This window comes from Rhinoraja longicauda, chromosome 11 (genome assembly GCF_053455715.1).
Source record: "Rhinoraja longicauda isolate Sanriku21f chromosome 11, sRhiLon1.1, whole genome shotgun sequence".
NCBI lineage: Eukaryota > Metazoa > Chordata > Chondrichthyes > Rajiformes > Arhynchobatidae > Rhinoraja > Rhinoraja longicauda.
This window is the reverse complement of record NC_135963.1, coordinates 1,953,438-2,025,526: the sequence shown is the minus strand read 5'-3', so window position 1 is coordinate 2,025,526 and position 72,089 is coordinate 1,953,438. Positions and strand designations below refer to the sequence as shown.

Sequence of the window (72,089 nt, the reverse complement as noted above, 5' to 3'; positions counted from 1 at the left end):
ACACACTTTTCACAAAAATCCACAACCACTTTAAAAAAAAATTTTTTTAATACAGCTATTAGTAAGCTGGAAGCAAATCCAGTTTATTCTTTGTTACAGTGAAGCTTGTTTTTTAAGTAACCTATATAAGGTGTTATAGTTCAAAACTCTCAAGTACTTACCGACTTGTCAGTGATTTCAGCGAAAATCAGGACGCCGGAGAAGCATTGACAGCGTGGGAATTTTCGCGATGTTTCGGAAGACGGTGTCATCTCGACGAGACTCGGCATTGTCGTGGTCATCGTCGTCGGGTAAAAGAAAAGTTCGGCAATCTGCTGCGACTTTGACAGTCGCCAGCAGTCGCCAAAAAGATCGCTTAAGTGGGACAGGCCCTTGAGTGGTGGAATTTAGGAAGAGAGGAACATCTCTGCCCCCTGTCTCCATCCAGGTCATGGATGTGCAGGTTATCCAGGAGTACAAGTACCTTGGAGTATACCTGGACAGTAAACTGGACTGGTCCAGGAACTGTATAAGAAGGGACAGAGCTGTCTGTACTCTCTGCGGAGGCTCTACTCTTTCAGTAAGATGTTGCAGATGTTTTATCAATCGGTGGTGGCCAGCGCCATCTTCTATGCTGTCATGTGCTGGGATAGCAAGGCGGAGGCCGCGGACTCCAACAGAATCAACAAGCTCATCAGGAAGGCCGGCTCCATCCTGGGAATAATAATAATAATAATGCATTACATTTATATAGCGCTTTTCAAACACTCAAAGACGCTTTACAGGGATTACTAGAACATAGAGAAGTGAATAAATAGATAAATAAGTAAACAAACAGAAAAAGGAGACAGAAGGTGAGGTGACGGTCAGTGGTTGAAGGCAGTGCTGAACAGGTGAGACTTCAGTGATGTTTTGAATGTGGTGAGTGAGGAGGAGTCTCTGACGGTTTGAGGTAGTGAGTTCGATTCACTAGAGGTGGTCTCGGAAAAGGGAATGCTCCTCAAATTGTGGAGCATCTTGGGCAATACATCTCACCCTCTCCATGACACACTGTTCAACCTGAGGAGCACCTTCAGCAAAAGACTGGTCCCACCAAGGTGCAGCACAGAACTTCACAGGAGATCCTTTTTCCCTGTGGCTATTAAACCGTACAACTCCTCCCACTTCTGTCATGGATAGACTGATCCTTTCCCCCCCCCCCCCCCTCCCACCCCCATCTTTGCACATACCACATCCTGGACTTTTTCACTCGATCATTTTATTTCATGATTGTGCAATATTACATATGTGCTGTGCAATAACTGGTCACTTAACTCAGCCTATCTGAACCTACCTGATCTCCCGGTTGCTGGACACTTTAATTCTCCTTCCCTTTCCTTCACAGCCCTTTCAGTCCAAGGTCTCCTCCATTGTCAGAGTGAGGCTAAACGCAAATTGGAGCAACAGCATTTCATATTTCACTTGGGCAGCTTACAGCCCAGTGGTCTGAATATTGATTTCTCTCACTTCAGGTAGCCTGGCATTCCCTCTCTCTCTATCCCTCCCCCACCCAAGTTGCACTAGCTTCTCATTTTCGCCCTACAAACAGCTAAAGGGCCTGTCCCACTTAGGCGATCTTTTTGGCGACTGCCGGCGACTGTCAAAGTTGTAGCAGATCGCCGAACTTTTATTTTACCCGACGACAATACCCAGGACAATGCCGAGTCAGGTCGCGATTAGAGCGTCTTCTGAAACATCGCAAAAAGTCCCACGCTGTCAATGCTTCTCCGGCATCTTGATTTTCGCTGATATTAATATTATGTGCTTCTAAATGCATCTAAGAGAACCTATCAAACCTGGGGACAGCATACAACAGCGACCGCAATAAGCTACGATACCTGGCGACAAGCCAGCTGTCGTCGAGAAATTTCAAACCGGTTGATTTCTCAGTGACGCATCGAGATCTACTACGATTTTTGGAAGACTCCTCACGATCATGCCCGCGACACCCCGGTGAACTGTCGGCGACAGCCTAGTCGCCGGCAGTCGCCTTTAAATTGCCCAAGTGGGACAGGCGCTTAACCCCTTAGTTCTGTCGGTGTCAAGCTGCAAGTGATTCAGCCAACACCACTCAACAAAGTTGTTGACTACACCTCTGCATTCCCTCCCCTCGCTGATGCAGCCCACAATTGCAGAGTCATCAGAAAACGTCTGCAGGTGGCAGGAGTCCGAGTTGTATATGAAGCCAGCGGTGTAGATGGTGATCAGGAAGGGGGAGAGGACAGTCTGCTGTGGATCGACACAAAAAGTTGGAGTAACTCAGCGGGACAGGCAGCATCTCTGGAGAGAAGGAATGGGTGACATTTCGGGTCGAGACCCTTCTTCAGACTGGTTAGGGATAAAGGAAACAAGAGATATAGACGATGATGATGTTCCATTCCAGGACATCTGAGATGTCTTCATTCTTTAGGGAACGGGGGTTCCCCACTCCCATCATAGATGAGGCCCTCACTCGTGTCTCCTCGGTACCCTGCAGCTCCGCCCTTGCTCCCCTTCCCCTTAGTCACTACAGACAGAGTCCCCCTAGTCCTTACCTTCCACTCCATCAGCCATCACATACAACACATAATCCTCCGAAATTTTCGCCGTCTCCAACGGGATCCCACTACCAGCCACATTTTCCCATCCACCTCTTTGCCTCACAGCCAGCTCCGCCAGTCAAAAGATGAGGCCTACAGGAGTGGGGATGCAGACCTCTACAGGCAGGCCAAGTACAAGCTGAGAAGAGAAATCAAAGCTGCCAAGGAAAGGTACTCCGAGAAGCTGCAGAGTAAGTTCTCAGCTAATGACCCTTCAGTTTGGAAAGGCTTGCAACAAATCACCAGCTAAAAGAGGAACCCCCCCCCCCCCCACTCCTTGGACAATCGTCAGCTGATCAACGACCTGAACGAGTTCTACTGCAGGTTCGAGAAATAGAGAAATAGAAACACAGCAGTTTAAGAATAAGGGGTAGGCCATTTAGAACGGAGATGAGGAAGAACTTTTTCAGTCAGAGAGTGGTGAAGGTGTGGAATTCTCTGCCTCAGAAGGCAGTGGAGGCCAGTTTGTTGGATGCTTTCAAGAGAGAGCTGGATAGAGCTCTTAAGGATAGCGGAGTGAGGGGGTATGGGGAGAAGGCAGGAACGGGGTACTGATTGAGAGTGATCAGCCATGATCGCATTGAATGGCGGTGCTGGCTCGAAGGGCTGAATGGCCTACTCCTGCACCTATTGTCTATTGTCTATTGTCTATTGTCTACTCAACCAAAAGACTGTAGTCTGTTTTTGCTCTGGTTTATTTCACTCACATGCTCAAACCGTAATGTGGTATTCTTAATGTTTTAATTGTTTTATGCTTTATTCTTAATTATAATAATAATAATAATATTCATTTATTGTCATTGCAAAGAGTACAATGAAATTAAAAAATAGCCAATCCTGACGGTGCGTAAAAACATATATGCAATAAATGCAAAAACAAATAAATACAATTATATTAAGTACAAAAGTTTTAACAGTGTTGCCTAGTGCAGAAGGTAGTGTTCAGTTCTCGTATGGCCCTGGGGTAAAAACTGTTCTTAAGTCTGTTTGTTCAGGATTTGATCGACCTGAAACGTCGACCAGAGGGCAGATGAACAAACAGACGGTGGCCGGGGTGGGATGGATCTTTTATTATTTTGCCTGCTCTACTGAGGCAGCGTAGGCTGAACAGGTGCTCCAGGGAGGGCAGTGAGCAGCCCTGGGCTGTCGTGATGACCCTCTGAAGGGCCTTCCTGTCCTTTTCTGAGCAGCTGGCATACCATGTGGTTATACAGTATGCCAGCACACTCTCGATGGAGCAGCGATAGAAGGACATCATGAGCTTCTCCTGCAGGTTGGTTTTCCTGAGGATCCTCAGGAAGTGGAGTCTCTGCTGTGCCTTCTTCACTGTGGTGATGGTGTTGGTAGACCAGGTAAGATCCTCTGCGATGTGCGTACCCAGGAACCTGAAAGCGGGTACCCTTTCCACACAGACCCCATTGATGTAGAGTGGGTCGTATTCTGCACTGGTTTTCCTGAAGTCTATTATAAGTTCCTTTGTTTTGGAGGAGTTCAGGACAAGATTGTTCACTGAACACCATGCTGCCAGCCTTTGGATTTCATCCCTGTAGGCTGTCTCATCTCCTCCTGAGATGAGTCCAACCACAGTCGTGTCATCCGCGAACTTGATGATGGTGTTGGTGGGATGGGTGGGGGCGCAGTCGTGAGTGTAGAGGGAGTAAAGGATGGGGCTCAACACACAGCCCTGTGGTGAGCCGGTGCTCAGTGTAATGGTGGAGGAGAGGTGAGGGCCTATTTTGACGGTCTGGGGGCGGTTGGTCAGGAAGTCCTTGATCCATTGGCAGATGGTTTGGGAAAATCCAAGGTCATAAAGTTTGGTGACCAGTCTGCTCGGGATGACCGTGTTAAAGGCAGAGCTGAAGTCGAGGAAGAGCATCCTCACATAGCTCCCCTGGTGTTCAAGGTGGGTCAGTGCAGTGTGAAGAGCAGTGTCGATGGCATCCCCTGTAGACCTATTTGCTCTGTAGGCAAACTGGTATGGGTCGAAGGTGGGTGGGAGGCTGGCTTTGATGTGCTGCAGGACCAGTCTCTCGAAGCACTTTGTGATGACCGGTGTGAGTGCTACCGGACGGTAGTCGTTAAGGCCGCTGATGACAGACTAATTGTTTACTGTATGTTTGTGTTCATTCATTCATTCATTCATTCTTCTGCAGAGACCGTTCCCTCCTCAACTCTCTGGTTAACTCTCCCCTTCCCACCCAAACCACCCCCTCCCCAGATACCTTCCCCAGCAACTGCAGGAGATGCAACACCTGTCCCCGTACCACCTCCCTCGACTTTGTCCAGGGATCCTGACAGTCCTTTCTGGTTAGGCAGTGGTTTACTTGCATCTCCTCCAACATTATCTACTGTATCCGTTGTTCAAGACGTGGCTATACATCGGCAAGACCAAACGTAGTCTGGCTGATCGTTTCGCGAAACAGCTAGTTAGCCCACCCGAACCTACCTGATCTCCCGGTTGCTGGACACTTTAATTCTCCTCGTCTAGTATATTAATAAAACTCTCATCTTGTTTGTTTGGCCGTTCGTTCGTAAATTTGTTTGTGCCTTTTGTTTGTGTCTGTCGATCAGGAAATACAGCCAAAACAGTACACGATAGCATGACAATTTTACTCATCATTGTCCTGTGGTAGGCTGGAGGAAGTTTCATTCAAATTCGTCTTATATTTTTTAAGTTATTGACATTTTAAAGTTTAAAAAAATCACTTTTCCATTTTTTCTTGGCCATCAGCCGCATTCAACGTCACAATGGGACCCGCCCGAGTGTCGGGAGTGGCTGCCAATGGGGGGGGGGGGTGCACGTTGGCCACAGGGTACGGCACCCGCCAGAGTGGTGGCAAATGAGGGGGGGCTGCTGAGCCGTCGAGCTGAAACTTTAATAAATGCGCTCCACCCACCCCCCCCCCCCCCACCGACGAGAGGACCGGCGCCAGTCCCAGCATGCCCTCTGACTGATCTTCCTCCCGTCGTGCAGCGCAGCGGCAGAAGGTCAAACAGCATGGCTGTCGCCACTGTTCTCCGCCAAGCTCCCACTGCAGAAGAGATTTTCCCCCAAAGTCTCCATTGCTCACTCTGGCCGACAGGATGCTCGCCTGGGGCCGAGGTGAGTGGCCCCCTGTCCCCTTTCCTATCCCCCCTTGCCCAACCATGGCCCTGGGGGACATTCACCGGCCGCCAACGGCACCACAGATTGTCAGTTGGAGGAAGGTTGCCGGGCTCGCAGGAGAGGCTGGCACCCAATGGGGGTTGCAGTGCCCACTGAAGAGGTTTGCACGGAGGGTTGCCGGACCTGCTGGACAGATTGAAAAATCACTTTTTAAACTTTAATACTTACGTAAGGTGGCCGCCGATCACTTTTTAAACTTTAATACTTACGTAAGATGGCCGCCGCATCCTCGCGCGTGCGCAGTTGTGGGAGGGTGGCCGCTCAGAGGGGGGTGGGACCCGCAAGAGTGATGGGAGTGGTGGCCAATGATGGGGGGTGGGTGAGGAGAGCTCTCCTGCTACTGGCTGCAGGAGAGGTTTGCACGGAGGGTTGCCGAAGAGATTTGGGCCCAACGGGTCCACGCCCATCTCGTACTATCTATTCCCCTCATGATTATATACACCTCTATAAGATCACCTTTTAGCCTCCTGAACTCTAAGGAAAAATGCCCTAGCCTTATTAATCTTTTCTTATATCTCAGGCCTTTGAGTCCTGGCAATGTCCTTGTACATCGGGGGGAAAAGGGGACAGGAGATAGCTCTGGCAGATAGTGTTTTGAGTGCAGTTAGTATTATGGTTGCAGAGGTGCTGAACGTCCTGATGCATATGACGATAGACAAATCTCCTAGGCCTGATCAGATATATCCAAATTTACAGTGGGAAGCTAGAGAGGAAACTGCAGTAGCTCTGACTGAGATTTATGAGTCTTCATTAAACATAGGCGAGGTGCTGGAAGACAAGAGGGTGGGAACTACAGGCCAGTGCGTATAACACAAAGAAATGTGAGGTGTTGCATTTTGGGAGCACTAATATAGGCAGGACCTACACAATGAATGGTAGGGTTCTGGAGTGTGTTGTAGAGCAAAGGGTTCGAGGAGTACAGGTACATACTTTGTTGAAAGTGGCATTGCAGGTAGATAAGGTGTTTGTCATCAACATCAATGATTTGTATGAGAACATACAGGGCAAGATTAGCAAGCTTGCTGATGATACAAAGGTGGGTGGTTTTGCAGATAGTGCATATGCAGCAGGTTCTTAATTGATTGGCCAGGTGGGCTGAGGATTGCCCAAATGTGAGTTGTCGCATTTTGGGACGTCTAACAAGGGCAGGACCTACACAGTGAATGGTAGTGCTCTGGGGAGTGTGTTGAAGAGCAGGGGGATCTAGGAGTGCAGGTGCATGGTTCCTTGAAGGTCGAGTCGCAAGTAGATAAGGTGGTCAAAAACGCTTTTGGCACATTGGTCCTCATCAGTCAGAGTATTGAGTATAGAAGTTACGAGGTCATGTTGAGTTGTATAAGACGTCGGTGAGACTACGTTTAGAGTATTGTTTTCGGATGTGGGCATCATATAATAGGAACGTTGTTGTCGAGCAGGCTGGGACTCTATTACTTGGAGCCCAGGAGGATGAGGGGTGATCTTATAGAAGTGTACAAAATAGATCAGGTAGACGCACAGAGTCCCTTGCCCTACTAGTGTTGATGGGATGTATTGGTCAGTGTGGGCAAGTTGGGCCGAAGGGGCCAGTGGCCATGCTGTATGACTATCTCCTCTGTGTGTCCATTACTTCCGCAGATGCTAGAAGTGAGGAAGTGTCACAACCTGAAACATCACCTTTCCATGTTCTCCAGAGATGCTGCCTGACCCGCTGAGTTACTTCATTATGTTGTGTCTTTTTATGTAAACCTGCATCTACAGTTCCTTGTTTCTACATATCTGTATAACTGCTTCTCTGAGTAACTGTCTGGTTTTACAACAGGTCAACAAAACGTACCACGAGGTCTGGTATGATGATCCAGAAAGCATTTCAATGAAGGCAACTTTACTGAAGAGACTTAAACTTGGTGGAATTGGTATGTGGGCTGCAAGCTACGTGGCCTACAATGGCATGGCCAGAACCACGTTGCAAACTATGGAAATGTGGAATGCTCTCTGCCCACCTTGAGGAAATGCTTCACTCATTGAATCTCCGCATAACCCGATCACTTGGTGTTGCAAGTGATTAGCTTCTGACAATAGAAACTAAATAAACCAAGATAAATGTTAAAACCAGACAAAAGGTGCTGGAGTAACCCAACTCCAGCACAGTCAACTATTTCAACAGTTAAGAGTCCAATACTTTTGTGTATTTTTGGTAAACCGACATCTGCGGTTCTTTGTGTCTCAATGTCAAAATAATTTGCTTGATCTAACAATCATGTTTCCTTTCATTGAAAATCATATTAATGGATGGATTTGTATTAGTGGTGTACAATTTGAATTGATTAAAGATGTTTATAGTTGCAATAATTGTCAAAATATGAAAACATTTTGCTTATTATGTTCTTCCCTGGATTGCTAGTCCAATGTAGACAGTTTTCATTTTGATCTTGTGAAGAGGATGCAACGATGTTCCAAGGGGCTATAGAGCAGCTCGTTGATGAGGCAACACATGGCAGATGGAGTACAACGTGGAAACTTGCAGGGATAAACACATGAATACAAAAAAACAGAAATGTGGAGCATTGTTTTAAATGGTGAGAGATTGGGCACAGTTGATGCTTGGAGGAACCGTGGTGTTCTTCAACAATCAACAGTCAAGAATGTTTAATTGTCTTTTGGACAGGTACAATACAATACTACAATACAATATCTTTATTGTCATTGTACAAGTACAACGAGATTAAAAATGCCACTTCCATATCGATGCTATAAAATAAATCAAACACGGCGAAAATAAAAACAACAAAAGGGGATAAAAAAGTAAACAAGGTAAAGTGCAAAAAGGTTCATGCAGGGTCAGTTGTGCCAGATGACCATGGGCGCAGAGACAGATCATGGGGGGCTCTCAGCAGGTCCGATTCAGAGCAGCTATAGCTCTAGGAATGAAGCTGTTTCTTAGTCTGGAGTTGCGGGCATAAAAGGCCTTGTAACGTCTGCCAGATGGAAGTAGTTCAAACGGACGGTGTCATGGGTGTGTGGCGTCCTTGTAGATGCTAGTGGCTTTCCTGAGGCAGTGTGTGTTGTAGATGTCCTCCAGGGCTGGTAGCTATATCCCAATGATACTCGGCGCTCTGCAGACGACCCGCTGAAGAGCTCTGCTATGCGTGCAGCTGAGATACCACACGTAGATGCCGTATGTCAGTATGCTCTGTGGTGCAGTGGTAGAAGATCATCAGTAACTGTTGGGGCAGACCAGCCTTTTTCAGCGTTCTCAGGAAAAACAGCCTTTGCTGTGCTTTCTTGACTAGCGCAGCAGTGTTAGTGAACCATGTGAGGTCCTCTGAAATATGTGCCCAGAAACCTGAAGCTGGACACTCTCACCACACTGTCCCCGTTGATGAAGACTGGAGTATATTCCGCATTCTGTGACCTTCTAAAGTTGATAATTAGTTCCTTGGTCTTCGTTGTGTTTAGGGACAGGTTGTTCTCTGAGCACCAGCTCACCAGGTTCTTCACCTCCGCTCTGTTGGCTGATTCATCGCCGTTGGAGATCAGCCCGATCACCGTTGTGTCATCTGCAAATTTGACGATGGTGTCGGTGGCGAATGCAGGAACACAGTCGTATGTGAAGAGGGAGTAGAGGATGGGGCTCAATACACAACCCTGTGGTGTGCCAGTACTCAGAGTGGGAGTGGCACACAGGTGGAGGCCCATTCTCACTGCCTGAGGGCACTCCGTCAGGAAATTCAGGATCCAATTGCATATTCTTATTTGCTACATCTTAACAGACCCATTAACAAAATAAATAACCATGCACTAATCAATAATTCAATAAATGATCAGGAATCAAAGCGGTCAACTGTGTGAAGCCACAGGAAATAGGCAAAGTTGTTAATGAGTTTCTCTTCTCTGTTTTTAGCATGGACAAAGATGTGAGGACTGGGGAACTTTAGGGCAGTCAGTCTTATGGTCAAGGAGGTGCTGAAGGTCCTAACACATGTGAAGGTAGACAAATCTCCCAGGCCTGACCAGATATATACGACGTCACTGAAAAGTTTGAGAAGTAATTGCAGGTGGACTGGCTGAGATTTATGAATGAAAAATTACGTGTCTTTATTTAACAAGGGCTGCAGGGAAAGGTCAGTCTAACCTCTGTAGTCGGAAAGTTATTAGAGTTATCTGAGGGATATGATATACATGCATTTAGATGGACGAGCTGATAAGAGGTTTTGTTTTGTGAATCATAGAATGATACAGAATGGAAACAGGCCCTTTGGCCCAACTTGCCCACAGCGGCCAACACGTCCCAGCTACACTAGTCTCACCTGCGTGCGTTTGGTCCATATCCCTCCAAACTTGTCCTGCCCATGTACCTATCTAACTGTTTCTTAAACATTGGGATAGTCCCAGCCTCAACTACCTCCTCTGGCAGCTTGTTCCACACACTCACCACCCTTTGTGTGAAAAATTCACCCCTCAGATTCCTATTAAATCTTTTCCCCTTCACCTTGAACCTATTTCCTCTTGTCCTCGATTCCCTTATTCTGGGCAAAAGATTCTGTGCATCTACCCGATCTATTCCTCTCATGATTTTATACACATCTATAAGATCACCCTTCATCCTCCTGCACTCCAAGGAATAGAGACCCAGCCTTCTCAACCTCTCCCTATAGCTCAGACCCTCTAGTCCTAGCAACATCCTCGTAAACCTTCTCTGAACCCTTTCAAGCTGGACAATATCTTTCCTATAACATGGTACCCAGAACCGAACATATAGAAACACAATACTCTAAATGCGGTCTCACCGGTGGAAGGTTGTTTTTTAGACTGGAGGCCTGTGACCAGTAGTGTACCTCAGTTCTGTGCATGGCCCATTGCTGTTTGTCATCCATATCAATGATTTGGCTGAAAACGTATAAAGCATGTTTAGTAAGTTTGCAGATTACACTAAAGTAAGTGGTATTGTAGATAGCGAAGATGGTTGTCAAAAACCAGTTCAGTTTAGATTATTGTCACGTGGATTTGGATGTGGAGAATGTTTCCACTAGTGGGAGAGTCTAGGACTAGAGGTCTTGGCCTAAGCATTAATGGGTGTTACTTTCTGAAGGAGATGAGGAGGAATTTCTTTAGTCAGAGGATGGTGAATCTGTGGAATTCTTTGCCACAGAAAACTGTGGAAGCCAAGTCAATGGATATTTTAAAAGTAGATATAGATAGATTCTTGATTAGTATAGGTGTCAGGAATTATAGGGGGAAGGCAGGAGAATGGGGTTAGGAGGGCGAGATAGACCAGCCTTGATTGAATGGCAGAGTAGGCTTGATGGGTCGAATGGCCTAATTCTGCTCCCATCACATGACCTTATGACGTGTTCCGAGGTACAGTGAAAAGCTTTTGTTGCGTGCTCCGGTCATTAGGAAGACAATACATATAACCATATAACCATATAACAATTACAGCACGGAAACAGGCCCGTTCGGCCCTACCAGTCCACGCCGACCACTTTCTCTGACCTAGTCTCATCTACCTGCTCTCAGACCATAACACTCCAATCCCCTCCCATCCATATACCTATCCAATTTACTCTTAAATAATAAAATCGAGCCTGCCTCCACCACTTCCACCGGAAGCTCATTCCACTTTTGTCCCTTAATTCTGAAGTTATGTCCCCTTGTTGGAATCTTCCCCACTCTCAAAGGGAAAAGCCTACCCACGTCAACTCTGTCCGTCCCTCTTAAATTTTTAAAAACCTCTATCAAGTCCCCCCTCAACCTTCTACGCTCCAAAGAATAAAGACCCAACCTGTTCAACCTCTCTCTGTAGCTTAAGTGCTGAAACCCAGGCAACATTCTAACATATCTCCTCTGTACCCTCTCCATTTTGTCGACATCCTTCCTATAATTTGGCGACCAGAACTGCACACCATACTCCAGATTCGGCCTCACCAATGCCCTGTACAATTTCAACATTACATCCCAACTTCTATATTCGATGCTCTGATTTATAAAGGCAAGCATACCAAACGCCTTCTTCACCACCCTATCCACATGAGATTCCACCTTCAGGGAACAATGCACAGTTTTTCCCAGATCCCTCTGTTCCATTGCATTTCTCAATTCCCTACCATTTACCCTGTACGTCCTATTTTGATTTGTCCTACCAAAATGCAGCACCTCACACTTATCAGCATTAAACTCCATCTGCCATCTTTCAGCCCACCCTTCCAAAAGGCCCAAGTCTCTCTGTAGACTTTGAAAATCTACTTAATTATTAACTACACCACCTATCTTAGTATCATCTGCATACTTACTAATCCAATTTGCCACACCATCATCCAGATCATTAATGTAAATGACAAACAACAGTGGACCCAACACAGATCCTTGGGGTACTCCACTAGACACTGGCCTCCAACCTGACATACAGTTGTCAACCATTACCCTCTGGTATCTCCCATTCAGCCATTGTTGAATCCATCTTGCAACCTCACTATTTATACCCAACGATTTAACCTTTTTAATCAACCTTCCATGTGGAACCTTGTCAAATGCCTTACTGAAGTCCATATAGACAACATCCACAGCCTTGCCCTTATCAATTTCCCTGGTAACCTCTTCAAAAAATTCAAGAAGATTAGTCAAACATGACCTTCCAGGAACAAATCCATGTTGACTGTTTCTAATCAGGCCTTGTTTATCCATGTGATTATATATATTGTCCCTAAGTATCTTTTCCATTAATTTTCCCACCACAGACGTCAAACTAACAGGTCTATAATTGCTAGGTTTACTATTAGAACCTTTTTTAAACAAAGGCACAACATGCGCAATGTGCCAATCTTCCGGCACCATCCCCGTTTCTAATGACGTTTGAAATGTTTCCGTCATAGCCCCTGCTATTTCTTCACTAACTTCCCTCAATGTCCTAGGGAATATCCTATCAGGACCTGGAGACTTATCCACTTATCCACATGATTACAATCGAGCCTTTACAGTGTATAGATACATGATAAGGGAATAACGTTTAACACAAAATAAAGCCAGTAATGTCCAATCAAACATAGTCCGAGGGTCACCAATGAGGCAGATAGTAGTTCAGGACTGCTTGCTAGGTATGGTAGCATGATTAAGTTGCCTCATAAAAGCTGGGAAGAAACTGTTCCAGAATCTGAAGGTGTGCATTTTCACACTTCTATAGCTTTTGCCTGATGGGAAAGAGAAGAGGGAGTGGCCAGGGTGCGACTGGTCCTTGATTATGCTGCTGGCCTTGCCAAGGCAGCGTGAGGTATAAATGGAGTCAGTTGGTCAATATGTTGGTTTGTGTGATGGCCTGATCATTGCTTCAATGTGGGTGGTCCAGGAGAAGTTGTCGGGTATATTGACTCCTTGGAATTTGAAGTTTTCAACCATCTCTATGGAGTATGTGTAACACTTCGCTTCCTGAAGTCGATCACTATTTCCTTTGTCTTGCTGACATTGAAAGGTTGTTGTCTCAACACCAGGACACGAGGGTCTCGATCTCTTCCTGTACTCCATTTCATTATTATTTGATATCCGGCCCACAATGGTGGAGTCGTCGCTGAAGTTGAAAATTGAATCATATTTGTACGTGGCTGCATAGTCGTGCATACAAGGAGTAAAGAAGGGGGCTGAGAACTCATTGTTGTGGAGCTCTAGTGTTGAACATTATCGCAGAGGATGATTTGTCCCTTATCCTCTGGATTTAGTGTTGTCCAATGAACCAGATTTGATAAGAGAACTCGAGGTAAAGGAACCGCTTGGAGGTAGTGATCATAATATGATTAGTTTTAATCTGTAATTTGAGAGGGAGAAGGTTAAATCGGAAGTGTCAGTGTTGCAGTTGAACAAAGGGGACTATGAAGGCATGAGAGCGGAGCTGGCCAAGGTCGACTGGAAAGGGATCCTAGCAGGAATGACAGTGGAACAGCAATGGCAGGAATTTCTGGGCCTAATCCGGAAGATGCAGGATCATTTCATTCCAAACCGAAAGAAAGATTCTAAGGGGAGTAGGAAGCAACCGTGGCTGACAATGGAAGTTAGAGATGGAATAAAACTAAAAGATAAGATGTATAACACAGCAAAGAGTAGCGGGAAGCCAGAGGATTGGGAAACTTTCAAAGGACAACAGAAGGTAACAAAACGGGCAATACGGGCTGAAAAGCTGAAGAACGAGGGGAAGCTGGCCAAGAATATAAAGAAGGATAGTAAAAGCTTCTTTAGATATGTTAAGGGAAAAAGAGTAATAAAGTCAAATGTGGGTCCCTGGAAGGTAGACACGGGTGAAATTATTATGGGTAACAAGGAAATGGCAGAAGAGTTGAACAGGTACTTCGGATCTGTCTTCACTAAGGAAGACACAAACAATCTCCCAGATGTACTAGAGGACAGAGGATCTAGGGGGATAGAGGAACTGAAAGAAATTTGCATTGGCTTAGAAGGGGAGAGATAGATCAGCCATGAATGAATGGGGGAGCAGACTTGATTTGCCAAATAGCCTTATTCTGCTCCTATCACATGACTTTATTGCTTTTTGTGGGTTTACCTTCAGGGAGGCTGATCTAACCTCTGCCACAGTCACCCAGGGGTGAGGCACACGAGAGTCTGAAGTTTGCCTTCTGCTCGAAGCGAGCATAGAAAACATTCAGTGCATCGGCTAGGAATTTGAAGTTTTCAACCATCTCTATTTTGGCGCCGTCAATGCAAACTGAGGTCTGTGTACCGCTTTGCTTCCTCCTTTGTCTTGCTGCCATTGAGAGAGGTTGTTGTCTCGACACGAGGTTCTCGATCTCGTTCTGTACTCTGTTTCATCATTATTTGATATCCGGCCCACAACGGTGGTGTCGTCTGTGAATTTGAAAATTGAATTATATTTGTGCATGGCTGCACAGTTTTGGTACAAAGAGTAAAGAAGGGGACTGAGAACACCAATGATGTTGCCTGGCCTTGCTTTGCAGCCAGTTATCTTATTCAGACCGTGCCCACATTATCCGTGTGTCTGAGTGATTATACTGAGACTCAAGTTTATTCCGCTATTGTCTCTTGGCATCATTGATGGCTTTGTGAAGATCATAGCGGGCCTTCTGGAAGCTATGGAGCTCTTTGGCAGATTTGATGATCAGGAACAAGCTCAAATCACACATGTGAAGGGAAAGCCGGTTTGGATCAGCATTAAAAAACTGATGATGATCATTGAAATGGAGCTGCAGATGGGACTTGAATACAAGTTAACAAGTTTCTGTTTCTCATGAAAGAAGGAATTGACCCTCATCACTGGGACCATTGGGAATAAAAACAGGAAAAACCATTTGGTCATCACTGTGAATCACATCTAATGAAGAGGCACCAATTTAATTGGTCATCTAAGAAGAAAGGAATCTTGAGTCTAAGGACCCTGAGCATTTTGCATGTTTCTTGCAAAGAAACACCTCTTAAATGTCTTCAATTTAAAATAGATATATATATATATATATATATATATATATATACTCAAAGCAGTCACGTAAGATGTAACCAATGTCCGTTAACCTGCATTTCAGACTTTCACAACTCTCTGTACCGGATCCTCCTGCATCAGTTTTTGTTTGTAGACATGGAGCAGATGTACAGCTAGGTGATCAAATTTCCCAAATGTGTTCGAGGGACGCATTTTCTATTTATGTGTAGCAATGCTCAAAGGTGTTCTGGCCCCTGGTAGGAAAATGAATGAATGAATAAGTTTATTGGCCAAGTATGCATATACAAGGAATGTGCCTTGGTGCTCCGCTCACAAATGACAACACAAACATACAGTTAACAATTAAGAATAAAGCATGAACACATCAAAACAATAAGTATACAACATTAGAGTCTAAACATGTGAGCAAAAAAGAGACTACAGACTTTGGTTATTGAGCAGAACTATCACTCATGGGGAAAAAAGCTGTTTTTATGTCTGGCTGTGGCTACTTTGACAGTCCAGAGTCGCCTTCCAGAGGGAAATGCTTCAAAGAGTTTGTGGCCAGGGTGATGTTGTAGTCTGTGGCCTATTAAAAAAAACAGGCAGACAACCGAATTCGTTTAACCTCTTTATTCTACTCACCCAGGTGGGAGAGAGTTTAGAAACGGGAGCGTTTGGAAACGCTCAGGAAGCTAATGTAGTCTCTCTCCCCGAAAGCTTACATTTTACACCTTTTATACCCTGAATACATGTGCCAGTATTTTTCCATCACTGCCTTATATGGCAAGTTTACAATGCCCTATAAATCTTTATGTGTCTTTCGGGACCTCCGTGTCCGTCGTGTCCATCGTGACCTCTTCTTTCTTGGGAACAAAGGGCAGCCCATATGGCAAGATGTTCTTCTTAACACTTCAAAGATTTGAGGCCAGTTACTGATATCAGAGGATATGATCAGCCATAAACCGCGCTTCTATGCTGTCAACAGGATGCCCCAGGAATAATCCGAGCTGGAGCTTTTACACTCCTGCAATAAAACCCACATTGCTGCATTCGTAATGTGAGCCCTTACATTCCCCTCTTTGATTATGCTATAATCACAGTCTTTTAAAGTGGCCGATTGACAAATATTTGGCATATCCATGGACCGAAGCAATAACAGATTAACAGAATCACAACAATTAACACAATGATACTGCCATAATGAAGAATCGGCCCCCACAAATATCCTAAACCAAACCAATCCCATCCTGAAGCATTAATTCGGTCTTGGGCTAATCTGCCCCTATTTTCCTAGTCAAGCCAAGTCAATTTTATTTGTATAGCACATTTAAAAACAACCCACATTGACCAAACCGCTGTACATCAGTTCAGGTACTAAGAACAAACATACAATGGCACACAAGCATAACAGCACATACATAAACAGTTCACAGCACCCCCTCAGAGGGCTCAAACGCTAAACGCTCTTTCTATAACCTCCTTCACATGCCCTGCGATATTGGTGATATTAGAGGATACATCTGGTACAAATGTATAACATTCTTGCCCTATCATAGCACAGGTGCCCCCTTTCTCGGCTAGCAGGAAATCTAGGGCCATACGATTCTGGAGAGCAACAAGACGCAGGGCCATCATTTCAGTTGTTAACTGGCCTATTTGTTCCTGAGTCTCGTACAGTCCATCAGCGGTACAATTTGCTAATTGTTCCAGGGCACTAGCTAAGTTTCTCATTTCAGTTCACGTCCGAGCGGTTCCCCATCTCGGGAATATTATCCACCAAAACCGCTCAACTCCTGATACAGCTCGTTTAGAGCACCACTCTGGATGCTAGAGAGGATGATTTATAATTGGTAAATGTGGGATTACAAAAGCTAGATAACAGCACCCTGTCCAGGTCTCATAAGATCCCTGATCATACTGTGGCGAAAGTCCTGGTAACCAGACATATGTTCAGCTCCCACATATTAAGTAAATCCCATTAAGAGGTCTTGGGGGAACTACAGTACTGATATGGGTGCATGTGCTGAATCCCACAGACAGGCTAACTTCATTTGGTCTATATCCCATTCTACAGAAACAAGTTGTATTTATTGGTGTTTCTGGAGAGTCATGAGGAGAATTAACTTGTATCCGGGGCCAATTCTCCTGTGTTTGATTAAGATAGGGTCTCAAGGACCACCCATTAAAACATTGACATCCACAGTCATCTGATCGGTTATCATAATCCGTACATCAATTATTGGGGCCAGGGCTCTGTGAGTGATTCAAAAAGAACCCGGCAGACCTGGTGTTCTAAAGCACCAGTTCACCCTCCGAGCAAATGGTTATCGCTCTCAATACTAGGCAGTAAATAAGTCAATAGTAAAGCGTGCACGGAATAGGAGTAAGGAAAGGTGTTACCCATAAAATAGTTCACCATGAAGTTGCTACGCCTGATTAAAAGTTTTGTCAACTTGTAACATGAATTTAAAAATACCTGGACTGAAAGACAAAAACAAAATTCCTGTGTAACCTCCAATTTTTCCAAAGTATAAGGCTAATTTATTTCATAGTGTGCCATTTGCTTGTTCCACTATACCTGCAGCTTGTGGATGATGTACGCAGTGGAACTGCTGGCGGATATTTAACTGTTCGCACATTTCCTCATTAACTTTGGCTGTAAAATAGGGTCCATTGTCCAAAGTGCTCAATGTACACAGTAGTGCAAACCTCGGCACTATTTATTTCATCATACAGTGGGTGTAATTCGAATTTAACTCCGTTTGATCCTGCATTACCCTTTCCAGTTCTTTTTCTACCTCTTCACTCTGTCTCCAAGTCATTACATCAGATAACCATGCTGAAAATTGCGTCCTCTATCCCAAGCATTTCATAGTTTTATTCCTTCTCCCATCAATCCTCCTCCTGTCTGTATCTTATTTTGTAGGGTCTCTATATCGAAGCAATTTAACGTTCCTATTCCAGTTCCAACACCTCCATTGTAATGTTAGAAACGTTACATTCACTCTGCTTCCTGGATTCATATTCTATCCTGACGGTCAAATTTAACACATTCGGGGATCTAACCATTGGGGTACAAGTTGCATACATTCGCCTTAAATGTCCGACATTGGATTCTTCCTGGGTAGTCTCTCGTACTGACCAGATTATTACTAGGGGGTGCCTTCCTTCTATCTGGGTAGCATTGGTACACGCCAACCAATCATCTTTCTTCAGAATGTAAGTGCTGCTACTTGCCCCCCAGCCGTTCCAGCCCTTTCTGCTCCATTCCCTTAACGCAGTTTGATTACTCAACCATGTGGTTCCATCTCCTCTTTCACAAGTCCTACTTACATTCCACTTAGTGGTCAAATTGACCTTCCCTTGGTTATGTGTAATAACCATTAGTTGTCCTTTTGCTGCATACCCTCCACACCCCTCAGGGCATTGTACTTCATACTTCCCTACTGCGCATGCTGTGTTGGCTGGACATGTAAAGCTCTCCTGCGTTCTACTGCAAGAGTCCCTTCTCCAGTCCCCATCTCTTCTCGTAGGAACGACTGATGTAACCCTCGAGTTCGTCTAGACCGAACCTGATATGGCTGCTGCTTCTTACATGGAAAACTAAATTCATCTGTCAGGCATTGGAAATTAAACTGGCACAAAGCATGTCCGCAGGGTACAACCCAATAGGCTTGGTCTCTCGATTGTTTAGCTCTGGTCTTATTAAACCATCCTGAGCAGGGTCTTATTCTTTCTGCCTTCCAGGGTATTATGCCATTGCCTCCTCTGCATATCATCTGATCGTCTTTACATAAATGTCATGGAGTAAATACAGATTGACCACAATCCCATATAGATCTTGAGTGCACTTCCCCTAATAGCGGGAGTAACAATAGCAAAATGAACATTATTTTACAATGCTAAGCATTATATAGTTTGAGATTTCAGACTGGATGTCAAAGTCCTATCGAGACCTTCGGCTTGATTCCATCGACTAAACACATCAACAATAACTAAGCAATACTTATAACTATGTACACGTGGCAATTCAATAAAATCAATTTGTAAACCCCAATGTATTTTGGGGTGATACCATGTAGCATTTATTACACCCAACATCCCCCTCTTACCAGTATAGGTAAGAGAGTGCACATAATGCAACAAAACAGGTAAATGCGCATTAGGGACACAAACTTTGCCAGAGGCAGTAACCCAAAACGAGTCAGATTCGCAAGGGGAACACCCATCCTGGCTCCACTGGTGTCTCTCAGCCTCGGGGGCATCCCCCTGAAGCTGGCAGAATTCTGAAACACTGGGCATAGCGGTAGTTGCAGAAAACTGCTGTTGTTCACCTGAAGAAACGAAAATGGTAGGGGTCAGGGCCTCTGTGCATACCAATGTGTCAACCAATGCATTCCCGAAAGAAATGGGATCCTTGACAGATGTATGCGAATTACATTTAATGACAGCCAAGGTTTTCGGGAGTGTTAAACCCGCTAGTAGATTTCGGACAAACAGGGCATTTTTAATAGGAGTGCCTGCTGCAGTCAAAAAGCCCCTGTGCTGCCACAGGTTACCAAAATCATGTGCAACCCCAAAAGCATATCGTGAGTCGGTATAAATATTAGCACGTTGGTCAGCGCAAAGGTGGCAGGCCTGCGTGAGGGCAAATAATTCAGCCTGCTGGGCAGAATGAGGTGTACTGAAAAAGGCTAGGGTAGGCAGTATCCTCAATCTCTAGCGCCAATCATGCGGATTCTTGTTTGTGGCGCAACTTAACCCTTTCACCAACGGTTGTCTGGGACCTATCCATATTCCCTGATGCTGCCTCATAATCGGAGGGTAGTCCCGAATATCCTGGCGGGGAGGGTAGAACCGGGACTGGCACCACTGCAGCCGGTGGCTCTGCCTGTGGGGCTGTGGGGATCGGACACGTCCAGGGTTCCTCATCACCCTCGGATTCCTGATTATCTAATAAATCCGCTATAGACTCCAGTGGTTCGGATTCTGCCTTTTGTTGTTGTTGGGCGGGATATATCCCTTTGGTACCGGGTTTAAATTCATCTCGAGCTCAGGTATCACGGTCAAGTCTTAGATCATACACCTTACATTCCGCTTGCAAAATATCGCATGTTTTCGGTATTCCCAACCTATCACACACTGATATCCCTCTACTACTTGCATTTTCCCTCCAACCTCGCTCCCTCGACTCCTGATGGCGCTTCTGCACCCCCTCTCTCCATTCTTTAATCCTCTTGGATAGTCTCTACATTCCATTTACCTCCCACCGGCCAGGCCTCATTTCCCAATCTTTTCATTAACGAAGCAAATAAATAAATAAATAAATAACACATGTGTTGTACCGGGGCACCGCCATCACTCTTATCCAAAGACTGTCCCATATGTCTGATTGCCAATTATCCGAAATTATGTTACCAATAAATACTACCAATAAATATCACCAAACGATCAATTTCATCCAGACCAAGACAATGACAACAAGAGTGACCGCCCCTTACCTTCCAAATCCGGAACCTTATCCTTATCCTTGTCCTTGTCCTTATCCTTGTCCTTATCCTTATCCTTATCGGTTCGTCTGTGAATCTCAGTTGAACACGAAATCAACCCCAAACGAGGGACTTCAGTGTCTGAAAGACGTCAACGTCCGGGGTCTCGAACAACGGTCGAGAAGTGCACTCTGTCCCCTTCGGACGTGTTTCAGTCACCGCTGCCTCTTAGTCGTTCGTGGTTGACAGTGCCAAAGAGATCCTGCCGACTATGCCAAATGTTGTAGTCTGTGGCCTATTAGAAAAAACAGGCAGACAACCGAATTCGTTTAACCTCTTTATTCTACTCACCCAGGTGGGAGAGAGTTTAGAAACGGGAGCTTTTAGAAACGCTCAGGAAGCTAATGTAGTCTCACTCCCCGAAAACTTACATTTTACACCTTTTATACCCTGAATACATGTGCCAGTATTTTTCCATCACTGCCTTATATGGCATGTTTACAATGCCCTATAAATCTTTATGTGTCTTTCGGGACCGCCGTGTCCGTCGTGTCCATCGTGACCTCTTCTTTCTTGGGAACAAAGGGCAGCCCATATGGCAAGATGTTCTTCTTAACACTTCAAAGCTTTGAGGCCAGTTGCTGATATCAGAAGATACGATCAGCCATAAACCGCGCTTCCATGCTGACAACAGGATGCCCCAGGAATAATCCGAGCTGGAGCTTTTACACTCCTGCAATAAAACCCACATTGCTGCATTCGTAATGTGAGCCCTTACAGTGAGAGGGGTCAGAGATGATCTTGCCCGCTCGCTTCCTGGCCCTTGCAATGTACAGTTCGTCAATGTGGTGAAGGTTGCAGCCAACAACCTTCTCAGCTGTGCGAACGATCCATTGCAGCCTCTGGATGTTGTGCTTGGTGGCTGAGCCAAACCAGACCATGATGGAGAAGGTGAGGATGGACTCAATGAGAGCAGTATAGAATTGGACCATCATTGCCTGTGGAAGATTGTGTTTCTTCAGTTGCCACAGGAAGTACATCCTCTGTTGGGCCTTTTTGACTGTGGAGTCGATGGTGGCTCCCCATTTAAGGTCCCTGGAGATGATGGTTCCAAGGAACTTAAATGACTCCACAGATGTGACTGTGGTGGTGATGGTGAGTGAGGGGAGGGGAGGGGGATCTCTTCAAAAGTCTACAAATAGTTCCACTGTCTTGAGAGCATTGAGCTCCAGGTTGTTGCGATGGCACCAGGACGCCAGCTGTGTCACTTCCCATCTGTAGGCAGATTCCTCCCCATCCTGGATCAGTTAAATCAAGGTAGCGTCATCCGCAAACTTGAGGAGCTTGACAGAGGAGTCTGTGAAGGTGCAGTCGTTGGTGTAGAGAGAGCAAAGGAGAGGGGAGAGTACGCAGCCTTGTGGTGCTCCTATGCTGAGGGTCTGCGGGTCCGAGATGTGCTTTCCCAGCCTCAAATGCTGCTTCCTGTCCATCAGGAAGTTGATGATGCACTGACAGAGGGTTTAAGGCACAGTCAGCTGGGAGAGTTTGTAGTGTAGTAGCTCTGGCACAATGGTGTTAAAAGCAGAGCTAAAGTCCACAAACAGAATCCTGGTGTAGGTCCCCTTGTGGTCCTGGTGCTGGAGGATGAAGTGCAGGCCTTGATTGACTGCGTCGTCCACCGATCTATTGGCCCTGTATGCAAACTGCAGGGGGACTAGCAGGGGGTTTGTGATGTTTTTCAGCTGGGCCAGCACAAGTCTTTCAAAGGTCTTCATGACTACGGAGGTACGTGCGACAGGCCTGTAGTCATTAAGACCAGTGATCCTTGTCTATTTGGGTACAGGGACAATAGTGGAGACCTTGAAGTAGGCAGGGACATTGCAGGTTTGCAGGGACTGGTTGAAAATGTCTGCGTAGATCGGTGCCAGTTGTTCGGCACAGAGCTTGAGGGTAGAGGGGAAACATTGTCGGGTGCTGAAGATTTCCGTTTTTTCTATTTTCTGAATAGCTTCTCCACCTCCGCAATTTCTATTGTTAAACTGGAGTCATTCTGTGAGGATGTGCAAATTGGTGATTGCAGACGGGGTGGGGGGGAGGGGGAAAAGGCTAGTCTTTGCAAACTCCAGCCAGTCTCTGAGTAGGTGTGAATTACTGCTTGGGGAGGAGTGGGTGGGAACGGATCCAGTCTTTGCAAACTGGAGTCAGTCTTTGAGTACGTGTGAAGTAGTGATTGGGGGTGGGGGGAGGAGGTCCCAGGGTTATGTTTCTGTTTCTCGAACCTGCAGTAGAACTCGTTCAGGTCGTTGGTCAGCTGACGATTGTCCAAGGAGCGTGGGGTTTTCCTCTTGTACCTGGTGATTTCTTGCAAGCCCTTCCAAACTGAAGAAGGGTCATTAGCCGAGGACTTGCTCCTCAGCATCTCAGAGTACCTTTCCTTGGCAGCATTGATTTCCCTTCTCAGCTTGTACTTGGCCTGCCTCGAGAGGTCTGTATCCCCACTCCTGTAGGCCTCATCATTTGACTGGCAGAGCTGTCTGAGTTCTGCTGTGAACCAGGGGTTTGTTGTTGTTGAAAAGAGACATTCTGGTAGTATTGTCGTAGTACGCTGCTGAGATTGGCTTGATTCAAGTCTCCATATACAGCGACCAGGGCTTCAGGTTGTTTTATCTCAAGGCTATTGAAAGTGGAGTGCAGTTCATTCAGTGCAAGCTTTACGTTTGTGTGGGGAGGGGGGGATGTAGACTGCTGTTGAGGATGGAGTGGGATAGGGGGGAAAGGAGTGGGTGAGTGGGGGGAGGGATGGGTGAGTGGGGGGAGGGGTGGGTGAGTGGATAGAGTGGGTGAGTGGGGGGGAGGGAGGGGGTTGGAGTGGGTGAGTGGGGGGAGGGATGGAGTGTGAGGGGGGGAGGGGATGGAGTTAAGGAGGGGGGTGAGGTAGATGGGGGAGGGGTGGGTGAATGGGCGGAGGGGGTGGAGTGGCTGAATGGGGGGGTGGGAGGGGGGATGGAGTGGGGGGGGGGAGTGTGCCAGAGAGCTCCTAAGAGTGGAGGGGAAGGTGAGGTGCGGAGGGGGGGGATAAGGGGGGTTGAGGGCTAAAGGGAGTTGAGGGGGGATGGTGGGGGGGGAGAGGGGGTGAAAAGGGGCATTGAGGGGGGATTGAGTGGGGGGGAGGGGAAGGGGGGTAGTGGGGATGGGGAGTGGGGGAGGGGAGGGTGCTACACCAATTCAGGAGAGCTTTGGGCCCAACGGATGGCCGTCGGATCTACGCGTGCGTGGCTGGGGGACGATTTCCATTTTGTGTTCAGCTCTGGCACGTGTGCAGTTGGGGAGGGTTGCTATTTTGTTCAGCTCTGACCACACGCTCGACGCCCAATTGGCCCGGGTCCCACGTTGGGGGAGTGCCAGTGCTCCCCGCTCTGATTGGTCACCGGTGCGTCCTGATTTGCTCCTGTCACTCACCTCCACGTGGGGCCCATTGATTGGCTACAACCTCCTGCTCAACGTCTGATTGGCCCTGGTTACCACGACAGGTCGAATGATTGGCTCCGACCTCCCACTCGACGCCCGATACCCTTCCCTATCCCCCCTCGCCCGCCCACGGCCTTATGAGACACTCCCCGCCCTCGGCCTCGTGAGACACTCCCCAGCCGGCCGCCCATTTTTGGAAAAGACCTTGGATCCATATCGGCCTCTTTATTTTACATAGGATCTTTACTCCTACAAGGACCGGGCAATCTGGAGGAGCATTAAAAGGCTGTTGTGCCAAGGCTGTGTGCGGATTATTAACGCAGAGCCCGATAACTTAAACATGGGCTCACACAGGCAAAGCATCGTGTCTGAAATTAGTGGGCCGGGTTTCAAGGCCAACGAACATCAAGTCACCACTCGGGAGACTGGCGATGCGTCCAGTCAATCTCTTCCAGGAATTGCTAAACTCTCACTGAGCTAATTTGAGGAAAGGATGTGTGAAATTCTATAAACTTCTCACCACCTCGTGGGCGTTGCAATAATTGGGGCACCATGAGTGTGTATTGGTCTGAGCTCCTTACTGAATCTCACCTGTTCCAAATCATCCACTGAGCAAGCAAAGTTTTCCCCTAAAAAATAAAGACTTCTACGTTGTAATTGTTTTGTACTGAGAATTTCTCATTCACTGGTTCTTTATTGTCACGTTTACAATGCACAGTGAAATTCTTGCACCTATTGCCATATTTTGGCGCCATTCCCAAAAGAGAAAGTGAAAGTCCAAAGTCTGGTCCACATGCAGGATGTACTGGAGTGCCTGATCCAGGTGATCCCCAGGCTGTTGGAGGGTCTCTTCCATCACCCTCAACCGGCTCGGCCCGCCAACCGCAGACCCTCTCCTTGTCCGACTTTCTCTGTGTCCCGGGAGGGCACCTCCTGCATCCGACCTTGATGGCCTAGAGGCAATACCCCGGTCCCTCTCCTACCGGCCCAGTCCTCGCGTCTGTGGTCACCACCCTCTCCCCCCTCAGGCACTTTGCTTTCTGTCTGCCAACCAATTTTCTATCCATGTCAGTACCCTACCCCCAATACCATGTGCTTTAATTTTGCCCACTAATCTCCTATGTGGGACCTTGTCAAAGGCTTTCTGAAAGTCAAGGTACACTACATCCATCGGCTCTCCCCTGTCCATTTTCCTAGTTACATCCTCAAAAAATTCCAGAAGATTAGTCAAGCATGATTTCCCCTTCGTAAATCCATGCTGACCCGGAACAGTCCTGTTACTGCTACCCAAATGCTCCGCAATTTTGTCTTTTATAATTGACTCCAGCATCTTCCGCACCGCTGATGTCAGACTAACTGGTCTATAATTTCCCGTTTTCTCTCTCCCTCCTTTCTTGAAAAGTGGGATAACATTAGCTACGCTCCAATCCAGAGGAACTGATCCTGGATCTATAGAACATTGGAAAATGATCACCAATGCGTCCACGAATTCTAGAGCCACCTCCTTAAGTACTCTGGGATGCAGACCACCAGGCCCTGGGGATTTATCAGCCTTCAGTCCCATTAGTCTCCCCGACACAATTTCCTGCCTAATGTGAACTTCCTTCAGTTCCTCCGTCACCCAAGGATCTCTGGCCACTAGAATATCTGGGAGATTGTATCTTCCTTAGTGAACACAGATCCAAAGTACCGGTTCAACTCGTCTGCCATTTCCTTGTTCCCCATAATAAATTTACCTGCTTCTGTCTTCAAGGGACCCATATTTACCTTAACTATTTTTTTCCTCTTCACGTACCGAAAGAAGCTTTTACTATCCTCCTTTATATTATTGGCTAGCTTACCTTCGCACCTCATCTTTTCTCCCCGTATTGCCTTTTCATTTATTTTCTGTTGCTCTTTAAAAGAGTCCCAATCCTCTGGCTTCCCACTCTTCTTTGCTATGTTATACTTCTCTTTTATTTTTATGCTGTCCTTGACTTCCCTTGTCAGCCACGGGTGCCTCTTACTCCCCTTAGAATCTTTCCTCCTCTTTGGGATAAATTGATCCTGCAACTTCTGCATTATTCCGAGGAATACCTGCCATTGCTGTTCCACCAATTTCCCTGCTAGGGCCTCTTTGCCGTTAAATGTGGCCAGCTCCTGCCTCATGCCACTATAATCCCCTTTGTTATACTGTAATACTGATACTTCCGATTTTCCCTTCTCCCTCTCAATTTGTAGATTAAAACTTATCATATTATGAACACTGCCTCCTAATGGCTCTTTTACCTTGAGTCCCCTTATCAGATCAGGTTCATTACACAACACTAAATCCAGAATTGCCGTCTCGCTGGAAGGCTCCAGTACAAGCTGTTCCAAGAATCCATCTTGGAGGCACTCCACAAATTCCTTTCCTGGTGTCCAGTACCAACCTGATTATCCCAGTCTACCTGCATGTTGAAATCTCCCATAACCACCGTAGCATTACATTTGCGAAATGTCAATTTTAACTCTTGATTCAACTTGCACCCTATGTCGAGGCTACTGTTTGGGGGCCTGTAGATAACTCCCATTAGTGTCTTTTTACCCTTACAATTCCTCAGTTCTATCCATAATGATTCTACATCTCCTAATTCTATGTCACCCCTTGCAAGGGACTGAATATCATTCCTTACCAACAGAGCGACCCGACCCCCTTTGCCCACCTGTCTGTCTTTTCGATAGATCGTTTACCCCTGAATATTCAGCTCCCAGCCCTGGTCCTCTTGTAGCCATGTTTCTGTAATTCCCACAACATTATACTTGCCAATGTCTAACTGAGCCTCAAGCTCATCCACTTTATTTTTTATACTTTGCGCATTGAAATACAACACTTTAACTTCGGTAATCACCCCCCTCTCACACTTGGCCCTGACCTTACTCTCTTATCCCATCTTGAACTTTCCTTCCCATTTATTCGAGAGTCTTTTGCAATTTTTCCTGTATTCGCTTCCCCTTTAACTCCATCTTTATGCTCCCCATTTGTCAACCCCTCCCCCCCCACTACTTCGTTTAAACCCACACGTGTAACACTAGCAAACCTGCCTGCCAGATTGCTCTCTCAAGGTCATAGCCTCAGAATTAAAGACTGATCCTTTAGGAAGGAGATAAGGAGGAATTTCTGTAGTCAGAGGGTGGTGAATATGTGGAATGCATTGGCACAGTAGGCTGTGGAGGCCCCGTCAATGGATAGTTTTAAGGTATAGATAGATTTTTGATTCGTACGGGTGTCGGGGGTTATGGAGAGAAGGCAGGAGAATGGGGTTGGGAGGGAGAGATAGATTAGCCATGATTGAATATCGGAGTAGACGATGCACAGAATGGCCTAATTCTGCTCCTATCTCTTATGTCTTTTGTGACTTTTGTGAGCACAGGAAGGAGATTGAGACAACAACCTTTCTCTCAATGTCAGCGAGACAAATGAGATACAGGAGATGGTGATCGACTTCAGGAAGTGAAGTGGTACACATATCCAGTTTGCATTGACGGTGCCGAAGTAGAGATGGTTACTTTTACCAACAACGTCTCTTGGTCCAAACATATTGAAGCAACGACCACTAAAGCACACTAACACTTAGGAAGTTCAGCATGTCCCCTACAACTCTCACTACCTGCAGATGCACCATAGGAAACATTTTATCAGGATGCATCACAGCTTGGTTTGGGAACAGCTCCATTCAACACAGCAAGAAATTGCAGCGAATTGTGGACATAGTCCAGGCCATCACACAAACCAACCTCCCTTCTATCGACTCCATTTATACCTCACGCTGCCTCGGCAAGGCCAGCAGCATAATCAAGGACGAGTATGACTCGGGATAGGCTGCATTTGGAGTATTGCGTGTGAACAATAAACGTATGCATTGATTATTCACATGTACCTAGCTAGGTACAGTGAAAAGCTTTCTTGTTGTATGCTATCCAGTCAGCCAAAAGCCTAGACATAATTACAAAATCATGTCATCCACAGTATAAGCTAATGATGTTTAGTGCAATATAATGTCCAGTAGTGTCCGAGGGTCTCCAATGAGATAGATGGCAGGTTAGGACCGCACTCCAGTTGGTGAGAGGACGATTCAGTTCCTGATACAGCTGGGAAGAAACTGTCCCTGAATCTGGAGGTTTGCATGTTCACACCTCTGTACCTCTTGTCTGATTGGAGAGGGGAGAAGACGGAGCAACCAGGGTGAGACTGGTCGTCGATTATGCTGCTGGCCTTGCCAAGACAGCATGGAGTGTGGATGGAGGCAATGGATGGAGGTTGGTTTGCATGATGGTCTGGGCTACGTCCACATCCCACATTGTGCCCATTTCTTTCTAAACCTGTCCTATCCATGTACCTGTTCAAATGTCTTTTAAATTTTGCTATAGTACTTGCCTCAACTACTTCCTCTGGCAACATATTCCACCACCCACTGTGTGAATTTTTGCCCCTCTGCTTCCAATTAAATCTTGCCCCTCTCACCTTATTTAAAGCTGTAAAGTAAGTGTTTAATTTTTGTATGTACAGTAAAGGAACAATGAAATTCTTACTTGCTGCAGCTTAACAGTCCCATTTACATAAAAACACACAAATGATTAGTGATACAAGACAGCATTCAAATTATAGACCCAATGAACTGCAGATTTTCGTGGCAGATTGCAAAGAAAGACACAGCATGATGGAGTAACTCATTGGGTCAGGTGGTATCTTTGGAGAACATGGATATGCAATGTTTTGGGTCTGGTCCCTTCTTCAGACTGGTTGTAGTAGTGGGTAGAAATCTAGATGAAAGCAGGGGCAGGAAAAATCCTGGCAAGTGATAGGTGGTGATTGCAAGTGAGGGGAAGTTGGGGGTTCCATTGGCAAATGTGCAGTCAAAAGTCAGAAATGAAAAGACAAAGGGCCATGAGATGAGGAGACAAGAGGAGTGAATTGTGAAGCCAGAGGGAAGATTATAGGTGGAAGGAGAGAGCGGGAAGGGGAAAGGGGACCGTACATATGTACAGATGTAACATGCCAGATCTGGACTCATAACCAAAGGAAAAAGTGAATTATTTTCTCTGGGTTATAAGAATTTAGGTGAGGGGAAGATTATGCACTTTGAAATAACTGCAACTGTAAGGTCTCTTCAAGTTGTAAATCTTCTTGTGCAAACATACAAGTACACATGGCTTTCATTAAAAGGAAGTTTGCTTGACGGATAAAATATTGAACAGCTGACCAGATCCATGCTTCTTTCATTTCTCTTGCTCACTAATACTTGCAGCATTGAATTGGCATTAAGTGCTCTGCACTACCCTCAGGGAGGGCACAGAGCATTCCACATTGCCTCAGTCTGCATCAAGGTCCAGGCATTCCTACTGTAGTTAAGGTCATTTGCAGCCCACATACCAATGCCGCGCAGTTTGAGCTTCTTCAAGAAAGTTGACTTCAGTGAAATGCTCTCTGGATCGTCATACCAGACCTCGTGGTAGGTTTTGCCATCCTGTCGTAAAACCAGAGAGAGTTACATAGATTAGAAGACAAGGTTGGGCCAATGTACAGTCCCATGCACAATGCTGAGATTGCACATCAGAACTTTTCAAGACACATCTAACCTGCAAAGAAAGGACGAGTGGTTAGATTCAGCAAAGAAAGGCAAGTCGGGGTGGCACAGCTGGTAGAGTTGCTTCCTCAAAGGTTTGGATATTAGTCAAATGTAGGCAAATTGAACTAGCTTAGATGAGCCATCTCGGTCGGCATGGATGACTTGGGCCGAATGGCCTGCTTCGGTGCTATACGACATTAATCCATTTGGTACTGGAGATATTACCTTTTGCTCTCCCCATTCTTTCCCTGACTTCTGAACTACACAAAACCAACATGTTTTTTCTCAGTTTTCACATAGGATCTTTGGACTGAAACATTAACTTGTTTTTCCTTGGGCAGCACAGTGCGTAGCAGCAGAGATGCTGCCTTACAGCGCCAGAGACTGGGTTTTATCCTGACTACGCGTTCTGAGTTTGTACATTCTTCCAGTGACCTGAGTGGGTTTTCTCCGGGATCACCAGTTTCCTCCCTCATTCCAAAGATATACAGGTTTGTAGGTTAATTGGCTTGGTATAATTGTAAATTTGTCCATAGTGTGTGTAGGATAGTGAGTGTCCAGGTAACATTGGACTGTGCAGAATTGATTGGTCAAAAGGCCTGTTTCCGCACTGTATCTCTAAACTAAACTACCTCAGATGCTGCCTGACCTGCTGAGAGTTTTCCAGCATTTTGTTTTTAGTTCAGTTTAGAGGTATCGCATGCAAGCTTGCCCGACAGCCCACTGAAGATAGAGACACAAAATGCTGGAGTAACTCAGTGGGACAGGCATCATTCCATTAAGGAATGGGTGACGTTTTGGGTCGAGACCCTTCTTCAGACTGAAGATGGGTTTTGACCCGAAATGGGTCTCACCCATTCCTACTATCCAGAGATGCTGCCTGTTAAGCATTGAAACCTTGTCTGTAGCACTGAGGCAGCAGTTCTACCAACTGTGCCACTGTAGTCTTTCATTAAAGGAAATAAGTTCAGGTGACACCAGAGAAATTAGAACGGATAGAATTAAAGGCACTGGATGAGAATTCATAAATATCTTACAAATAGATAGAAAAATTAATAACACAATTATCCAGGTGTCAGAATGTAGTTGAGGACTTGCCGGCAAAACATTATCCGGGCAACCAATGTTCAAATGCTTAACTGTTCAAAGCCTGGCAAGTGACAGGAGGATACAAGTGAGGGTGGTTTAATTGGCAGATGGATGTGAAATGTGAAGCTGGACAAAGGGATGTAGGTTGAAAGAGATTGGGGTAGAAATATATGTAAAATATATGCTGGCATAATTATAATGAAAAGTACAGAGGTTTGTTGACACAACAAACTGCAGATGCTGGTTTACAAAAAATAACACAGAGTGCTGGAGTAACTCAGTGCGGGTCAGGCACCATCTCTGGAGAACGTGGAGAGGTGACGTTTTGTGCTGGGACCCTTTGTTCTGAAGTTACTCCAGCACTTTGTGTATTTTTTTCCCAAGTGGCACTTGTCTTACCAGATAGGCAAAATAAGGGTTACGCCAATGATCGTCCCAGAGTCTGCCCGTGATGGACTTTGACAGAAGATGCATGACCTTTTCATAGGTCACGGCATTTGCAGATTGTATACTACAGACTGCTTTGGTGCCAGAATGTTGTCCCAATTCACAAAAGCCTGCCTGAAAAACACAAAAACAAAAACAATAATTTTACTCGTGAACTGGCTGCTCCAATGATCTGAAAGGCACAAAAGCCATGTCCGGTATTCTTCCATTTGTTTTTTTTACTTTCAATTAGGGACTATGATCCAATTGATTAATCAAAAGATACAGGGCCTTTGGCCCACCAATGCTGACCATCAATCAACTGTTCACACCAGTTCTATGCGTTCCACTTTCTCATCCACTCCCTACACACTCGGGGCAATTTACAGAGGCCGATTAACCTACAAACCCACACGTCTTTGAAATGTAGGTGGAAACCGGAGCACCCGGAGGAAACCCACTTGGCCATTAGGAGAATGTGCAAAGTCCACACCGGCAGCACCAGAGGTCAGGATCAATCCCGGGGCTCTAACACGGAAAGGCAGCGGCTCTAACCACTGTACTACTGGAATTGACAAGACAGTTCTGATGAGAGAGGCTTGCTGGGAAATGGCAATAAAGGGTGGGGAACCATCAAAAACAGGTGGGATTTGCATTCAGCACTTGAATGGAGTGATAGGGCTAGAATGAAGGACGCTGAAGAAAGTGGTAGACAATGACCTACCCACCATTGAAGGAATCTACAGGACGCTTGGATTGTTGGATTGGATTCAACCTTGGATGGTTTACACTGGAACGCCAGAGGTTGGTGGCGCAGCGGTAGAGTTGCTGCCTTAAAGCGCTAGAGACCAGGGTTCAATCCAGTCCACGGGTGCTGTTTGTAAGGAGTTTGTATGTTCTTCCTGAGACCTGTGTGGGTTTTCTCTGGGTGCTCCAGTTTCCTCCCACGCTCCAAAGCCGTACAGGTTTGTAGGTTAATTGGCTTCGTTAAAATTGTAAATTATCCCTAGTGTCTGTTAGTGTGCGGGGATTAGTGGTCGGTGCGGACTTGGTGGGCTGAAGGACCTGTTACAGCACTTTAGCTCTAAACTAAACTAAACCTCATTGAGATATATAAAATTATGGGAGGCACAGATAGGGTAGATGGAACGTTATTCCTAGGGTGGATATACCAAAGACGAGAGGGCATAAGACTTTAGACTTTAGAGACGCAGAATGGAAACAGGCCCTTCAGCGCACAGAGGCTGCGCTGACCAGAGATCACGCCGTACACAAGAGACAACTTACCATTTTACTGAAGGCAATGAACCTAAAACCCTTTACGTCATTGGAGCGTGGGAGCAAACCCGAGCACCCGGAGAAAATAGTGTGAGAACATACAAACTCCAAACAGACAGCACCCATAGTATCGAACACACTGTAAGGTAGCAGCTCTACCGCTACGCCACTGTGCTGCCCAAACTCTAAGGTGAGAGGAAGAATGAAATTTGTACTTGCAACAGCTTAACAGGTCTGTAAACACAGTACTCAATAGATATTATAATAAACAAACAAAATAAAATAAAATGTTCAATAGAAAAAAAATATATTAGGGCAAACAAAAGAAAAGCCTGAAGTCCCGAGTGCAACCAAGACAGTTTGTAGTTCGCAGTTTAATTGGTATCTATAGTGTTCAATAACCAGATGGGAAGAAGCTATTCCTGAACTTGGAGATCATGGTTTTTCGACTCCTGTACCTTCTTCCTGATGACAGGAGTGAAATGAGAGGCTGGCTAGGGAGGTGGTGGTCTTTGATGATACTGGTTGTCTTTTAGAGGCAGGGCCTCCTCTCAATCCTTTCGATGGTGGAGAGGTCAGTACCCGTGATGGATCAGGCAGTGTTCACTACTTTTTGCAATCTCCTTCATTCCTGGGTATTCGAGTTGGTGAACTAGGCCTTGATACAACCAGTAAATATGCTCTCTACTGTACATCTGTGGAAGTTCAAGAGAGTATTCGCTGACTTACCGAATCTCCTCCATTTTCTAAGGAAGTAGAGGCATTGATGGGCTTTCTTTGCGATTGGATCAATGTGCTGGGTCCAGGACAGATCCTCAGTGATATGCACACACAGGAACTCGAAGTTGCTGACTCTCTTCGCCACTAAAACATCATGAATCCTCGACCTTTCTCTTCTAAAGTCAACAATCAGTTCCATGGACTTACTGACGTTGAGAGCAAGGATGCTGTTCTGGCACAATTCAATCAGATGATCAATTTCCCTCCTATACTCTGACTCATCATTATCCATAATTCGTCCAACATCAGATGTGTTGTTGCAAGTTTAAACATGGAGCATCAAACAGTACAGCACATGAACCGGCCATTTGCCCCACAATGTCTGTGCTTAACATGGTGCAAGACCATTACTTACCTACCTGCACATAACCCATATCCCTCCATTCCCTGCATATCCATAACAGGAAAACACCAGCTGGTATATTATCACAGAGCTGAAAATCCAGGACTAACTGGAATCTGGTCACCACTAATGTCCTCCCGGCGACGGTGCAGGAGAGAAACCTATAGACTGGGAGAGAGAAGATACAAAGTGCTGGAGCAGCTCAGCGGGTCAGGCAGCATCCTTGGAGAACATGGATATTGACATTTCGGAATGAGTCCCATCTTCAGACCATTCATCACCCATCCGTGTTCTCCAGCGATCCTGCTTGACTTGCTGAGTTACTCCAGCATTTTGTGTCTTCTTTTGTAAACCAGCATCTGCAGTTCGTTATTTCTACAAGCCATGTCAGAAGAGTTGAACAGGTACTTTGGTTCTGTCTTCACTATGGAAGACACAAACAAACTCCCAGATGTATTAGAGGACAGAGGATCTAGGGAGAAAGAGGAACTGAAAGAAATTTGCATTAGGCGAGAAATAGTATTGGGTAGACTGATGGGACTGAAGGCTGATAAATCCCCAGGGCCTGATGGTCTGCATCCCAGAGTACTCAAAGAGGTGGCTCTAGAAATCATGGATGCATTGGTGATCATTTTCCAATGTTCTATAGATTCAGGATCAGTTCCTGTGGATTAGAGGGTAACTAATGTTATCCCACTTTTCAAGAAAGGAGCGAGAGAGAAAACGGGTATTTATTTATTTATTTGTTTGTTTATTTATTTATTTTTCCGGTCAATACAATACAACAGATTGACCATACAATTGTGAAAGTTAAACAGTATGAAATCATTATATCAAAAATAAAACAATATAATCACACATGATATTCTCTGACCGAAAATAAAGGTGTAGGCAGAAGCCAAAGCTTATTGTGCCTACCCTTAATACCTAACAAAGCATTACCCTAACTAGCCAAAATAGCAGTGAAACAAAACAATAAAACAAATATATAATATTAAAACACATCATCATAAGTCAGAAGCGGATTTTTAAAAAACATAAAGAAACACAAATATAATCAAGAAACAACATTACTGTCATGTCGGTCATTTTTCAGTGCTGATCACATATTTTGTATCTTTCAATTTTCTTGAATTTACACATATTACTACACTCTTTTAATTCATTGTTGCAACTATTCCATAAATTGACCCCTTTAACAGTCACACATCTATTTTTCACATTTGTCCTTACCCCCTTTTTGTCAAACGTATAATTTCCCCTGAGTGGATACCTGCTCTCCCTCACTGAAAACAAACCTTGGATACAGTCAGGAAGTGTTCTTTCTTTTGCTCTAAACATTATTTGTAGAGTATTAAAGTCTACTAGGTCCATATATTTTAGGGCATATGATTCCATAAATAATTATTTTATTATTTAAATAAATTTTATTTGTCATATGTAGGTTGGCACAAGGTCAACGGTACAATGAAATGTATTTGACAAGACAATGGGTCACCTCAGGAGTAATAGACAATAGACAATAGGTGCAGGAGGAGGCCATTCAGCCCTTCGAGCCAGCACCGCCGTTCAATGTGATCATGGCTGATCATTCTCAATCAGTACCCCCGTTCCTGCCTTCTCCCCATACCCCCTGACTCCGCTATCCTTAAGAGCTCTATCTAGCTCTCTCTTGAATGCATTCAGAGAATTGGCCTCCCCTGCCTATTGAGGCAGAGAATTCCACAGATTCACAACTCTCTGACTGAAAAGGTTTTTCCTCTGAAAAATATTCCAAGGGAAAATAAGATTTTAAAAATTGACATTAGTAAGGTAAAAAGACAATATTAAAAATAGGTAAAAAAACAATATTAAAAATAAACAACATATATGATTTGAAATGTGTTTATGAGTTCAGAAGCCTGATGGCCTGATGGTAGAAACTGTTCTTAAGTCTGGCGGTACGCGCAGCCATACTCCTGGGTGGCTGTGGTCCTTGATGATGCTGTGGGCCTTCCGCAGACACCGCCGGTAATAAATGTCCTGAATGGCCGGGAGACAGTTGCCAGTGATGTTCTGTGGCGTCTTCCTTCACCACTCTCTTTAGTGATTTGTGGCTGTGGGTAGAACAGTTCCCGTACCAGACTGTAATGCAGCCCGTCAGCAGGCTCACGATGGTGCATCTGTAGAAGTTTGTGAGGATGCTGGCGTTCATGCCAAGCTTCCTCAGTCTTCTCAGGAAAAAGAGCCGCCGGTGGGCCTTCTTTGTTATTGTGTCCGTGTGCAGTGTCCAGTGATGTGCACCCCGAGGAACTTAAAGCTGCTGACCCTTTCAACCTCAGCATCACCGATGTGGATGGGGAGGTGTCCACTCCCCCCTGTCTCCTGTAGTCCACGATCATCTCTTTAGTTTTGCTGACATTGAGAGAGAGGTTATTTTCCTGGCACTAGCTGTTTAGTGCCTTTACCTCCTCTCTGTTGGCCGTCTCATTGTTGATGAGGCCCAAGATGGTTGTGTCGTCAGCAACCTTTATGATGCTGTTTGAGCTGCGCTTAGCAGTACAGTCATGCATGAACAGGGAGTACAGGAGAGGACTGAGCACACAGCCCTGTGGTGTGCCTGTGTTGAGGATCAGTGAGGAAGAGGTGTGGCTGCCAATTCTCACCACCTGGGGCCTGCCCATCAGGAAATCGAATATCCATCCGCAGATGTAGGTCTTCAGTCCAAGATCAAGGAGCTTGGGGACGTGTTTTGAGGGAATAATAGTGCTGAATGCTGAGCTGTAGTCAATAAAGAGCATTCTCACATATGTATTTCCTTTGTCCAGGTATTTATTCACAAAATGCTGGAGTAACTCAGCAGGACAGGCAGCATCTCAGGAGAGAAGGAATGGGTGACGTTTCGGGTCGAGACCCTTCTTCAGTCTGAACACTTTTTTGAGATCTATAAGTACTTCCACAGTATATTCTTTATTATCAAATGCAGTTGAAATATTCTCTACTAGTTCCATTAGCGCTAGTGAGGGAGATCGCTTGAAATCCATACTGGTGATCGCTTAGTATGATATGTTTATCAATAAAGTTTTCAAGTCTTTGTACAATTAATTTTTCTACTATTTTTGAGAACTGGGGAAGCAGAGATATCGGCCTGTAATTTGAAAATAAATGTCTGTCTCCATTCTTTTAAATAGGAACGACTTTCGCTATTTTCATTTTGTTTGGAAATGTGCCTGTAAGGAAGCATTGATTCCATATATGTGTCAACAGTTTTACTATACATTCAATAATATATTTGACTAGTGTCATATCAATGGAATTGTAGTCAGTAGACTTCTTCCTTCTGTATTTATTAACAATATCAATGACTTCACTGAGAAACATGGAGTGAACATTTTTATCAGAGCTCTCATATTCTAGACCTTCCTTGCTACTCGGTTTAGTAATCTCATTTGCTAAGGTAGGCCCAACATTTACAAAGTTGTCATTAAATTCATCAGCAACCTCTTTTATGTTATGTATAGTTAATATTGTGATTTTTAGCTAGGGTAATCTGCTTTCCCAATACCTGTTTTAATTATGCTGTTGATCACTTTCCATGTTCCCTGAATATTACTTCTATTTTTTTCCAACAATTTGCTATAGTACTCCTTCTTGTTACATCTCATAATGCTTATCAATTCATTTTTATATCTCTTATATTTATTTTCATTTTCTTTTGTTCTGCATTTTAGGAATTTCCTGTAGTACATTATAAACCAGTTAGGCTGATAAATCCCCAGGGCCTGATGGTCTGCATCCCAGGGTACTCAAGGAGGTGGCTCTAGAAATCGTGGACGCATTGGTGATCATTTTCCAATGTTCTATAGATTCAGGATCAGTTCCTGTGGATTGGAGGGTAGCCAATGTTATCCCAATTTTCATGAAAGGAGCAGGAGAGAAAACGGGGAATTATAAACCAGTTATCCTGACATCGGTGGTGGGGATGAAGCTGGAGTCAATTATTAAAGTTATAATGGCGCATTTGGATAGCAGTAAAAGTATTGGTCCAAGTCAGCATGGATTTATGAAGGGGAAATCCTACTTGACTAATCTTCTGGAATTTTTTGAGGATGTGACAAGTAAAGTGGATGAAGTAGAACTAGTGGATGTAGTGTATCTGGACTTTCAGAAAGCCTTTAATAAGGTGCCACACAGGAGATTAGTGGGCAATATTAGAGCACATGGTATTGGGGATATGGTATAGATATGGATAGAGAATTGGTTGGCAGACAGGAAACAAAAAGTAGGAATAAACGGGTTCCTGTCAGAATGGCAGGCAGTGGCGAGTAGAGTGCCACAAGGCTCGGTCTACAGTTGTACCGGGCCCTGGTGAGACCGCACCTGGAGTACTGTGTGCAGTTTTGGTCTCCAAATTTGAGGAAGGATATTCTTGCTATTGAGGGCGTGCAGCGTAGGTTCACTAGGTTAATTCCCGGAATGGCGGGACTGTCGTATGTTGAAAGGCTGGAGCAATTAGGCTTGTATACACTGGAATTTAGAAGGATGAGGGGGGATCTTATTGAAACATATAAGATAATTAGGGGATTGGATACATTAGAGGCAGGAAACATGTTCCCAATGTTGGGGGAGTCCAGAACAAGGGGCCACAGTTTAAGAATAAGGGGTAGGCCATTTAGAACGGAGATGAGGAAGAACTTTTTCAGTCAGAGAGTGGTTAAGGTGTGGAATTCTCTGCCTCAGAAGGCAGTGGAGGCCAGTTCGTTGGATGCTTTCAAGAGAGAGCTGGATAGAGCTCTTAAGGATCGCGGAGTGAGGAGGTATGTGGAGAAGGCAGGAACGGGGTACTGATTGAGAGTGATCAGCCATGATCGCATTCAATGGCGGTGCTGGCTCGAAGGGCTGAATGGCCTACTCCTGCACCTATTGTCTATTGTCTATTGTCCATTGGTGCTGGGGCCGCAACTATTTACAATATATATTAATGATTTAGGTGTTGGAATTAAAAGTAACACAAGCAAATTTTATAGATGACACAAAGCTGGGTGGCAGTGTGAACTGCAAAGAGAATGTTAAGAGGTTGCAGGGTGACTTGGACAGGTTGAGTGAGTGGGCAGATGCTTGGCACATTTAATGTGGATAAATGTGAGGTTATCCACTTTGGCAGCAAGAACAAGGAGGCAGATTATAATCTCAATGGTGTCAGATTAGGAAAAAGGGAAGTGCAACGAGACCTGGGTGTCCTTGTACACCAGTAACTGAAAGTAAACATGCAGGTACAGCAGGCAGTGGAGAAAACTAATAGCATGTTAGCCTTCATAACAAGAGGATTTGAGTAGGAGTAAAGAGGTCCTTCCACAGTTGTATGTGGCCCTGGTAAGACCATATCTGGAGTATTGTGTGCATTTTTGGTCTCCTAATTTGAGGAAGGACATCCTTGCTATTGAGGCAGTGCAGTGCAGGTTCACGAGGTTAATCCCCGGAATGGCGGGACTGTTATTTGTGGAAAGATTGGAACGACTGGGCTTGTTTTCACTGTAGTTTTGAAGGATGAGAGGGGTTCTTATAGAAACAGCTCTAGGGGCTAGTGGAATCAAGGGATATGGGGAGAAGGCAGGCACGGGATGCTGATTGTGGATGATCAGCCATGATCACAATGAATAGCTGTGCTGGCTCAAAGGACCAAATGGCCTCCTCCTGCACCTATATTCTATGTTTCTATCCTCTATTTATCAGCTTTCTCCCACCAACTCCATCAGTCTGAAGAAGGCTCTCAACTCTAAAAGTTGTCATGGAGTCATTCAGCACATAAATTGTGTCTTCAGCCCATCATGTCCATGCCGACCATCTATACATCCTATTAACCGGCACTGGGTCTGTAGTCTTCTCTGCCTTAAAAAAGGCACAGAGTGCTGGAGTATGTCAGCGGGTCAGGCAGCATCTCTGGAGAAATTCCATAGGTGATGTTTCTGGTTGGGATCCTCTTCAGACTACCAGCATTTGCAGTAAAGCAGCATCTGCAGTTCCTTGTTTCTACCATTGGACCAGCCATTCTGGCAGGCAGGTTTGCTGGTGCTACAAGTGTGGCTTTAAACTAAGAATTGGGGGGGGGAGGGGTTGACAAATTGGGAATATGAAGATGGAATTAAAGGGGAAGCGAATACAGGAGAAATTGCAAAGGACTCTCAAATGAATGGGAAGGGAAGTTCTAGAAGGGATAAGAGAGTAAGGTCAGGGCCAATTGTGACCGGTGTGAGAGGGGAGGTGAATACCGAAGTTAAAGTGTTGTATTTAAATGCGTGAAGTAGGAAAAATAAAGTGGATGAGCTTGAGGCTCAGTTAGACATTGGCAAGTATGATGTTGTGGTAAACACAGACATGGCTACAAGTGAACCAGGGCTGGGAACTGAATATTCAGGGGTACACAACGTATAGACAAGGTGGGCAGAGGGGGTGGGGTCGCTCTGTTGGTGAGGAATGATATTCACTCCCTTGCAAGGGGTGACATAGAATCAGGAGATGTAGAATCAGTATGGAGAGAAATGAGGAATTGTAAGGGTAAAAAGACCCTTATGGGAGTTATCTACAGGCCCCCAAACAGTAGCCTCGACATAGGGTGCAAGTTGAATCAGGAGCCTGTTTCCATGCTGTAGTTGTTATATGTTATATATGTTATATGTTAAAATTGGCATGTCGCAAATGTAATGCTACGGTGGTTATGGGAGATTTCAACATGCGGGTAGACTGGGAAAATCAGGTTGGTAATGGACCCCAGGAAAGAGAGTTTGTGGAGTGCCTCCAAGATAAATTCTTAGAACAGCTTGTACTGGAGCCAACCAGGGAGAAGGCAATTCTGGATTGAGTGTTGTGTAATGAACCTGATCTGATAAGGGGACTCAAGGTAAAAGAGCCATTGGGATGCAGTGAGCACAATATGATAAGTTTTACTATACAAATTGAGAGGGAGAAGGGAAAATCGGAAGTGTCAGGATTATAGTATAGCAAAGGGGATTACAGAGGCATGAGGCAGGAGCTGGCCAAAATTGAATGGAAGGAGGCCCTAGCAGGGAAGACGGTGGAACAGCAATGGCAGGTATTCCTGGGAATAATGCAGAAGTTGCAGGATCAATTTATCCCAAAGAGGAGGAAAGATTCTAAGGGGAGTAAGAGGCACCCGTGGCTGACAAGGGAAATCAAGGACAGCATAAAAATAAAAGAGAAGAAGTATAACATAGCAAAGAAGAGTGGGAAGCCAGAGGATTGGGACTCTTTTGGGTGCTGCACTGTAAGGAGTTTGTACGTTCTCCCCGTGACCTGCGTGGGTTTTCTCCGAGATCTTCGGTTTCCTCCCACACTCCAAAGACGTACAGGTATGTAGGTTAATTGGCTGGGTAAATGTAAAAATTGTCCCTAGTGGGTGTAGGATAGTGTTAATGTACGGGGATCGCTGGGCGGCACGGACTTGGTGGGCCGAAAAAGGCCTGTTTCCGGCTGTATATAAACATAGCACAACAAGGAGGTACAGAACCTGCTGAGGGCACGCAACAATGCCTTTAAATCTGGTGACACTTCAGCATACAGTGTTGCCAGATCACACCTAAGCAAAGGTATTAAAAGGGCCAAAGACACCCATAGGCAACGGGTGGAAGACCACTTCAACACCACGGACACCAGAAGCATGTGGCAGGGTGTCAGGGACATCACTGGCTACAAGAGCAGCCCTGCCTGCCCCCACAGCGATATGGCATTGACCAACGAGCTTAACACCTTCTTTGCCCGCTTTGAAACTGGCAAAACCACCTTGAGTGAAAGAACCCCAGCCGAGGCGGTGGGACAGGTCTTGCAACTGAGCACACAGGAGGTACAACGCGCTCTGCAAAGGGTCAACCCACGCAAGGCTGCAGGACCGGATGGTGTTCAAGGAAGGGTACTGAAGGACTGTGCTGAACAGCTGGCTGAGGTATTCACCAAGATCTTTAACCTGTCATTATCTCTGGCTACGGTCCCCAAGTGCCTGAAGTCGGCTATCATAGTTCCGGTGCCGAAAAAAGCAAAGATCTCCAACCTGAACGACTACCGCCCGGTTGCCCTAACGCCGATTGTCATGAAGTGCTTTGAGAGGCTAGTCCTCTCACACATCAAATCCAGCATCCCTGACTCACTGGACCCACATCAATTTGCATACAGGGCAAATAGATCTACAGAGGACGCCATCTCTCTGGCTCTTCACACTGTCCTGACTCACCTAGAGAGACAGGGCACGTACGTGAGGATGCTATTCATAGACTATAGCTCCGCCTTCAACACGGTCATCTCCACCAAGCTCATCACCAAACTCCACCAGCTAGGCCTTAGCTCGTCATTATGTGACTGGATCCTGGACTTCCTGCTGGAACGACCGCAGGCAGTGAGAATGGGCCCGCACCTGTCCTCCACTATCACCCTGAGTACCGGCACACCACAGGGCTGTGTTCTGAGCCCCATGCTCTACTCCCTCTTCACACACGACTGTGTTCCTGCATTCGACACCAACACCATTGTCAAGTTTGCAGATGACACAACGGTGATCGGGCTGATCACCAACGGGGATGAAACAAACTATAGAGCGGAGGTGCAGAACCTGGCGGACTGGTGCTCGGATAACAACCTGTCCCTAAATACCACCAAGACCAAGGAGCTGATCATCAACTTCCGTAGGTCACATAACGGGGAATATGCCCCGATCTCTATCAATGGGGTCAGTGTGGAGAGAGTGTCCAGCTTCAAGTTTCTGGGCACTCACATTTCGGAGGACCTAACATGGTCCAATAACACTGCTGCGCTGGTCAAGAAGGCACAACAAAGACTGTTCTACTTAAGAACACTGAAAAAGTCTGGTCTACCCCAACAGCTGCTGAAGACCTTCTACCGCTGCACCATAGAGAGCATCCTAACGCATGGAATCCCTGTGTGGTACCTCAGCTGCACGGAGGCAGAAAGGAAAGCTCTACAGCGGGTAGTCCATAGAGCTCAGAGGGCCATCGGAACACAGCTACCAGACTTGGAGGGCATCTACAACACACGATGCCTCAGAAAAGCCACCAGCATCCACAAAGACTCTTCACACCCCTGCAACAGTCTGTTCGAACTCCTTCCATCGGGCAGACGATACAAGGCCTTCTATGCCCGCACCTCCAGACTCAGGAACAGCTTCATCCCCAGGGCCATAGCTGCTATGAACCGGTCCTGCTGAGCCGGATGGCCACAACGCATAGATCAACTTGCACTTTACCCTGTCCAAAACTGTTACAACTGTTCGTTTCGTTGGGTTGCTGCTGTCTAAATTACCTAAATTAGTGCATCGTATGGGAGGCGCATTCCCAATCTCGTTGTACCCCTGGGTACAATGACAATAAAGATATATTGTATTGTATTGTATTGTAAGTAAGGAAATTTGTGTTTGGTAGATTATTTCTTTGTTGTAACAATGCTTCTTGGCAATAAATCTTATACCGTTGGAAAGCCTGTTTATTTCCCTTTTAAATGGTGCCACATTTGTAAGGAACATGCATTTGTGGGATGAGCAGCAGAGCTGAGTATGTGGGTTGCGCCCATGAAAAATCTGCCAAATCTTCTCTGCCAATGCCAAACAGCTTATTCTGCCATTGACTCTTGTTCGGTGTTGTTTGGTGGATTGGATGATTGAAGTCTGAAGAAACAAGACATATTGGCAATTTAACAATTTATTCATTTAATAAACAGGAGCCTCAGTAGCGTGTGGAAGAACCATACACAGCCACAACAGCCTGGCACCTCCTCCTCATGCTGGTCACCAGCCTGGTCACACACTGTTGTGGGATGGCATCCCATTCTTCAACCAGCATTTGTCGCAAGTCAGCCAACGTGGTTGTGTTGGTCACTCTGGCACGAACAGCACGCCCAAGCTGATCCCACAAGTGTTCAATGGGGTTGAGGTCAGGACTGCTGGCAGGCCATTCCATCCTCTCCACTCCCAAATTCTGGAGGTAGTCTCTGAGAAACCCTGCTCTGTGGGGGCGAGCATTGTCATCTTGGAGGATAGAGTTCGGTCCCAGACTGTGGAGATATGGGATTGCCACTGGTTGCAGAATCTCATCTCGATATCTCTCTGCATTGAGATTGCCTCCAATGATGACAAGCCTAGTTTTTCCAGTGAGGGAGATGCCGCCCCACACCATCACACTGCCTCCACCAAAAGATGTTACTCTATCGGTGCAGCAATCAGCATAGCGTTCTCCGCGTCTTCTCCACACTTTGACCCTATGATCCAACTGCCGTAGGCAGAATCTGGACTCATCGCTGAACATAACGTTCCTCCGCATGTTCAGGTTCCAGTGCACGTGTTGCCGACACCAGCGCAAACGGGCCTGACGGTGAAGGGCAGTCATGGCAGGCCTCCTGGCAGCCCTATGAAACCGGAGATCGGCTGCGTGCAGTCTGTTCCGAATTGTCTGGGCAGAGAGCCGTCGGCCATATCGTCCTGCAATCCTTGACTGCAAATCTGTAGAAGACAGCCTACGGTTCCTAAGTGCTGACAGGGTGAGGAAACGGTCTTCTTCGGGTGTTGTCTTCTTGGGACGCCCACTTCGCGGCCTGTCTCTGACATCCCCCGTTATATGGAACTTGGCCTTAACTTTGGAGATGGTACTAGGGCTCACTCCAAATAATGCCGCAACTTGGTTTTGCGGAACACCAGCTTGAAGTTGCCCTATCGCACGGGCCCTATCCAGATCAGTCAAACGTGGCATGCCGATTCTTGGAGCAGACACCTACTGACCACTGTAGCAGGGCCCATGCTCACAGATGCTGCCAATCAGGTGCCAATCAGGCACCTGATTGTCAGCACCTGGAGCTACCAGAAGCTCAAAACAAGAGTCAATAGCAACAGCAGAATAAGCTGTTTGGCATTGGCAGTGAAGATTTGGCAATTTTTTCATGGGCGCAACCCATATACTCAGCTCTGCTGCTCATCCCACAAATGCATGTTCCTTACAAATGTGGCACCATTTAAAAGGGAAATAAACAGGCTTTCCAACGGTATAAGATTTATTGCCAAGAAGCATTGTTACAACAAAGAAATAATATGCCAAACACAAATTTCCTTACTTTTTGTGTTATGTTTATATGATATGATATGATAAAGAGCAACAGAAGATAACTAAAAAGGCAATACGGGGAGAAAAGATGAGGTACGAGGGTAAACTAACTAATAATATAAAGGAGGATAGTAAAAGCTTTTTTAGATATGTGAAGAGGAAAAAAATAGTCAAGGCAAATGTGGGTCCCTTGAAGACAGAAGCGGGGGAATTTATTATGGGGAACAAGGAAATGGCAGACGAGTTGAACCGGTTCTTTGGATCTGTCTTCACTAAGGAAGATACGAACAATCTCCCAGATGTTCTAGTGGCCAGAGATCCTAAGGTGACGGAGGAACTGGAGGAAAACCACATTATGCAGGAAAAAGTTTTGGGTAGAATGATGGGACTGAAGGCTGACAAATCCCCAGGGCCTGATGGTCTGCATCCCAGGGTACTTAAGGAGGTGGCTCTAGAAATTGTGGACACATTGGTGATAATTTTCCAATGTTCGATAGATTCCGGGTCAGTTGCTGTGGATTGGAGGGTAGCTAATGTTATCGCACTTTTTAAGAAAGGAGGGAGAGAGAAAACGGGAAATTATAGACCAGTTAGTCTGACATCAGTGGTGGGGAAGATGCTGGAGTCACTTATAAAAGACGAAATTGCGGAGCATTTGGATAGCAGTAACAGGATCGTTCCGAATCAGCATGGATTTACGAAGGAGAAATCATGTTTGACTAATCTACTGGAATTTTTGAGGACATAACTAGGAAAATGGACAGGGGAGAGCCGGTGGATGTGGTGTACCTCGACTTTCAGAAAGCCTTCGACAAGGTCCCACATAGGAGATTGGTGGGCAAAATTAGAGCGCATGGTATTGGTGGTAGTGTACTGACATAGATAGAAAATTGGTTGACAGACAGAAAGCAAAGAGGGGATAAATGGGTCCCTTTCAGAATGGCAGGCAGTGAGTAGTGGGGTACCGCAAGGCTCTGTGCTGGGACTGTAGCTATTTATAATATAAATCAATGACTTGGACGAAAGGATTAAAAGTACCATTAGCAAATTTGCAGATAATACAAAGCTGGGTGGCAGTGTGAACTGTGAGGAAGATGCTATGAGGGTGTGCAGCGTAGGTTCACTAGGTTAATTCCCGGAATAGCGGGACTGTCAGATGTTCAAAGACTGGAGCGACCAGGCTTGCATACACTGGAATTTAGAAGGATGAGAGGACATCTTATCGAAACGTATAAGATTATTAAGGGGTTGGACACGTTAGAGGCAGGAAACATGTTCCCAATTTTGGGGGAGTCCAGAACCAGGGGCCACAGTTTAAGAATTAGGGGTAGGCCATTTAGAACTGAGATGAGGAAAAACTTTTTCAGTCAGAGAGTTGTGAATCTGTGGAATTCTCTGCCTCAGAAGGCAGTGGAGGCCAATTCTCTGAATGCATTCAAGAGAGAGCTAGATAGAGCTCTTAAGGATAGCGGAGTCAGGGGGTATGGGGAAAAAGCAGGAACGGGGTACTGATTGAGAATGATCAGCCATGATCACATTGAATGGCGGTGCTGGCTCCAAGGGCCGAATGGCCTACACCTGCACCTATTGTCTATTGTCTATTTGGATCAATTCTGACAAATTTGGCAGGAGGATTGCCCCGGGTAACACTAGCTTACCAGACCTAATAGTGCAAAAACCAAAGTCGATAGTGCAACTGAATCAAGGTCCTTAGTGGATCATAGTTGCTGAGGTAGGGTTGTGGCTATTTCTTATATGACTTAATGCTGGATTGCAATAATTGATTAAACTTGGAACAAATTTTGAAGTAGTCCATCCACAGGACAAAACAAATATTGAGTTGTTCACTTCTCCCTTCAGGAAGAAGGTCCAGGAGTCCAAAAACTGCAACATCCAGGTTCACGAACAGCAAAGATTGACACACAATGCTGGAGTCACTCAGCAGGACAGACAGCATCTTTGGAGAGAAGGTATGGGTGACGTTTCGGGTCGGGACCCTTCTCTTCCCAACAATCATCAGGCTGTTGAAAACTACGAACTGCAACTAAACTCTTAACTACGAACTGCCTGGGTTGCCCTCGGGACTTTGAGCTTTCTTTTGATTTTGCACTAAATCAGATTTATTTATTTACTTTACTTTTTTTCCCTTTGTTTATTATATTATCTATTGAGTACTGAAAACTACAAAGTTGTTGTGCTGCCACTGCGAGTAAGAATTTCATTGTTACATTTTCAGGACATACGACAATAAAACACTCTTGACTTAAAATTCAGCGGTGTTCTTATGGACCAATCAACATGCCAAAGGAATGAGCGATCAGTGAACTGATTACGTTACTATCTCCTGAGATAGTTCTCCAGAAGAGAGTTACCAGGACTTTGCAAGGCCACAATAAAAATGAGAAAGAATGTTTATTTGATAGGACTAACTTACCTCACGAAAGTGGTTGCAAGTGAAGTCATAGCCTGACCATGAAACTCCCATCACGATCTTTCTTGGGTCAATGCCCTTATGTATAAAGGAAGAGAGACCTGAAAGAGCAAAAACAATTATTTGGATTTCAATTAGTCTCTTATACGGGTGCCAGCATATTACCTGTTTTCTACAGGTCTTGAACTTCTACAGGCGTGTAGTAAAGAGCATATTAAATGTTTGCATCACAGCCTGGTCTGGGAGAAAGCAGGAACTGATTCTGGATGATCAGCCATAATCATATTGAATGGCGGTGCTGGCTCAAAGAGCCGAATGCTCCTATTTTCTATGTTTCTATGTTTCTAACACGAAAGCCCAGGAACGAAGGAGATTGCAGAAAGTGAATACCGCCTGCTCCATCATAGGTACTGACCTCCCACCATCACAGTGATCTACAAGAGTCTCTGCCCCAAACAGACAGCCAGCAACGTCAGAGACCCACCCTGGTCACACTCTCATTTCACTCCTACCATCGAGAAGAAGGTTTGGGAGCCTGAAGTCGTTAATGTCCAGGTTCAGGAGCAGCTTCTTACAAACAACCATCAAGTTATTAAATGCTACAACCTCCCACTAAGCTCCAAACTACACGGGGGCATTGTTTTGTCTTTGCATTATTAGTGTTTTTTATATACCAAACCTTTTTGTTGATTACGGTGTTGACAGCGTACAATGTTTAGTATGACAGGAGGATAGTACGATGGCGCAATGGTAGAGTTGCTGCCTCACAGGGCCAGGGGCCCGTGTTCGATCCTGTCTAGGCCCTCTGTAAATTGTCCCTCGTATGGAGGTTAGAACTAGAGTAAGGAAATCGCTGGTTAGCGTGGACACGGTGGGCCGATGGGCCTGTTTCCACACTGTAGCTTGAAAACTAAAAAAAAAAAAAACTAACATCTGTTGTGCTGCTGCAAGTTAAAATGTCATTGTTCCGTTTCAGAATATGTGACAACACAACGCACTTGACTCTCTCTTTTGATGCATTGAAAGTGATGCATTGAAAGATCTTGTTGAACTTACCCTCCAAGACATAGTGGTAGGAAGAAGATGGCTTTGCAATACATCCATCCAAGTATGCCAGAATATCAAAGGATGTCACAAATATAATGTCACTTTGGTCTAAGATTTCTGGAAGGATATTGCAATGTGTTGTAAAGCAGCTTAAACGCCAAGGGTAAATAATTGCGACCTAAGAGTAAAATGTAACAAGAAGTTAATATAATTTCCTACCACATATGCAGTGCCCTCCATAATGTTTGGGACAAAGACACAGCATTTATTTATTTGCCTCTGTATTCCACAATTTCAGATTTGTAATAGAAAAAAAATCACATGTGGTTAAAGTGCACATTGTCAGATTTTATTAAAGGCCATTTTTATACATTTTGGTTTCACCATATATAAATTACAGCAGTGTTTCTACATAGTCCCATTTCAGGGCACTATAATGTTTGGGACACATGGCTTCACAGGTGTTTGTAATTGCTCAAGTCAAGTCAAGTCAAGTCAAGTCAAATTTATTTGTCACATACACATACTCGATGTGCAGTGAAATGAAAGTGGCAATGCCTGCGGGTTGTGCGTTTAATTGTCTCCTCAATGCAGGTATAAGAGCTCTCAGCACCAAGTCTTTCCTCCAGTCTTTCCATCACCCTTGGAAACTCTTATTGCTGTTTATCAACATGAGGACCAAAGTTGTGCCAATGAAAGACTTTTTGGTTTGTTGGTTAATTAGCTTGGTATAATGTGAATTGTCCCTAGTGTGTGTAGGATAGTGTTAATGTGCGGGGATCGCTGTCAGCACGAAATCGGTGTGCCGAAGGGCCTGTTTTTGCGCTGTATCTCTAAAAACAAAAAACCCCACAAAGTGATGGGGTATCTCAGTGAGTCAGGCAGCATGAAGGAGGATCTGAAGGAGGGTCCCTTTTTTAAATAGCATGCAAAACAAAGTTTCCCATTGTACTGTGTATGTGACAATAATAAACCTAAACAGCCTGCGCAAACCCAGTTTATGTGCTTGTTCAACATTTACACCATCCAGGTTTGGACTACAAATAGCAAGCCAACGGTCCCTTTGCTGCTCCCACGTCTCTGACCCAGTGACAAGGGAGGAGGGTTAAGTCGCCCTGTCAAGTGGGAGCTGAGATGTGATAACCCAGCACTGAGCAGGGTCACCACAGGCTTCACCACAGCTCAGCAAATCCATCACTCCATTCAGGGCAACAGTCCTGGAGTGTGCACATTTTAACAGCAAGTAATTTCCCTCTACCAACACCCCAAAAAATGCGGTGAGCAGTTTCTTTAACTGTTCTGATTGATTGAACGATACACCATGGAAACAGGCCCTTCGGCACACCGAGCATGCCAACCATCATTCACCCGTTCACACTAGGTCCGTCTTAACGCATGGCCGTCTTAATGGCAGGGCCGTCTTAACGCATGGGCCTGATGGGCACTTGCCCGGGGACCCACGAGCATAGCGGCCCCATGCTGATCTGTGTATGTTAAGTGACTTGCAATAAATAAATACTACTTTAAAAATGTAGGTTCAATAAGTGCTTTTTTCGCAACATTTTCGGTCACTAAGTGCTTCTCACAGCGATCTGTAAGTGCTTTTCGCAACAATGTAGCACCCTAAGTCCATCGCTAAGTGCTTTTTGGTAAGTGCTTTACGCCGGCACGACAGGGGGGGGGCTGGTAGGGAAAGGGGGGTGGGGGAGAGTAACGGTAGGGGCCCCAGTACACTGCTTTGCCCGGGGGCTCATAATGCTGTAAAAACGGCCCTGGTCCCTACACACTAGGAGCAATTTTACAGAGGCCAATTAACCTACAAACCCGCAAGTCTTTGGGATGTGGGAGGTAACAGGAGCACCTCGAGGAAACCCACGCGATCACAGGGAGAACGTGGAAACTCCACACAGACTCCACCCGAGGTGAGGATCGAACTTGGGTCTCTGGCGCTGTGAGGCAGCAGCTCTACCAACCTTGCCACTGTGCCACCACTTTGCTTGGTTAATGCTTCATTAAATCTCAACCTAAGTCACTGATATCAACATTGGGATATTTCTGAAGGCTTTGGGATGGCACAGCACATTTATAAATATTTGGATTGCCAAAGAATAGAATGCTACTGACGTAAAGTGGGCGAACGGGATTCGTGCAGATACGCACAACGGTACCAAGGACATTGTAGGCTGAAGGGCTTGGTTCTGTGCCTCTGCCTGTATACATCTATATTGTCAGCTGGCCTAACCTCACTGATAGGCCTTAATGGAGTAAATAAAGGGAGATAGAATATAATGTGCTGGAGTAACCAAGTGGGTCTGGAGGACGCTGATAGGTGATTTTTTGGGTCGAGACACTACTTCTGCTTGAAAAAGCCACCAGACCCAAAATGTTGCCATTCCATGTTCTTCAGAGATGCTGCCTGACCCACTGAGTTACTCCAGCACTTTGTGTTCCACACAAAACGCCAGCATCCACAATTCCTTGTGTCTTTAAATGAGGGGAGATTGGTGTCGGTCTCAAGAGGGTGTTACCAGAAGCCATGATCAGCCATGATCACAATGAATGGCGGTGCTGGCTCGAAGGTCCAAATGGCCTCCTCCTGCACCTCTTTTCGATGTTTCTATGTTTCTTAGCCACAGCTCTAAACTAAACCGTGAAAAACAATGTTGCAGAGAGACGCATCCATTAACTGCAACTAAAATCTATGATTGCTATTGATATTCACACAATTGTTGAAGCATGTTTCTTTACCAGAGATCCAGGTATTTCTTCATGGAAACCCTTTACGATTTCTTGCATCAAGACATTTATTCTACTGTACGTTTGCCCATCTGTTGTAATAGATCTGTCCAAACTCAAAATTATACCATCCATAAATAATCTTTTTGATATCTCGATCCACATTCTCACGGTTCTTTTTTCAACGTCTGCATTTTTTATGGTTCCTGACAAAGGGTGAAGAAACAATATCAATTAACCAGCAGGGTACAAAGTGCTGGAATAACAGGCAGCATCTCTGGAGAACATGGACAGGTGACGTTTAAGGTCAAAACCCGTCTCCTTCAGGTTTCTCAACTTGAAACATCAGTTATCCATGTTCTCCAAAGATGCTGCCTGACCTGCTGAGTTACGATGCGATAGAACTTGATTTATTCCAGGAGGGAAGTTCATTTGCCACCAGTCATTAAAAATACAAAATACATGAAATATAAAAATAAAGTGACGAGTGGTCAGATATTGGGGATGTGCAAAGATTAAGGAGGTGGGTGGGGAGGGGGGGGTGGTAGTCTCAGCCTACCTCATGACAGAAGGGGGAGGAGTTGTAAAGTTTGATAGCCACAGGGAAGAAGGATCTTGTAATGAAGTGATCATACCAACGCTGTAATACAACACATGGCTTTTAATGCAACACTTACATCACAGGAGGTGCAGTACATTCCATCTCCGAGCTGCTACACCTACTGACTGACACAGGCAAGTTCTTAATATATATACAGCACATAATGGGCGGGGCTACTACTAACAAACACTACGATTGGCTAGCATGCAATAGCACATCTACATCACTACTAACAAACACTATGATTGGCTAACATGCAATAGCCCATCTACATCTCTTCTTGTAGAAATAAAGAAACAACGGTAGGTTAAACACTGAACAACAAATGTAAAGAACATACTAGCAAAGTTATACAAAATCAACGGTACACAAAATCGCCATATCTAACGGGTGGCCTACAAACCCGTCCGGTCCTCGTGCGGTACGAGACCGCCTCACCTCCTTTCGTGGGAGAACAAGGGGAGGAGAGTGGGGAGGCAACAGGCGACATGACAGGACTAGTGGGAGATAAAACGGGCGCGTCAGGCACCGACCGACGCGGGGAACCCGCGGCAGGAACAACGGTTGGTGGTGAATCAACGGTGGGAGCAAACACGAGATGCGGGGCGTCACGACTCGGAGACGCAGGACGCGGTTCCTTCACCGGAAGGATGTGTTGACGGTTGCGTCTGTAGATGGCCCCATCCACTTTGACCAGGTATGAACGTGGCTCCGTGGAAGGCCCGTAAATGTGTCCCAGTCGTGCATGGCCCTTGTCGGTTTGCAGACGAACCACTTGCCCACGTGCAAGAGGCGTGAGCGGCCTACTGGACCTGTCAAAAAACCGCTTCTGTGCGTCCCGGTGATGCTGTAGCTGCCGCTGCACCACGGGCGGAGACCGAACATGCGGCTGGAGCAGCTGCTGGGAGACAGGCAGGGGAGCACGGGTTTGGCGAGACATCAGACGCTGGGCTGGCGAACCTAGGACAGGATCTCGAGCAATGTTTCGTATATTGAGTAAAGCCAGGTATACGTCAGATTTGGCAAGGTAAGCTCGTTCCATGAGCTGTTTCGCACTCCGGACGGCGCGTTCAGCGAGCCCATTGGACTGTGGGAATTCGGGGCTACTGGTAATGTGTTGGAAATCCCATCGGTTAGCAAAATCCTTAAAACGCTTGGCTGGTGAACTGCCTACCATTGTCAGACTGAAGACGTGCAGGGGATCCATGTGTGGAGAGGTGCCGTTGCAGCTTCTCGATCACAGCCTCCGAGGAAATGGTCCGCAGAAGGTCTATCTCGAACCACCCCGAGTAAGAGTCAACCAAAACCAGGTAGTGTTTCCCGCGCCACTCGAAAATGTCGGTAGCCAACGAGGACCATGGAAGAGACGGGACCGGTTGGGGCAGTAGGGGCTGCTTCTGTTGATGTGGTGCCAGGCTGTTGCAGACAGCGCACGTTTCGGTTCTTTCACGTATGTATTTCGTCATCCCGGGCCAGTAAAACATGCTTTGCGCCCGTTGAAGGGTTGCCTCGGTGCCGGGGTGACCCCTGTGGACGTCGTTGTAGTATTCGTCCCGAAGTGCGGCTGGGACCACCGCTTTATGGCCCTTGACTATGATTCCGTCCTGGAGCACTAGTTCGTCGCGAACCAGGAAATAGGGGCGTATCTCAAACGAGGTATTTGATTGCTTGTGGGGCCAGCCGGCCCGTATGACTGTGGACAACAATTGTAAAGTCTCATCAGCAGCCGTGTGTTCGGCTAGGCGGCGTAAACGATCAGTCGGCACAAATGAGACCTTCATGACCGAGAACTCATCCTGTTCGGAGAGGTGCTGTTCATTGATTCTGCGCGGGGCTCTGGATAGCGTATCTGCTATGTGCATGTCTTTACCCCTCTTGTAGACGATCTGGAAATCAAACCGCTGCAGCTGCATTATCATCCGTTGCAACCGTGCAGGGGCAGCGTGAATCGACTTGTTTAAGATAGTGACCAGCGGCTGGTGGTCAGTCTCGACGGTAAAGGTCTTGCCAAAAATAAAGTCCTTGAATTTGGTGCAGGCGAAAACCACTGCGAGCAGCTCCTTTTCGATCTGCGCATAACGCTGCTCGGTATCAGTCAGAGTACGGGAGGCATACGAGACGGGCTGGAAGCCGCCACCAGTCATAGTCTGCAGGCACGCAGCGCCTAACCCGTACTGGGACGCATCGCAGGTGATGGTAACCGGTAGTGCCAGATCAAAATAGGAAAGGGTTGGTGCGCTAGCTAGCTGTAGCTTGAGGGTGTCAAAAGCCTTTTGGTGCTGCTGATACCAGGACCATGCCGCGTCTTTGTGTCAGTTCGCGCAGGGGGGCAGATAATTCGCTAAGGTTGGGGATAAATTTCCCCAAGTAATTAACCATGCCGAGGAATCGTTGTAAACCTACAACGTCGGTAGGAACCGGCAGCTCATTGATGGCTGCAGTTTTCAGTGGATCTGGTCGGAGACCGCTGCTGGTGAAAACATATCCGACGTAAGTGACCTCAGGAAGGCGAAACCTGCACTTTAGTGGATTCAGTTTGAGATTAATGTCCCTGGCGCTGTCGAGTACACGCTTCAGATTAACATCGTGTTCAGCCAGGTCGCGACCGTAGATAAGAATATCATCAACGATGATGGCGCACGGGTACTCCGCAAACAACTGTTCCATGGTACGTTGGAAAACTTCGCTGGCGGAGTTGATGCCAAAAGGCATCCTCAGAAACTTGAAACGGCCAAAAGGTGTGGCGAAAGTAGTGAGGTTGGACGAGTCCGGGTCAAGTGGAATCTGCCAAAAAGAGCTTTTGGCATCCAGGACCGAAAACACTGCTGCGTTACCAATCTGTGCAGCTACATCTTCTGTGGTTCGCATAGGGTAGTGAGGGCGCTTGATAGCCGTATTAAGATCTCTGGGATTGAAGCAGATGCGGATCTCCTGCTTATTTTTCTTAGTTGCGACAACCATTGTGGAAACCCAATCAGACGGGTCAGCTACTTCGGCAATAACACCCATTGAGACCATGCGTTTGAGTTCATTGTATATTCTGTCACGCATGGCATGTGGAACCCGATATGGCGCTCGGACCACAGGAGTGACGGCAGGATCCACAGTGATGCGATATGTGGCAGGCAGCGTGCCCAGTTCATCATCCAAGAGGTCTTTGTAATGTGACAGTAGCTGTTGAGTAGGCTCATCAGCGAGGCATAGTTTGTGGACCGCGTGGCCGAAAAACACCAGGCCTAAATCGCGGCATGCGTTGATACCGAGCAACGTCTCTGAATTTGATGCAACAATGTAAAACAGCAGGGTGCGGGTCTGCTCACCAACAGTGCACTTTAGAAGAACCTTTCCAAGTGGGTGCAGGATCTCTCCCCCATAAGCCCGAAGCGTTGAGGAGGCTTTATCAATACACTCAGCAGCGCGAATTTTGTCGAACGCAGTTACTGACATAACGTTGACCTTCGCACCCGTGTCTACCTTGGCGAGTAGAGGCCTGCTATTTACAAACACAGTTACTGCAGGGTCAAGTAGCTTGTTAGACGGAGGGAAGAGGGAATGAATAACTAAACTGCTATCTGCACTGATGGAGCAGAGCGCGGTGGCCGACCCCTGTGAATCGTCATCAGCGAATTCCTGTTGAAGCAGGTGCAAACTGGCCTTGGGAACATTAGCAGTCACACGAGAACGACAGCACCTAGCAAAATGGTTCAACTTTTTACAGGAATTGCAAGTCTTTCCGGAAACAGCACAGAACTGACGACCCTTCGCATGAACATAGTTGCAATTCAAACAGCGAGCATCAGGCGCGTTAGAGGGTCTGCGGGAGTACATTCCAGCTCCAAGCTGTTGCACCTACTGACTGACGCAGGCAAGTTCTTAATATATATACAGCACATAATAGGCGGGGCTACTACTAACAAACACTACGATTGGCTAGCATGCAATAGCACATCTACATCACTACTAACAAACACTATGATTGGCTAACATGCAATAGCCCATCTACAGATCTCCTGTGGCATTCTCTCCTGCATCTTGGTGGAACCAGTCTGTTGCTGAAGGTGCTCCTCAGGTTGACCAGTGTGTCATGGAGGGGATGAGTTGTATTGTCCAGGATGCTCTGCAGTTTGAGGAGCATCCTCCCCTCCAAGACCACCTCCCAAGAATCCAACTCCACCCCCAGCACTTTGTGACTTTGTGACAGGTGTACGGTAAAGAGCATATTGACTAGTTGCATTACAGCCTGGTTTGGCAACTCGAATGCCAGAACGAATGGGATTATAATACTCCTGCTATCGGGAAGAAGGAACAGGAGACTGAAAAATGTTGGATCAGGGTTCAGGAATAACCTCGTCCCCACAACCATCAGGCCAACACTACAAATTCCAATTACACTACAAACTATGAACTGCCTGCATTGGCTAATGACTTTCGGCTTTGTTTTTCTTTTTGTACTATGTTGTTTTTTAAGTTTATTTAAGATTTTTATTTTGTGTTGTTTATAACATTATCTATTGAGTACTGTGTTAACAATCCTGATGTGCTGTTGCTGCAAGTGGAGGGAAATGTATAGATAGATGATGTTTTGGGTCAGGGCCTTTCTTCAGACTGATGGGAGTATTGGAGGATAAAGCTGGTTGAAAGAGATGAGGGAAAGGTTGGGGCAAGAGCTGATAAGTGATAGGTGGATACAGGTAAGGAGGGGTCGATTGGCAGATGAGCCAGGTGGGTGAGGGAAGGGTGGAGATTATAATGAAGGCTGGAGGTGATGGAGATGATCACACTGAAGAAGGATCCCAACCCGAATTATGCTGGAACAACTCAGCAGGTCAGGTAGCATCTGTTGAGGGAATGTACAGGTGATGCTTCAGATTTGCACCTTTGTTCGGACTGTAGAAGGGTCCCAAAGCAGGATCGAAGGAAGGGTCCCGACCCAAAACATCATCTGCACATTCCTTCCACTGAAGCTGCCACGCCGCCCAGCGATCGTCCAATTGTGTTATTCTACATTATCCATCTTTCTCAACTACTACACACTGAGGGAAATATACTTACAAACCCAAATGTCTTTAGCGTGTGGGAGCAAATCAGAGCACCTACCACCAGAGGGGTTATGATGGTGTAGTTGTACCTAAGATCTGGCTGAAGGAAGGGAAAGGATTAGGTACACAGTCAAAAAGAAGACAAAAATGGAATTCATATGGATAAAGACAGAAGCTAACAGAAAATCAGTCACACGAATGGATGTCATCTTCAGACAACCTGATTGTGGAAGGGAAGAAATGTGCAAACAAATTAGAAAAATTAACACAAAATATAAGATCACAATGCTAGAACTCAGCAGGTCAGGCAATATCTGTGGAAGGAACGGATGGACCATGTTTTGAGTCACGGCCCTTCTGGCATCTGAATGAGGATCCTGACCCAAAATGTCGTCTGTCCGTTCCTTCCATAGTTTCCATAGTTTAGTTTATTGTCACGTGTACTGAGACGAGCTTTTATGCAAAAAGCTTTTTTGTTGTTGCTCTCCAGTCAGCAGAGAGACCATACATGATTACAATCAAGCTGTCCACAGTGTACAGATACAGGATAAAGGGAATAACGTTTAGTGCAAGATAAAGTCCAGTAAAATCTGATTAACGATAGTCTGAGCTGAGTTCCGCCAGCACTTGGTGTTTTATCCAATGAATCTACTTTTCTGGCTGCCAACTCAAACCGTAACAGCAACTTCAATTAAGTCTTTCAATGGTGATCACAAAATGTGCTCATCCCTTTGTTGCAAAGTTACTTACCGTAATAGAGGACTCGAACATTGTGTGCGTGGGCATGACACAGAAGCTCAGGAACATATGCAGCAACATTAACAACAGTTGTAATCTTCGACCAATCATAATACCTCCAAAGATTTCCGCTTGCATGAAATGCAAAGACCTGGAACACAGATAAAGCTGTGAATACAATTTAAAGTATCCTTTCCCAAATATCATCAATCCCTCGGGTTCTGGGATAATCAGGTGCCCGTGAATTACTTTAGTCTGAATTAAATCTGTAATCAGTGTTCATGTTCTCCATGGACACTGCCTGACCCATTGAGTTTCTCCAACACTTCCTATTATTCACAAGATTCCAGGTGCTGGAATCCTGAACAAAACACAAAATGCTGGAGGACTGAAGAACAGCACCTCATATTCTGCTTGGGTAGCTCACAACCCAATGGTATAAAACTCTCAAATTTTAGGTACCCTCCTACTAAAATCCCCCACAACCCACCCTCCCACTAAAATCCCCCACAACCCCCATTTTTCTTCCATCTCACCTCCAACACTTCCCTTGCGCCCCAAGTAAACCCACATATATCTATCCTCCCCCCTCACCTCCTGCTACTTTCCTCCCGCTAACTTTCCAATTTGCAACTCTTCAACCCTGTCTCATACCTGCTTTTCTCTCTGGCGTTTATTCCAACCATCTGTCATAGAAATAGAGAAACATAGAAAATAGGTGCAGGAGGAGGCCATTCGGCCCTTCAAGCCAGCACCGCCATTCATTGTGATCACAGCTGATCATCCACAATCAATAACCCGTGCCTGCCTTCTCCCCATATCCCTTGATTCCACTACACCTAGAGCTCTATCTAACTCTCTCTTAAATCCATCCAGTAATTTGGCCTCCAGTGCCCTCTGTGGCAGAGAATTCCACAAATTCACAACTCTCTGGGTGAAAAAGTTCCTTCTCACCTGAGTTTTAAATGGCCTCGCCTTTATTCTAAGGTTGTGGTCCCTGGTTCAGGATTCACTCAACATTGGGAACATTTTTCCTGCATATATCTTGTCCAGTCCATTTATAATTGTATATGTTTCTATAAGATCCCCTTCATCCTTCTAAACTCCAGTGAATACAAGCCTAGTCTTTTCAATCTTTCCTCATATGACAGTCCCGCCATCCCAGGGATCAATCTCATGAACCTACGCTGCACAGCCTCAATTACAAGGATGTGCTTCCTCAAATTAGGAGACCAAAACTGTACACAATACTCCAGATATGGTCTCAAAAGGGCCCTATACAACTGCAGAAGAATTTGTCTACCAAATCCCCCCTTGTCTGGATTCATCTACTACCTGCCAGGCTTTGTCCTGCCTCTTCTCGCTTCCTTCCCCCCTCACCCCCCCCCCCAATCCCCATAATCAGTCTGTAGGATCCCCACCCGAATCATCTCCTATTCATGTCCACAAGAGATGCTGCCTGACCAGCTGAGTTATCCAGCACTTTGTGTCCTTTTATGTATTAACCAGCATCTGCAGTTCCTTGTTTCTATGGTTATATGTCCCAGTTCTTTTCTAAGTCCTGCTACAACTTAATTCAATGACCTGCGTCACACACCTCAACCCCGATGTCTTTTTTGGGTCCCAGGGATCGACACAGGTCTGGGTCCTCACATAGACAGTCTTGTCCAAAGCCACAGCCCAAGCAGAGTGCGACCACAGCCAGGACCAGTGTGGGAGCCAAACCCCAGCACATCCTCTCAGTCTCCGCTCAGCCAGAGATGGAAATCCAAAAAACAGCCACATTGTTTATTTATATATGGTAATGTCACTGACGATGACGACAATCTCTGTGTAAGTGGGAACAATAAATGACTGACGCAAGCTTTGTGCTGTCTGTTGTAACTTTGTATGAAATGTTCACCTCTCTCCTCTCTCAGCCTTGAGCAACTTGACTCCACAACCCTCTGTCATCACTCCCTCTGCAATTTAGCCACAATTCATCCGTGGGAATGAAGAGACATAAAGTGCTGGAGTAACCTAACGGGTCAGCCAGATTTAACAAGGGAACTCAAGGTAAAGGAACTGCTAGGAGGTAGTGACCATATATGATCAGTTTTAATCTGCAATGTGAGAGAAGGTTAAATCGGAAGTGTCAGTGGTGCAGTTGAACAAAGGGGACTATGAAGGCATGACAGAGGAGCTGGCCAAGGTCGACTGGAAAAAGATCCTGGCAGGAATGACAGTGGAACAGCAATGGCAGGAATTTTTGGGTATAATCCAGAAGATGCAGGATCATTTCATTCCAAAGAGGAAGATTCTAAGGGGAGTAAGAGGCAACCGTGGCTGACAAGGGAAGTTAGAGATGGAATAGAAATAAAAGATAAGATGTATAACATAGCAAAGAATAGCGGGAAGCCAGAGGATTGGGAAACTTTCAAAGGACAACAGAAGGTAACAAAACGGGCAATACGGGCTGAAAAGATGAAGTGCAAGGGAAAGCTGGCCAAAAATATAAAGAAGGATAGTAATATCTTTTTTAGGTATGTTAAGAGAAAAAGATTAGTAAAGGCAAATGTGGGTCCCTTGAAGGCAGAAACAAGTGAAATTATTATGGGGAACAAGGAAATGGCAGAAGAGTTGAACAGGTACTTTGGTTCTGTCTTCACAAAGGAAGACACATACAATCTCCCAGATGTACTAGAGGACAGAGGATTTAGGGAGACAGAGGAACCGAAAGAAATTTGCATTAGGCGAGAAATAATATTGGGTAGACTGATGGTACTGAAGGCTGATAAATCCCTAGGGCCTGATGGTCTGCATCCCAGGGTACTCAAGGAGGTGGCTTGAGAAATTGTGGATGCATTGGTGATCATTTTCCAATATTCTATAGATTCACGATCAGTTCCTGTGGATTAGAGGGTAGTTAATGTTATCCCACTCTTCAAGTAAGGAGCGAGAGAGAAAATGGGGAATTATAGACCAGTTAGCCTGACATTGGTGGTGGAGAAGATGCTGGAGTCAATTACTAAAGAGGTAATAACGACGCATTTGGATAGCAGTAAAAGGATAAGTCCAAGTCAGCATGGATTTATAAAAGGGAAATCCTTCCAATGTTCTCTCGAGTTTGAATCAGTTCCTGTGGACTAAAGGGGATCCAATGTAATCCCACTTTTTAAGAAAGGAGGGAGAGAGAAAATGGGGAATTATAGACCAGTTAGCCTCACATCGGTAGTGGGGATGATGCTTGAGTCAATTGTTAAAGATGATATAACAGCACATTTTGAAAGTAGTGACAGGAATAGTCAAAGTCAGCATTTTTGTGAAGGGGAAATCATGCTTGACTAATCTTCTGGAATGTTTTGAGGATGTAACAAGTTGAATGGATAAGAGAGAGGCAGTGGGTGTGGTGTATCTGGACTTTCAAAAAGCCTTTGACAAGGTCCCACACAAGAGATTCGTATGCAAAAGTACAGCACTTGGTAATGGGGATAGGGTATTGACATGGATAGAGAGATGGTTGGCAGACAGGAAGCAAAGAGTAGGATTAACGGGTTATTTTCAGAATGGAAGGCAGTGACTAGTGGGTTGCTGCAAGGCTCAGTGCTGGGAACCCAGTTATTTACAAATATATTATGATTTAGATGAGGGAATTAAATGTGACATCTCCAAATTTGCGGATGACATAAAGCTGGGTGGCAGTGTGAGCGGCGATGAGGATGCTATGAGACTGCAGGGTGACTTGGATAGGTTGGGTGAGTGGACAGATGCAGTATAATAATGGATAACAGTGGATAAATGTGAGGTTATCCACTTTGGTGGCAAGAACAGGAAGGCAGATTATTATCTGAATGCTGTCAGATTTGGAAAAGGGGGATTCAACGAGACCTGGGTGTTCTAGTGCATCAGTCACTGAAAGTAAGCATGCAGATACAGCAGGCAGTGAAGAAAACTAATGGCATGTTGGACTTCATTGCAAGAGGATTGAGTTTAGGAGCAAGGAGGTCCTACTGCATTTAGACAATAGACAATAGACAATTGGTGCAGGAGGAGGCCATTCGGCCCTTCGAGCCAGCACCGTCATTCAATGTGATCATGGCTGATCATTCTCAATTTGTACAAGGCATTGATGAGACTGCACCTGAAGTATTGTGTGCAATTTTGGTCTCCTAATTTGTGGAATGACATTATTGCTATTGACGGAGTGTAGCGTTGGTTCACCAGGCTAATTCCCGGGATGGCGGGACTGGCATATGATGAAAGACTGTGTCGACAGGGCTTGTATCGCTGGAATTTAGAAGGATGAGGAGGGATCTTATAGAAACATATATAATTCTTAAAGGATTGGACAGGCTAGATGCAGGAAAAATGTTCCCGATGTTGGGGGAGTCCAGAACCAGAGCTCACAGTTTATAAATAAGGTGTCGGCCATTTAGGACTGAGATGAGGAAAAACGTCTTCACCCAAAGAGTTGTGAGTCTGTGGAATTCTTTGCCACAGAAGGCGGTGGTGACCAATTGACTGGATGTTTTCAAGAGAGTTAGATTTAGCTTTTTGGGCTAAAGGAATCAAGGGATATGGGGGGGAAAAGCAGGAATGGGATACTGATTTTAGATGATCAGCCATGATCATATTGAATAGCGGTGCTGGCTCGAAGGGCTGAATGGCCTACTCCCGGTCCTATTTTTCTATGTTTCTATGCAACAAAAGCTTTTCATTGTACCTTGGTACATGTGACAATAATTGAAACTGTAAAGCATGCAAAATAAAGCAGCACTGTACCTCGGTCACATGACAATAATAAACCAAAACCTAAATATAGACGCTGGCAAATATCCTGCAGATAATCTCCCAGTGCTCAAAACGGATGAGCCCATATTTCAGGTCTAAATCTGAGGTGAGAAAAAACTTTTTCACCCAAAGAGTTGTGAATTTGTGGAATTCTCTGCCACAGAGGGCAGTGGAAGCCAAATCACTGGATGGATTTATGACAGAGTTAGATAGAGCTCTAGGGGCTAGTGGAATCAAGGGATATGGGGAGAAGGCACGGATTATTGATTGGGCGCGATCAGCCATGATCACAATGAATGGCAGTGCTGGCTCAAAGGGCCGAATGGCCTCCTGCACCTATTTTCTATGTTTCTATGTCTACATCTGGGACTTATAAGAAAAGTTTTTTAGTTTAACAATGAACAAATTAGAATCACGACCAGAAACAAGAAGTTTTCTCAAGCCTATCCCAACACACACATTGTAGACTGGTGTAAAACATCAGGAAATGTAGAAAAGTGCAGCATAGGAACAGGCCTATCTGGTCTACAATGTCTGTGATGAATTCCTTTAATGTTTGGCCCTTTCACCAAAAAGTTACACCCTCTAGTGCTTGACATTTCCACTCTAGGAAAAAGATTCTGACTGTCTACACTATCTATACCTCATAAATTTCTATACTTCTATCAAGTCTCCCTCCAACACCCCAGAGAAAACACTCCCAGTTTGTTCACATTTCGCTTTGGCTACATATATATATATTCCTTTATTTGTCCCACACTGGGGAAATTTACCGTGTTACAGCAGTAAAGTGGATAACAAGAGATCATTCATTATAAATAAAAGTAAAGACAAGGATAAATTGTCATCAGTTTACTGTGTATTCCTTAACTGTTACTGTTGACTCGTCTGCTGGGAGCAGTGCTGGTTGTGCAGTCTCACAGCAGCGGGAAGGAAGGACCTCCTATATCTCTCCTTCACGCACTTGGGGTGAAGGAGTCTGTCACTGAAGGAGCAACTCAGTGCAGTGACAGTGTCCTGCATGGGGTGGGAGTCGTTGTCCAGCAGCAATGTTAACTTTGCCATCATCGTCTGCACTGAGTCGAGGGGGCAACCCAGGACAGAGCTGGCCTTCATGACCAGCTTGTCAAGTCTCTTCCCCTCTGCTGCTGAGATGCTGCTGCTCCTGCAGACCACTCCATAGAAAATGGCTGATGCAACAACCATGTTGTAGAAGGTCCTTAGGAGTGCCCCCTGCACTCCAAAGGACCTGAGTCTTCTCAACAGATAAAGTCTGCTCTGGCCCTTTTTGTATAGCGCATTGGTGTTTTCGGTCCAGTCCAGTTTATTGTTGAGGTAAACACCCAGGTACTTATAAGAGTCCACCCTCCCGATGTCCATTCCCTAGATGTTCACCAGTGTCGTGGGGACCTGGCTGCGCCTGCGGAAATCCACCACCATCTCCCTGGTTTTCCCCGCATTGATCCGGAGGCGGTTCCGCTGGCAGCAGTCCACAAACTCCTTGATCAGTTCTCTGTACGCCCTGTCATCGTCGCCTGTGATGAGACCAACGATGGCAGAGTCGTCAGAGAACTTCTGTAGATAGCAGAATACTACCACACTAATTCAGGCATCATTCTGAGAAGTCTCCTCTGCGCCCTCTCTAAAGCTTCCACATCTTTCCTGAAATGGGGTGAGATCTGCCAATAGTACTCCAAATGTGGCCTAAACCAAATCCTATAAAGGTGTAACATGCCATCCTGCAATGAGCCAACATTTGCATACCGCATGCCTTCTTTCTCATTAAAGGGCCTGTCCCAGTTATGCGATTTTTAAGGCGACTGCCGGCGACTGTCAAAGTCGTAGCAGATCGCTGACATTTTCTTTTACCCTACGACAATGACCACGACAATGCCGAGTCAGGTCGATACAAGTTACTTTTTTTGTGAAACCAGCACCTGGCTAAGAGATTACACCGTCTTCGGAAACAGCGCAAAATTCCCATGAATGGCTTACATGACTGTCAAACTGTCGCCTCCAATCTACCTGTCAAATGTCCTGACGGTAAATAAATTGGTTAAACAAAAATATCTTCTGGTATCTTCAAATGCCTTTTCTTAATTTAATATTATGTGCTTCTAAATGCATCTGCGACAACCTAGCAAACCTGGGGACAGCGCGCGACAGCGCCCACAATAAGCTACGTTACCTAGCGACAAGCCAGCTGTCGCCGAGAAATTTCTATCTGGACAATTTTTCCGCTACGCGCTGAGATCCGCTACAAGTTATTGAAGACTCCTCACGATCATGCCTGTGACACCCCAGCGAATGTTCGGTGACAGCCTAGTCGCCGGCAGTCGCCTTAAAATCGCCTAAGTGGGACAGGCCCTTAACTACTTGTGCTGCCATCTTCAGGAAGTTGTGAACTCTGACCCCGATCCCTCTGGACATCAATGGTGTTAACAGTCTTGCCATTAACTATATCCTTTCCCCTGCATTCAACCTCCAAACTGCATCTCGCTCTTGCTTGGATTAAATTCCTTCTGCCATTTCTCAATCCATTTCTGTAGGTGGTCGTTAGCCCACAATGTACTTTACCTCCATCCTTACTATTTGCAACTCCACTAATTTCAGTGTCATCTGCAAATGTCCTAACTAACCCATCTATATTTACATTCATTTATATATATCAAAGCTCCCAGCACAGATACATAAGGAACTCCACCTCTCACAGACCTCCAACCACAATATTGCCCTTTCACCACAACCTTCTGTTTTCTATGGGTGATCTAGTTCTGAATCCAAGTGGCTAAGTCTCTGTGGATCCCATGCCTCTTCATCTCTGGATCAGCTCCATGAGAGACTTTATCAAATGCCTTTCTAGATTCTATGTGGACAACATATATCTCCCTACCCTCATCGATCACCTGTGTCACCTCCTCAAAAACTCAGTCTTGGTCATTAGACATGACTACCCACGGACAAAGCCCCGCTGAGGTTGCTGGACCACATGCAGACAGATGTTCAGGAGGTTCAGTGGAGAACTGTAGTGAAAATAGTTATCATATATGACAACTTAACTCTCATATGCGTGTGCATAACAGATAATGTCATATGAATGACATAACAACAGTTGTGATCTTCCTCCAGTCATAATGTTTCCAATCTGTTCCCTGATCAGCAAATGCAACGACCTGAAACAAAGGTAAAACTGAAAACTAGAAAGCCATTTGGAAAAATCAATTGTAGTTCAGCAATTGTAGTTGGGCTGAAAAAGAGAGTTGGGGATGGGACAAAGCCTGGCAAGTGATAGGTGGATGCAGGTGAAGGGATTTGATTAGCAGATTGATGGCATAAGTCCAGAGATGAAAAGCAGACAACAGGGTGTCAGATAAGGTAAGAAATATAAAGCCAGACGGAAGAATGCAGGTAGAAGGGACAGAGGGGAGGGAGTGATGTGATTGTGGATGAAGTGTTTGAGTATGGAGATGAGGGGGGAAACCTGAAAGGGAGAGGGAGTAAGGGGATATGACTTGCAATTGGAGAATGCAATATTCATAGTTAGTCTTGTTGCTCTCATTTTACCCACTTAATGAGATTGCTCTGAATTATCCTGGAACTCATCCTTTATTTAAGCTGCGTTGTATTTTTCCACTTGATCCTAAATGCTTCTTTCAAGATTTGATGTTTAATTTAACATATTTTTGGTATTTAAGATGAACAAATAGATATGCAAGGAATGCAGGGATATGGATTACATGCAGGCAGGGGAGAACAGTTTAACGTGGCATCATGTTTGGCTCAGCTATTGTAGACAAAGTGCCCGTGTCTTAGCTGGTGGAGCTCCTGTGTCTAGTGCCAGACACCCAGGTTTGATCTGGAGTTTGCACCTTCTCCCGGTGACCCTGTGGGTTTCCTCCAGTTTTCTAGCTTAATTGGCCTCTTTAAATTACCCCCAATGTGTCGGGAGTGGGTGAGGGAATGGGATAACATTAAACCAGTGTGAAAGGGTGATCCTGCTGGACTGAAGGTCCTGTTTCCATGCTGTATCTGTTAAAACTAACACTAAAAATTAAAATAACACAATGCTATATTCCAAACATTTCTGTGCAATGCAATTCGAGAAAGATCTTCCAGTCAATTTACTCTTTCCATGGGGGATTTCAATAACCAGCGGCATCCACCTCGACATTTATAGCCAATAGACAACAGACAATAGGTGCAGGAGGAGGCCATTCGGCCCTTCGAGCCAGTACCGCCATTCAATGTGATCATGGCTGATCATTCTCAATCAGTACCCCGTTCCTGCCTTCTCCCCATACCCCCTGACTCCGCTATCCTTAAGAGCTCTATCTAGCTCTCCCTTGAATGCATTCAGAGAATTGGCCTCCACTGCCTCCTGAGGCAGAGAATTCCACAGATTCACAACTCTCTGACTGAAAAGGTTTTTCCTCATCTCAGTTCTAAATGGCCTACCCCTTATTCTTAAACTGTGGCCCCTTGTTCTGGACTCCCCCAACATTGGGAACATGTTTCCTGCCTCTAACGTGTCCAACCCCTTAATAATAGACAATAGACAATAGACAATAAACAATAGGTGCAGGAGTAGGCCATTCAGCCCTTCGAGCCAGCACCGCCATTCAATGCGATCATGGCTGATCACTCTCAATCAGTACCCCGTTCCTGCCTTCTCCCCATACCCCCTCACTCCGCTATCCTTAAGAGCTCTATCCAGCTCTCTCTTGAAAGCATCCAACGAACTGGCCTCCACTGCCTTCTGAGGCAGAGAATTCCACACCTTCACCACTCTCTGACTGAAAAAGTTCTTCCTCATCTCCGTTCTAAATGGGCTACCCCTTATTCTTAAACTGTGGCCCCTTGTTCTGGACTCCCCCAACATTGGGAACATGTTTCCTGCCTCTAATGTGTCCAATCCCCTAATTATCTTATATGTTTCAATAAGATCCCCCCTCATCCTTCTAAATTCCAGTGTATACAAGCCCAATCGCTCCAGCCTTTCAACATATGACAGTCCCTCCATTCCGGGAATTAACCTAGTGAACCTACGCTGCACGCCCTCCATAGCAAGAATATCCTTCCTCAAATTTGGAGACCAAAACTGCACACAGTACTCCAGGTGCGGTCTCACCAGGGCCCGGTACAACTGTAGAAGGACCTCTTTGCTCCTATACTCAACTCCTCTTGTTATGAAGGCCAACATTCCATTGGCTTTCTTCACTGCCTGCTGTACCTGCATGCTTCCTTTCATTGACTGATGCACTAGGACACCCAGATCTCGTTGAACTCCCCCTCCTCCTAACTTGACACCATTCAGATAATAATCTGCCTTTCTATTCTTACTTCCAAAGTGAATAACCTCACACTTATCTACATTAAACTGCATCTGCCATGTATCCGCCCACTCACACAACCTGTCCAAGTCACCCTGGAGCCTTATTGCATCTTCCTCACAATTCTCACTAGCCCCCAGCTTAGTATAATCTTATACGTTTCGATAAGATCTCCTCTCATCCTTCTAAATTCCAGTGTATACAAGCCTAGTCGCTCCAGTCTTTCAACATACGACAGTCCCGCCATTCCGCGAATTAACCTAGTAAACCTACGCTGCACGCCCTCAATAGTAAGAATATCCTTCCTCAAATTTGGAGACCAAAACTGCACACAGTACTCCAAGTGAGGTCTCACTAGGGCCGTGAACAACTGCAGAAGGACCTCTTTGTTCCTACACTCAACTCCTCTTGTTATGAAGGCCAACATTCCATTGGCTTTCTTCACTGCCTGCTGTACCTGCATGCTTCCTTTCAGTGACTGATGCACTAGGACACCCAGATCTCGTTGTACGTCCCCTTTTCCTAACTTGACATCATTCAGATAATACTCTGCCTTCCTATTCTTACCACCAAAGAGGATAACCCCACACTTATCCACATTAAACGGCATCTGCCATGCATCCGCCCACTCACACAACCTGTCCAAGTCACCCTGCAACCTCATAGCATCTTCCTGACAGTTGACACTACCACCCAGCTTTGTATCATCTGCAAATTTGCTAATGGTACTTTTAATCCCTTCATCCAAGTCATTAATGTATATTGTAAATAGCTGTGGTCCTAGCACTGAGCCTTGCGGTACCCCACTAGTTACTGCCTGCCATTCTGAAAGGGACCCATTTATCATGCTTTCTGCCTGTCAAACAATTTTCTATCCATGTCAGTACCCTACCTCCAATACCATGTGCTCTAATTTTGCCCACCAGTCTCCTATGTGGAACCTTGTCGAAGGCTTTCTGAAAGTCAAGGTACACCACATCCACCAGCTTTCCCCTGTCAATTTTCCTAGTTATATCCTCAAAGAATTCCAGAAGATTAGTCACGCATGATTTCCCCTTCGTAAATCCATGCTGACTCAGAAAAATCCTGTTACTACTATCCAAATGCTCCGCAATTTCGTCTTTTATAATTGACTCCAGCATCTTCCCCACCACTGATATCAGACTAACTGGTCTATAATTTCCCATTTTCTCTCTCCCTCCTTTCTTAAAAAGTGGGACAACATTAGCTACCCTCCAATCCACAGCAACTGATCCTGAATCTATAGAACATTGGAAAATGATCACCAATGCGTCCACAATTTCTAGCGCCACCTCCTTAAGTACTCTGGGATGCAGCCCATCAAGCCCTGGGGATTTATCAGCCTTCAGTCCCATCAGTCTACCCAACACCATTTCCTGCCTAATGTGGATTTCCTTCAGTTCCTCCGTTACCCTAGGATCTCTGGCCACTAGAACATCTGGGAGATTGCTTGTATCTTCCTTAGTGAAGACAGATCAAAGTACCGGTTCAACTCATCTACCATTTCTTTGTTCCGCATAATAAATTCCTTGTTCCCCATAATAAATTCCACCACCGGGGCGAAACCAGGGGCACCACCGTTGGTCATTCATTCGTGGATAGTGGACTAGGCCCCAGTCTTTTGCAGTCAGGCTGTAAGTGGGTGTTAAGTGGTGATTGGAGAGGGGTGGGTGGGGAAGGATCCAGTCTTTTCAAACTGAAGTTAGGCTGTGAGTAGGTATGAAGTGTTGGTAGGGGTGTGGGGAGGGGGAACCAAGGTTAAGTTTCTGTTTATCAAACCTGCAGTAGAACTCATTGGGGTCATTGGTCAGCTGACGATTGTCCAAGGAGTGGGGGTTTTTCCTCTTGTACCTGGTGATTTCTTGCAAGCCTTTCCAAACTGAAGAATGGTCATTATCTGAAAACTTGCTCCTCAGCTTCTCAGAGTACCTTTCCTTGGCAGCTTGTACTTGGCCTGCCTGTAGAGGTCTGCATCCCCGCTCCTGTAGGATCTACCGCTGCAAGCGTCAAAATGCCTAAAGTCAAGTCAACGCCTTGTAAAAAACTGAACGATTTGGTGAGAGTGTATGCTATATTAGCAAAGCATGTGAGAAAGTAGTGAATCATGAGAAGAAATATTTTGTTTCCCAGCATGTGCAGACAGCTAAACACAAATCGGCAGTAGAGAAACTGAAGGCAGGAAATACTCAAGCTGGTCTCCTCACTACATTTACTGCTGGCTCCAGTCGCAAATCTGAGTTTTCAAGTGATCTGTACAAGGCATTCATTGATGCTGGAATTCCACTGTGGAAATTGGAAAACAAATCTCTCAGAGGTTTTTTAGAGAAATACACAGAGGAACATATACCGAGCGAGTCATCATTACGGAAAAATTATGTTGACAGCAACTTCAACATTGTTGTGCAGAAAATTAGAGATGAAGTTGCATGCAACAAAATATGGATTTCAATAGACGAGACAACCGATGCTGTGGGGAGATATGTTGCCAATGTGGTCATCGGTACATTGGAGGCAGGTCAACCATCAAAGGAGTATTCGTTGATATCAGAAGTATTGGAGAAGTCAAACAGCTCAACTATTGCTCAGTTGTTTACATCGCCACTTGCTGTATTTTGTCCAGAAGCTTTTGACACACTCAAGCTAGTTAGCTAGCACACCAACCCGTTCATATTTTGATCTGGAGCTACCGGTTACCATCACCTGCGATGCGTCCCAGTACGGGCTAGGCCCTGCGTGCCTGCAGACCACGACCGATGGCGGCTTCAAGCCCGTGTCGTATGCATCCCGTACTCTGACTGACACCGAGCAGCGCTATGCACAGATCGAAAAGGAACTGCTCGCAGTGGTTTTCGCCTGCACCAAATTCAAGGACATCATCTTTGGCAAGACTGTTACCATTGAGACTGACCACCAGCCGCTGGTCACTATTTTGAACAAGCCGATTCACGCTGCCCCAGCACGATTGCAACGGATGATAATGCAGCTGCAGCGCTTTGATTTCCAGATTGTCTCCAAGAAAGGTAAAGACATGCACATAGCAGACATGCTATCCAGAGCCCCGCGCAGAATCAATGAACAGCACCTCTCTGAACAGGACGAATTCTCAGTCATGAAGGTCTCGTTTGTGCCGACTGATGGTTTACGCTGCCTAGCCAAACACACGGCTGCTGATGAGATTTTACAATTGCTGTCCACAGTCATACGGGGCGGTTGGCCCCACAAACAGTCAAACACCCCGCCCGAGATACACCCCTACTTCCTGGTTCACGACGAACTAGTGCTCCAGGACGGAATCATAGTCAAGGGCCACAAGTCAAGTCAAGTCAAGTCAAATTTATTTGTCACATACACATACACGATGTGCAGTGAAATGAAAGTGGCAATGCCTGCGGGTTGTGCACAAAAAGAATTACAGTTACAGCATATAAATAAAGTTAATAAGTTACTATTAGTGTCGACAAAAATTTAGTCTCTGGGGTTATAAAAGTTGACAGTCCTGATGGCCTGTGGGAAGAAGCTCCGTCTCATCCTCTCCGTTTTCACAGCGTGAGAGCGGAGGCGTTTGCCTGATCGTAGCATCTGGAACAGTCCGTTACTGGGGTGGCAGGGGTCCCTCATGATCTTACGTGCTCTGGATCTGCACCTCCTGATGTATAGGTCCTGCAGGGGGACGAGTGTAGTTCCCATGGTGCGTTCTGCCAAACGCACTACTCTCTGCAGGGCCATCCTGACCTGGGCAGAGCTGTTCCCAAACCAGACTGTAATGTTGCCGGACAGGATGCTCTCTACAGCCCCAGAGTAGAAGCAATGAAGGATCCTCAGACACTCTGAATTTCCTCAGTTGTCTAAGGTGGTAAAGGCGCTGCTTAGCCTTACCCACCAGTGCGGCAATGTGCGTTGCCCACGTCAGATCCTCTGCGATGCGGACTCCCAAGTATTTAAAACTGCTCACCCTATCCACAATCGACCCATTTATCTCCAGTGGCGTGTACGTCCTTGGATGTTTAGCCCTTCTGAAGTCCACATTCAACTCCTTTGTTTTAGTGACATTCAAGAGGAGGCTATTGTCCTGACACCAGAGTGCCAGATCAGCCACCTCCTCCCGGTAGGCCTTCTCATCGTTGTTGGAGATCCGGCCCACCACCACAGTGTCATCAGCAAACTTGATGATGGAGTTTGAGCTGAACCTGGCCCCACAGTCATGTGTGTACAGGGAGTACAGTAGACAATAGACAATAGACAATAGGTGCAGGAGTAGGCCATTCAGCCCTTCGAGCCAGCACCGCCATTCAATGCGATCATGGCTGATCACTCTCAATCAGTACCCCGTTCCTGCCTTCTCCCCATACCCCCTCACTCCGCTATCCTTAAGACGTAGGGGGCTAAGGATGCAGCCCTGAGGGGATCCTATGTTCAGGGTGAGGGAGCTAGATGTGTGTTCCCCCATCCTGACCACTTGGGGCCTGGCAGTGAGAAAGTCCAGGACCCAGGCACACAGAGGGGTGCTAAGCCCCAGTTCCAGCAGCTTCTCAACCAGTCTGCTGGGGACTATTGTGTTGAATGCTGAACTAAAGTCAATGAACAGCATCCTCACATAGCCCCCCTGGCTGTCCAGATGAGAGAGAGCGGTGTGTAGAATCTGGGAGA

At 45.7% G+C, this 72,089-nt stretch overlaps 2 protein-coding genes across 4 annotated transcripts in view; one reads left to right on the top strand and one right to left on the bottom strand.

Annotated features, from left to right (window-relative positions):
* The window catches only part of LOC144598009 (di-N-acetylchitobiase-like), a 153,297-nt gene extending 145,267 nt beyond the window's left edge, over positions 1-8,030 (top strand). For all 3 annotated transcript variants that reach the window (XM_078407879.1, XM_078407877.1, XM_078407876.1), the window contains one exon: positions 7,562-8,030. In XM_078407879.1, coding sequence (XP_078264005.1) covers positions 7,562-7,747 — 186 coding nt within the window. In that variant the 3' untranslated portion in view covers positions 7,748-8,030. The remainder of the gene's footprint in view (positions 1-7,561) is intronic.
* A 20,632-nt stretch (positions 8,031-28,662) lies between these two features.
* Positions 28,663-57,423, bottom strand: LOC144598008 (di-N-acetylchitobiase-like). The gene is made up of 6 exons (XM_078407875.1): positions 57,334-57,423; positions 50,956-51,149; positions 48,217-48,385; positions 47,164-47,261; positions 31,212-31,373; positions 28,663-29,621 (listed from the first exon to the last, which is right to left on the bottom strand). Exons 2-6 carry the CDS (start codon positions 51,106-51,108, stop codon positions 29,436-29,438), a joined length of 768 nt encoding a protein of 255 aa, XP_078264001.1. The 5' UTR covers positions 51,109-51,149; positions 57,334-57,423; the 3' UTR covers positions 28,663-29,435.
* Between the last annotated feature and the right edge of the window lie 14,666 nt (positions 57,424-72,089).

Coding starts and splice junctions, on each gene's coding strand:
- LOC144598008 (XM_078407875.1), bottom strand. CDS start 51,108: ATGTGGATCGAGATATCAAAAAGATTATTTATGGATGGTATAATTTTG. Junction 47,262..48,216: donor CTACCACTATGTCTTGGAGG/GTAAGTTCAACA, acceptor TTGCTCTTTCAG/GTCTCTCTTCCTTTATACAT. Junction 31,374..47,163: donor CTTGCAACCACTTTCGTGAG/GTAAGTTAGTCC, acceptor TGTGTTTTTCAG/GCAGGCTTTTGTGAATTGGG.